Below are 72,089 nucleotides of genomic sequence, written 5' to 3'. Positions count from 1 at the left end.
GGCCCTGGCCCTGACCCTAAAACAACCCTAACCCCCGGCCCTGGCCCTGACTCAAAAACAACCCTAAACCTGGACCCTGGACCTGACCTAAAACAACCCTAATGCTGGGCCCTGGCCCTGACCTAAAACAACCCTGACCTAGGACCCTGGCCCTGACCCTAAAACAACCCTAAACCTGGGCCCTGGCACTAAAACAACCCTAACCCTGGGCCCTGGCCCTGACTCTAAAACAAGCCTAACCCTGGGCCCTGCAACTGACCCTAAAACAAGAATATCCCAGGGCCCTGGCCTGACCCTAAAACAACCGTAACCCTGGGCCCTGGCCCTGACTCTAAAACAACCCTAACCCTGGGACCTGACCGTGACCCTAAAACAAGCCTAACCCTGGGCCCTGGCCCTGACCCTAAAACAACCCTAACCCTGGGCCCTGGCCCTGACCCTAAAACAAGCCTAGCCCTGGGCCCAGGTCATGACCCTAAAACAACCCTAACCCTGGGCACTGACCCTAAAACAACCCTAACCCTGGGCACTGACCAGAAAATAACCATAACAATGGGCCCTGGCCCTGACCCTAAAACAACCCTAACCCTGGGCCCTGGCCCTGACCCTGAAACAACCCTAACCCTGGACCCTGGCCCTGACCCTAAAACAACCCTAAACCTGGGCCCTGGCCCTGACCCTAAAACAACCCTAACCCTGGATCTTGGACATGACCCTAAAACAACCCCAACCCTGAGCCCTGGCCCTGACCCTAAAACAACCCTAACCCTGTGCCCTGGCACTGACCCTAAAACAACCCTAAACCTGGGCCCTGACCCTGACCTTAAAAGAACCCTAACCCTGGGCCCTGTCCTTGACACTAAAAAATCCCTAACCCTGGGCCCTGGCCCTGACCCTAAAACAACCCTAACCCTGGGCCCTGGCCCTGACCCTAAAACAACCCTAACCCTGGGCCCTGTCCCTGATCATAAAACAAGCCTAACTAAGGGCCCAGGCCTTGACCCTAAAACAAGCCTAACCCTGGGCCCTGGCCCTGACCCTTAAACAAGCCTAACCTTGGGCCCTGGCCCTGACCCTAAAACAACACTAAACCTGGGCCCTGGCCCTCACCCTAAAACAACCCTATCCCTTTGACCTGGCCCTGACCTAAAACAACCCTAACACTGGGCCCTGGCCCTGACCAAAAACAAGCCTAAACCTGGGACCTGGCCCTGACCCTAAAACAAACCTAACCCAGGGCCCTGGCACTGAAACAAGCCTATCCCTGGGCGATGTCCCTGACCCTAAAACAAGCCTAACCCTGGGCCCTGGCCCTGACCCTAAAACAACCCTAACCCTGGGCCCTGGCCCTGACCCTAAAACAACCCTAACCCTGGGACCTGACCGTGACCCTAAAACAAGCCTAACCCTGGGCCCTGGCCCTGACCCTAAAACAACCCTAACCCTGGGCCCAGGCCCTGATCCTAAAACAAGCCTAACTCTGGGCCCAGGTCATGACCCTAAAACAACCCTAAAACTGGGCCCTGACCCTGACCTTAAAAGAACCCTAACCCTGGGCCCTGTCCTTGACCCTAAAACATCCCTAACCCTGGGCCCTGGCCCTGACCCTAAAACAACCCTAACCCTGGGCCCTGGCCCTGACCCTAAAAAAACCCTAACCCTGGGCCCTGTCCCTGATCATAAAACAAGCCTAACCAAGGGCCCTGGCCTTGACCCTAAAACAAGCCTAACACTGGGCCCTGACCCTGACCCTTAAACAAGCCTACCCTTGGGCCCTGACCCTGACCCTAAAACAACCCTAACCATGGGCCATGGCCCTCACCCTAAAACAACCCTAACCCTGAGACCTCGCCCTGACCTAAAACAACCCTAACACTGGGCCCTGGCCCTGACCAAAAACAAGCCTAACCCTGGGACCTGGCCCTGACCCTAAAACAAACCTAACCCAGGGCCCTGGCACTGAAACAAGCCTAACCCTGGGCCCAGGTCCTCACCCTAAAACAACCCTAACCCTGGGCTCTGGCCTTGACCCTGAAACAACCCTAACCATGGGCCCTGGCCCTGACCCTGAAACAACCCTAACCCTGGGCCCTGGCCCTGACCCTAAATCAACCCTAAACCTGGGCCCTGGCCCTGACCCTAAAACAAGCCTATCCCTGGGCCCTGTCCCTGACACTAAAACAAGCCTAACCCTAGGCACTGGCACTGACCCTGAAACAAGCCTAACCCTGGGCCCTGGCCCTGACCCTGAAACAAGCCTAACCCTGGGCCCTGGCCCTGACCCTAAAACAACCCTAACCCTGGGCCCCTGCCCTGACCCTAAAACAAGCCTAACGCTGGGCACTGGCGCTGACCCTAAAACAACCCTAACCCTGGGCCCTGGAACTGACCCTAAAACAAGAATACCCCTGGGCCCTGGCCCTGACCCTAAAACAACCCTAACCCTTGGCCCTGGCCCTGACCCTAAAACAAACCTAAACCTGGGCCCTGACCCTGACCTTAAAAGAACCCTAACCCTGGGCCCTGTCCTTGACTCTAAAACATCCCTAACCCTGGGCCCTGGCCCTGAACCTAAAACAACCCTAACCCTGGGCCCTGGCCCTGACCCTAAAACAACCCTAACCCTGGGCCCTGGCACTGAACCAAGCCTAACCCTGGGACCTCGCCCTGACCCTAAAACAACCCTAACCCTGGGCCCTGGCCCTGACCCTAAAACAACCCTAACCCATGGCCCTGGCCCTGACTCAAAAACAACCCTAAACCTGGACCCTGGACCTGACCTAAAACAACCCTAATGCTGGGCCCTGGCCCTGACCTAAAACAACCCTGACCTAGGACCCTGGCCCTGACCCTAAAACAACCCTAAACCTGGGCCCTGGCACTAAAACAACCCTAACCCTGGGCCCTGGCCCTGACTCTAAAACAAGCCTAACCCTGGGCCCTGGAACTGACCCTAAAACAAGAATACCCCTGGGCCCTGGCCCTGACCCTAAAACAACCCTAACCCTGGGCCCTGGCCCTGACCCTAAAACAAACCTAAACCTGGGCCCTGACCCTGACCTTAAAAGAACCCTAACCCTGGGCCCTGTCCTTGACTCTAAACATCCCTAACCCTGGGCCCTGGCCCTGAACCTAAAACAACCCTAACCCTGGGCCCTGGCCCTGACCCTAAAACAACCCTAACCCTGGGCCCTGGCACTGAACCAAGCCTAACCCTGGGACCTCGCCCTGACCCTAAAACAACCCTAACCCTGGGCCTTGGCCCTGACCCTAAAACAACCCTAACCCCCGGCCCTGGCCCTGACTCAAAAACAACCCTAAACCTGGACCCTGGACCTGACCTAAAACAACCCTAATGCTGGGCCCTGGCCCTGACCTAAAACAACCCTGACCTAGGACCATGGCCCTGACCCTAAAACAACCCTAAACCTGGGCCCTGGCACTAAAACAACCCTAACCCTGGGCCCTGGCCCTGACTCTAAAACAAGCCTAACCCTGGGCCCAGGAACTGACCCTAAAACAAGAATATCCCAGGGCCCTGGCCCTGACCCTAAAACAACCGTAACCCTGGGCCCTGGCCCTGACTCTAAAACAACCCTAACCCTGGGACCTGACCGTGACCCTAAAACAAGCCTAACCCTGGGCCCTGGCCCTGACCCTAAAACAACCCTAACCCTGGGCCCTGGCCCTGACCCTAAAACAAGCCTAGCCCTGGGCCCAGGTCATGACCCTAAAACAACCCTAACCCTGGGCACTGACCCTAAAACAACCCTAACCCTGGGCACTGACCCGAAAATAACCATAACAATGGGCCCTGGCCCTGACCCTAAAACAACCCTAACCCTGGGCCCTGGCCCTGACACTGAAACAACCCTAACCCTGGACCCTGGCCCTGACCCTAAAACAACCCTAAACCTGGGCCCTGGCCCTGACCCTAAAACAACCCTAACCCTGGCTCTTGGACATGACCCTAAAACAACCCTAACCCTGAGCCCTGGCCCTGACCCTAAAACAACCCTAACCCTGTGCCCTGGCCCTGACACTAAAACAACCCTAAACCTGGGCCCTGACCCTGACCTTAAAAGAACCCTAACCCTGGGCCCTGTCCTTGACACTAAAACATCCCTAACCCTGGGCCCTGGCCCTGACCCTAAAACAACCCTAACCCTGGGCCCTGTCCCTGATCATAAAACAAGCCTAACCAAGGGCCCAGGCCTTGACCCTAAAACAAGCCTAACCCTGGGCCCTGGCCCTGACCCTTAAACAAGCCTAACCTTGGGCCCTGGCCCTGACCCTAAAACAACCCTAAACCTGGGCCCTGGCCCTCACCCTAAAACAACCCTAACCCTTTGACCTGGCCCTGACTTAAAACAACCCTAACACTGGGCCCTGGCCCTGACCAAAAACAAGCCTAAACCTGGGACCTGGCCCTGACCCTAAAACAAACCTAACCCAGGGCCCTGGCACTGAAACAAGCCTATACCTGGGCGATGTCCCTGACCCTAAAACAAGCCTAACGCTGGGCCCTGGCGCTGACCCTAAAACAACCCTAACCCTGGGCCCTGGAACTGACCCTAAAACAAGAATACCCCTGGGCCCTGGCCCTGACCCTAAAACAACCCTAACCCTGGGCCCTGGCCCTGACCCTAAAACAACCCTAACCCTGGGACCTGACCATGACCCTAAAACAAGCCTAACCCTGGGCCCTGGCCCTGACCCTAAAACAACCCTAACCCTGGGCCCTGGCCCTGACCCTAAAACAAGCCTAACCCTGGGCCCTGGCCCTGACCCTAAAACAAGCCTAATCCTGGGCCCAGGTCATGAGCCTAAAACAACCCTAACCCCGGGCCCTGGCCCTGACTCAAAAACAACCCTAAACCTGGACCTGACCTAAAACAACCCTAATGCTGGGCCCTGGCCCTGACCTAAAACAACCCTGACCCTGGACCCTGGCCCTTACCCTAAAACAACCCTAACCCTGTGCCCTGGCCCTGACCCTAAAACAACCCTAAACCTGTGCCCTGACCCTGACCTTGAAAGGACCCTAACCCTGGGCCCTGTCCTTGACCCTAAAACATCCCTAACCCTGGGCCCTGGCCCTGACCCTAAAACAACCCTAATCCTGGGCCCTGGCCCTGACCCTAAAACAACCCTAACCCTGGGCCCTGTCCCTGATCATAAAACAAGCCTATCCAAGGGCCCTGGCCTTGACCCTAAAACAAGCCTAACCCTGGGCCCTGGCCCTGACCCTTAAACAAGCCTAACCTTGGGCCCTGGCCCTGACCCTAAAACAACCCTAACCCTGGGCCCTGGCCCTCACCCTAAAACAACCCTAACCCTGTGACCTGGCCCTGACCTAAAACAACCCTAACACTGGGCCCTGGCCCTGACCAAAAACAACCCTAACCCTGGGCACTGGAACTGACCCTAAAACAAGAATACCCCTGGGCCCTGGCCCTGACCCTAAAACAACCATAACCCTGGGCCCTGGCCCTGACCCTAAAACAACCCTAACCCTGGGACCTGACCGTGACCCTAAAACAAGCCTAACCCTGGGCCCTGGCCCTGACCCTAAAACAAGCCTAACCCAGGGCCCTGGCCCTGACCCTAAAACAAGCCTAACCCTGGGCCCAGGTCATGACCCTAAAACAACTCTAACCCTGGGCACTGACCCTAAAACAACCCTAACCCTCGGCACTGACCCTAAAACAAGCCTAACCCTGGGCCCTGGCCCTGACCCTAAAACAACCGTAGCCCTGGGCCCTGGCCCTGACCCTAAAACAACCCTAACCCTGGGACCTGACCGTGACCCTGAAACAAGCCTAACCCTGGGCCCTGGCCCTGACCCTGAAACAAGCCTAACCCTGGGCCCTGGCCCTGACCCTAAAACAACCCTAACCCTGGGCCCTGGCCCTGACCCTAAAACAACCCTAACCCTGGGACCTGACCATGACCCTAAAACAAGCCTAACCCTGGGCCCTGGCCCTGACCCTAAAACAACCCTAACCCTGGGCCCTGGCCCTGACCCTAAAACAACCCTAACCCTGGGCCCAGGTCATGACCCTAAAACAACCCTAACCCTGGGCACTGACCCTAAAACAACCCTAACCCTCGGCACTGACCCTAAAATATCCACAACCCTGGGCCCTGGCCCTGACCCTACAACAACCCTAACCCTGGGCCCTGGCCCTGACACTGAAACAACCCTAACCCTGGACCATGGCCCTGACCCTAAAACAACCCTAAACCTGGGCCCTGGCCCGGACCCTAAAACAACCATAACCGTGAGCCCTGGCCCTGACCCAAAAACAACCCTAACCCTGGGCCCTGGCCCTGAACCTAAAACAACCCTAACCCACGGCCTTGGACATGACCCTAAAACAACCCTAACCCTGAGCCCTGGCCCTGACCCTAAAACAACCCTAACCCTGTGCCCTGGCCCTGACCCTAAAACAACCCTAAACCTGGGCCCTGACACTGAACTTAAAACAACACTAACCCTGGGCCCTGTCCCTGACCCTAAAACATCCCTAACCCTGGGCCCTGGCCCTGACCCTAAAACAAGCCTAACCCTGGGCCCTGGCCCTGAGCCTAAAACAAGCCTAACCCTCGAACCTGGCCCTGAACCTAAAACAACCCTAAACCTGGGCCTTGGCCCTGACCCTAAAACAACCATAACCCTGGGCCCTGACCCTGACCCTAAAACAACCCTAACCCTGGGACCTGGCCCTGACCCTAAAACAAGCCTAACCCTGGGCCCTGGCCCTGAACCAAAAACAAGCCTAACCCTGGGCCCTGGCCCTGACCCTAAAACAACCCTAACCCTGGGCCCTGGCCCTGACCCTAAAACAACCCTAATCCTGGACCTTGGCCCTGACCTAAAACAACCCTAAACCTGGGCCCTGACCCTGACCCTAAAACAAGCCCAACCCTGGACCCTGGCCCTGACCGTAAAACAACCCTAACCCTGGGCCCTGGCACTAAAACAAGCGTAACACTGGGCCCAGGTCCTGACCCTAAAACAACCCTAACACTGGGCCCTGGCCCTGACCCTAAAACAAGCCCAACCCTGGACCCTGGCCCTGACTCTAAAACAACCCTTACCCTGGGCCCTGGCCCTGAACCTAAAAGATCCCTAACCCTGGGCCCTGGCCCTGACCCTAAAACAAGCCTAACCCTGGGCCCAGGTCATGACCCTAAAACAACTCTAACCCTGGGCACTGACCCTAAAACAACCCTAACCCTCGGCACTGACCCTAAAACAAGCCTAACCCTGGGCCCTGGCCCTGACCCTAAAACAACCGTAGCCCTGGGCCCTGGCCCTGACCCTAAAACAACCCTAACCCTGGGACCTGACCGTGACCCTGAAACAAGCCTAACCCTGGGCCCTGGCCCTGACCCTGAAACAAGCCTAACCCTGGGCCCTGGCCCTGACCCTAAAACAACCCTAACCCTGGGCCCTGGCCCTGACCCTAAAACAACCCTAACCCTGGGACCTGACCATGACCCTAAAACAAGCCTAACCCTGGGCCCTGGCCCTTACCCTAAAACAACCCTAACCCTGGGCCCTGGCCCTGACCCTAAAACAACCCTAACCCTGGGCCCAGGTCATGACCCTAAAACAACCCTAACCCTGGGCACTGACCCTAAAACAACCCTAACCCTCGGCACTGACCCTAAAATATCCATAACCCTGGGCCCTGGCCCTGACCCTACAACAACCCTAACCCTGGGCCCTGGCCCTGACACTGAAACAACCCTAACCCTGGACCATGGCCCTGACCCTAAAACAACCCTAAACCTGGGCCCTGGCCCGGACCCTAAAACAACCATAACCGTGAGCCCTGGCCCTGACCCAAAAACAACCCTAACCCTGGGCCCTGGCCCTGAACCTAAAACAACCCTAACCCACGGCCTTGGACATGACCCTAAAACAACCCTAACCCTGAGCCCTGGCCCTGACCCTAAAACAACCCTAACCCTGTGCCCTGGCCCTGACCCTAAAACAACCCTAAACCTGGGCCCTGACACTGAACTTAAAACAACACTAACCCTGGGCCCTGTCCCTGACCCTAAAACATCCCTAACCCTGGGCCCTGGCCCTGACCCTAAAACAAGCCTAACCCTGGGCCCTGGCCCTGAGCCTAAAACAAGCCTAACCCTCGAACCTGGCCCTGAACCTAAAACAACCCTAAACCTGGGCCCTGGCCCAGACCCTAAAACAACCATAACCGTGGGCCCTGGCCCTGACCCAAAAACAACCCTAACCCTGGGCCCTGGCCCTGAACCTAAAACAACCCTAACCCAGGGCCTTGGACATGACCCTAAAACAACCCTAACCCTGAGCCCTGGCCCTGACCCTAAAACAACCCTAACCCTGGGCCCTGACCCTAAAACAACACTAACCCTGGGCCCTGACCCTAAAACAACCCTAACCCTGGGCCCTGACCCTTAAACAACCCTAACCCTGGGCCCTGACCCTAAAACAACCCTAACCCTGGGCCCTGACCCTAAAACAACCCTAACTCTGGGCCCTGACATTAAAACAACCCTAACCCTGGGCCCTGGCCCAAATTGTAATGAGGTCTGTTGGGCAAAATTCCATATAAGCATAGTATAAATTAATAAAGCAAATCGTGATAAATTAGTACGATTGACTTTCTGGAGTTTCTGACAATAAAAGTAAGGAAAATGCAGAACACAAAGACAGAGAGTAAAAACAGGAATTAGGAAAGCATTCTACATGTTTAATAAGAAGACACTGGCCGTGTTCGTGCAGCGGCAGTATGTCGTGACATGACATACCTTGGAGAGAAGTTAACAGATGAGGAAGTTCATAAAAATCATCAGAGAAGCAAAATACTGGTAGCGACACTCAAGGAAACCACGAAATTTCCATAACTTATGTCAGCAAAGTGGGAATATTGTACAGTGTGTGTTGAAGTTCCTATACAACATTGTTTATCTGCCGTTTGTTTGTTTGTAAGGAATGTATATACTAACAGTTCTTCTTGCTGTCAAAAGAATATGTGTGAATAAGTCATTTTAACTTATTCTTCTGTTTTTCTTTTATCTTCCTGCCATCATCCCACAGCCTTACTTTAGAAATTTTTTCTTTAGAAAATTGAACAAGTGCCCCTTGTGGTGGCACATACCTCGAGGATGGGAGGCAGGGGTGGAAGGGTCACTTGAGGCCATTAGTTTGACAGCAGCCTGGCCAACAAAGTGAGACCCCATGTCTGCAAAACAATTTAAAAATTAGCCAAGTATCGTCATGTATACCTACAGTCCCAGCTACCTCAACTTACGGAGAAAGTTCAGGGCCTGGAGAGAAGGCTGGGAGGCAGGAGCTGGGTCTAAAGAGGCCATTGTAACGATGGAGCTGTGCCTGTGGAGGCTGTTGTGAGGCAGTAGGCTCATCTGCGGAGACTGCCGTGAGGTAGGGTATGGGCCTAAATAGGCCATTGTGAGTCATGAGCTTGGTCTGTAGAGGCTGACTGGAGAGAGTTCTGGGCCTGGCGAGGCTGCCGGGAGGTAGGAGCTGGGCCAAAAGATTTAAGCACATTTACGTTGATTAGGCACTTCATTTCCATTATTACACTGGAATATATAATAAAATAATTATAGAACTCACCATAGTGTAGAATCAGTGGGTGTGTTAAGCTTGTTTTCCTGAAACTGGATGGTCCCACCTGAGCGTGATGGGAGAAAGTGACAGATCAATAGGTATTAGATTCTCATAAGCACAGCGCAACCTAGATCCCTCACATGCACGGTTCACAACAGGGTGCGTTCTCCTATGAGAATCTAATGCTGCTGCTCTTCTGAGAAGGTGGAGCTCAGGCGGGAATGTGAGCAAAGGGGAGTGGCTGTAAATACAGACGAAGCTTCCCTCACTCCCTCACTCGACACCACACACCTGCTGTGTGGCTCCTTACGGCTCCATGGCTCAGGGGTTGGGGACCGCTGCTCAAGTGCATCCAAAGCGACCCTTCCCACACCAGTCTTCATAGTAGTCAAGGGCAGCAACCACTTAGCTCCCAAGGCATATGCCTCAGCTGGCATTTCATCACAATCAACAGTAAGTGGTAGCTTGAGTCACTGTGAGGTCACTTCCTGGAAATCACCCTAACCCTGGGCCCTGACCCTAAAACCCTAACCCTGGGTCCTGACCCTAAAACCCTAACCCTGGGCCCTGACCCTAAAACCCTAACCCTGGGCCCTGACCCTAAAAACCTAACCCTGGGCCCAGGCCCTGACCCAAAAACCCTAACCCTGGGCCCTGGCCCTGACCCTAAAACCCTAACCCTGGGCCCTGGCCCTGACCCTAAAACCCTAACCCTGGGCCCTGACCCTAAAAGAACCCTAAACCTGGGCCCTGGCCCTGACCCTAAAACAACCCTAATCCTGGGACCTGGCCATGAACCTAAAACAACCCTAACCCTGGGCCCGGGCCCCGACCCTAAAACAACCCTAAACCTGGGCCCTGGCCCTGAGCCTAAAACCCTAACCCTGGACCCTGGACCAGTGCCTAAAAACCTAACCCTGGGCCCTGACCCTGACCCTAAAACAACCCTAACCCTGGGCCGTGGCCGTGACACTAAAACAAAGCTAAACCTGGGCCCTGGCCCTGACTCCTAAAACAACCCTAACCCTGGGCCCTGACCCTAAAACAACCCTAACCCTGCGCCCTGACCCTAAAACAACCCTAACCCTGGGCCGTGGCCCTGACCCTAAAACAAGCCTAACCCTGGGCCCTGGCCCTGACACTAAAACAAGCCTAACCCTGGGCCCTGGCCCTGACCCTAAAACAACCCTAACCCTGGGCCCTGGCCCTGACCCTAAAACAACCCTAACCCTAGGCCGTGGCCCTGACCCTAAAACAAGCCTAACCCTGGGCCCTGGCCCTGACCCTAAAACAAGCCTAACCCTGGGCCCTGGCCCTGACCCTGAAACAAGCCTAACCCTGGGCCCTGGCCCTGACCCTAAAACAAACCCAACCCTGGGCCCTCACCCCAAAACAACCCTAACCTTGGTCCCGGACCCTAAAACAACCCTAACCCTGGGCCCTGACCCTAAAACATCCCTAACCCTGGGCCCGGACCCTAAAACAACCCTAACCCTGGCCCTGACCCTAAAACAACCCTAACCCTGGGCCCTGGCCCAAATTGTCATGAGGTCTGTTGGGCAAAATTCCATATAAGCATAGTATAAGTTAATAAAGCAAATCATGATAAATTAGTACGATTGACTTTCTGGAGTTTCTGACAATAAAAGTAAGGAAAATGCAGAACACAAAGACAGAGAGTAAAAAGAGAAATTAGGAAAGCATTCTACATGTTTAATAGGAAGACACTGGCCGTGTTCATGCAGCGGCAGTATGTCGTGACATGACATACTTTGGAGAGAAGTTAACAGATGAGGAAGTTGATAAAAATCATCAGAGAAGCAAAATACTGGTAGCGACACTCAAGGAAACCACGAAATTTCCATAACTTATGTCAGCAAAGTGGGAATATTGTACAGTGTGTGTTGAAGTTCCTATACAACATTGTTTATCTGCCGTTTGTTTGTTTGTAAGGAATGTATATACTAACAGTTCTTCTTGCTGTCAAAAGAATATGTGTGAATAAGTCATTTTAACTTATTCTTCTGTTTTTCTTTTATCTTCCTGCCATCATCCCACAGCCTTACTTTAGAAATTTTTTCTTTAGAAAATTGAACAAGTGCCCCTTGTGGTGGCACATACCTCGAGGATGGGAGGCAGGGGTGGAAGGGTCACTTGAGGCCATTAGTTTGACAGCAGCCTGGCCAACAAAGTGAGACCCCATGTCTGCAAAACAATTTAAAAATTAGCCAAGTATCATCATGTATACCTACAGTCCCAGCTACCTCAACTTACGGAGAAAGTTCAGGGCCTGGAGAGAAGGCTGGGAGGCAGGAGCTGGGTCTAAAGAGGCCATTGTAACGATGGAGCTGTGCCTGTGGAGGCTGTTGTGAGGCAGTAGGCTCATCTGCGGAGACTGCCGTGAGGTAGGGTATGGGCCTAAATAGGCCATTGTGAGTCATGAGCTTGGTCTGTAGAGGCTGACTGGAGAGAGTTCTGGGCCTGGCGAGGCTGCCGGGAGGTAGGAGCTGGGCCAAAAGATTTAAGCACATTTACGTTGATTAGGCACTTCATTTCCATTATTACACTGGAATATATAATAAAATAATTATAGAACTCACCATAATGTAGAATCAGTGGGCGTGTTAAGCTTCTTTTCCTGAAACTGGATGGTCCCACCTGAGCGTGATGGGAGAAAGTGACAGATCAATAGGCATTAGATTCTCATAAGCACAGCGCAACCTAGATCCCTCACATGCACGGTTCACAACAGGGTGCGTTCTCCTATGAGAATCTAATGCTGCTGCTCATCTGAGAAGGTGGAGCTCAGGCGGCAATGTGAGCAAAGGGGAGTGGCTGTAAATACAGACGAAGCTTCCCTCACTCCCTCACTCGACACCAGTCACCTGCTGTGTGGCTCCTTATGGCTCCATGGCTCAGGGGTTGGGGACCCCTGCTCAAGTGCATCCAAAGCGACCCTTCCCACACCAGTCTTCATAGTAGTCAAGGGCAGCAACGAATTAGCTCCCAAGGCATGTGCATCAGCTGGCATTTCGTCACAATCAACAGTAAGTGGTAGCTTGAGTCATTGTGAGGTCACTTCCTGGAAATCACCCTAAACCTGGGCCCTGACCCAAAAACCCCAACCCTGGGCCCTGACCCTAAAACCCTAACAATGGGCCCTGACACTAATAACCTAACACTGGGCCCTGGCCCTGAGCCTAAAACCCCAAACCTGGGCCCCGGCCCTGAACCTAAAACAACCCTAACCCTGGGCCCTGGCCCTGACCCTAAAACAACCCTAAACCTGGGCCCGGGCCCTGACCCTAAAACAACCCTAAACCTGGGCCCTGGCCCTGACCGTAAAACAAGCCTAACACTGGGCCCTGACCCTGACCCTAAAACAACCCTAACCCTGGGCCCTGGCCCTGAACCTAAAACAACCCTAACCCTGGGCCCTGTCCCTGATCCTAAAACAAGCATGACCCTGGGCCCTGACGCTTACCCTTAAACAACCCTAACCCTGGGCCCTGGCCCTGAACCTAAAACAAGCTGCACCCTGGGCCCTGGCCCTGACCCTAAAACAACCCAAACCCAGTGCCCTGGCCCTGACCCTAAAACAACCCTAAACCTGGGCCCTGGCCCTGACCCTAAAACAAACCCAACCCTGGGCCCTCACCCTAAAACAACCCTAACCCTGGGCCATGACCCTGAAACAAACCTAACACTGGGCCCTGACCATAAAACAACCCTAACCCTGAGCCCTGACCCTAAAACAACCCTATCCCTGGGCCCTGATCCTAAAACAAGCCTAACCCTGGGCCGCGACCCTTAAAAAACCCTAACCCGGGCCCTGGCACTAAAACAAGCCTAACCCAGGGCCCTGGCCCTGACCCTAAAACAAGCCTAACCCTGGGCCGTGGCCCTGACCCTAAAACAAGCCTAACCCTGGGCCCTGACGCTGACCCTAAAACAAGCCTAACCCTGGGCCCTGGCCCTGACCCTAAAACAACCGTAGCCCTGGGCCCTGGCCCTGACCCTAAAACAACCCTAACCCTGGGCCCTTTCCCTGACCCTAAAACAAGCCTAACCCTGGGCCCTGGCCCTGATCCTAAAACAAGCCTAACCCTGGGCCATGGCGCTGTCCCTAAAACAAGCCTAACCCTGGGCCCTGGCCCTGACCCTAAAAAAACCCTAACCCTGGGCCCTGGCCCTGACCGTAAAACAACCCTACCCTTGGGACCTGGCACTGACCTAAAACAACCCTAACCCTGGGCCCTGGCCCTGACTCTAAAACAATCCTAACCCTGGGACCTGGCACTAAAACAAGACTAAACCTGGGACCAGGTCCTGACCCTAAAACCACCCTAAACCTGGACCCTGGCCCTGACCCTAAAACAACCCTAAACCAGGGCCCTGGCCTTGACCCTAAAACAACCCTAACCCTGGGACTTGGCCCTGACCCTAAAACAAGCCTAACCCTGGGCCCTGGCCCTGACCATAAAACAACCCTAAACCTGGGCCCTGGCCCTGACCCTTAAACAAGCCTAACCCTAGGCCCTCACCCTGACACTAAAACAACCCTAACCCTGGGACCTGGCCTTAACCCTGACCCTAAAACAACCCTAACCCTGGGCCCTGGCCCTGACCCTAAAACAACCCTAACCCTGTGACCTGGCCCTGACCTAAAACAACCCTAACACTGGGCCCTGGCCCTGACCAAAAACAAGCCAAACCCTGGGACCTGGCCCTGACCCTAAAACAAACCTAACCCAGGGCCTTGGCACTAAAACAAGCCTAACCCTGGGCCCAGGTCCTCACCCTAAAACAACCCTAACACTGGGCCCTGGCCCTGACCCTAAAACAACCCTAACCCTTGGCCCTGACCCTAAACCAACCCTATCCCTGGGCCCTGATCCTAAAACAACCCTAACCCTGGGCCGCGACCCTAAAAAAACCCTAACCCTGGGCCCTGGCACTAAAACAAGCCTAACCCTGGGCCCTGGCCCTGACCCTAAAACAAGCCTAACCCTGGGCCGTGGCCCTGACCCTAAAACAAGCCTAACCTTGGGCCCTGACCCTGACCTTAAAATAAGCCTAACCCTGGGCCCTGGCCCTGACCCTAAAACAAGCCTAACCCTGGTCCCTGGCCCTTTCCCTAAAACAACCCTAAACCTGGGCCTTGGCCCTGACTCTAAAACAACCCTAACCCTGGGCCCTGGCCCTGACCCTAAAACAACCCTAACCCTGGGCCCTGGCCCTGACCCTAAAAAAACCCTAACCCTGGGCCCTGGCCCTGACCCTAAAACACCCCTAAACCTGGGCCCTGGCCCTGACCCTAAAACAACCCTAAACCTGGGCCCTGGCCCTGACCGTTAAACAAGCCTAACACTGGGCCCTGACCCTGACCCTAAAACAACCCTAACCCTGGGCCCTGGCCCTGAACCTAAAACAACCCTAACCCTGGGCCCTGTCCCTGATCCTAAAACAAGCATGACCCTGGGCCCAGACCCTTACCCTTAAACAACCCTAACCCTGGGCCCTGGCCCTGACCCTAAAACAAGCTGCACCCTGGGCCCTGGCCCTGAACCTAAAACAACCCTAACCCTGGGCCCTGTCCCTGATCATAAAACAAGCCTAACCAAGGGCCCTGGCCTTGACCCTAAAACAAGCCTAACCCTGGGCCCTGGCCCTGACCCTTAAACAAGCCTAACCTTGGGCCCTGGCCCTGACCCTAAAACAACCCTAACCCTGGGCCCTGGCCCTCACCCTAAAACAACCCTAACCCTGTGACCTGGCCCTGACCTAAAACAACCCTAACACTGGGCCCTGGCCCTGACCAAAAACAAGCCTAACCCTGGGACCTGGCCCTGACCCTAAAACAAACCTAACCCAGGGCCCTGGCACTGAAACAAGCCTAACCCTGGGCCCAGATCCTCACCCTAAAACAACCCTAACCCTGGGCTCTGGCCTTGACCCTAAAACAACCCTAACCATGGGCCCTGGCCCTGACCCTGAAACAACCCTAACCCTGGGCCCTGGCCCTGACCCTAAATCAACCCTAAACCAGGGCCCTGGACCTGACCCTAAAACAAGCCTATCCCTGGGCCCTGTCCCTGACCCTAAAACAAGCCTAACCCTGGGATCTGGCCCTGACCATAAAACAAGCCTAACCCTGGGCCCTGGCCCTGACCCTAAAACAACCCTAACCCTGGGCACTGGCCCTCACCCTAAAACAACCCTATCCCTGGGCCCCGGCCCTGACATAAAACAATCCTAACACTGGGTCCTCGCCCTGACCAAAAACAAGCCTAAACCTGGGACCTGGCCCTGACCCTAGAACAAACCTAACCCAGGGACCTGGCACTAAAACAAGCCTAACCCTGGGCCCTGGCCCTGACCCTAAAACAAGCCTAACCCTGGGCCGTGGCCCTGACCCTAAAACAAGCCTAACCTTGGGCCCTGACCCTGACCCTAAAATAAGCCTAACCCTGGGCCCTGGCCCTGACCCTAAAACAAGCCTAACCCTGGTCCCTGGCCCTTTCCCTAAAACAACCCTAAACCTGGGCCTTGGCCCTGACTCTAAAACAACCCTAACCCTGGGCCCTGGCCCTGACCCTAAAACAACCCTAACCCTGGGCCCTGGCCCTGACCCTAAAAAAACCCTAACCCTGGGCCCTGGCCCTGACCCTAAAACAACCCTAAACCTGGGCCCTGGCCCTGACCCTAAAACAACCCTAAACCTGGGCCCTGGCCCTGACCGTAAAACAAGCCTAACACTGGGCCCTGACCCTGACCCTAAAACAACCCTTACCCTGGGCCCTGGCCCTGAACCTAAAACAACCCTAACCCTGGGCCCTGTCCCTGATCCTAAAACAAGCATGACCCTGGGCCCTGACCCTTACCCCTAAACAACCCTAACCCTGGGCCCTGGCCCTGACCCTAAAACAAGCTGCACCCTGGGCCCTGGCCCTGAACCTAAAACAACCCTAACCCTGGGCCCTGTCCCTGATCATAAAACAAGCCTAACCAAGGGCCCTGGCCTTGACCCTAAAACAAGCCTAACCCTGGGCCCTGGCCCTGACCCTTAAACAAGCCTAAATTGGGCCCTGGCCCTGACCCTAAAACAACCCTAACCCTGGGCCCTGGCCCTCACCCTAAATCAACCCTAAACCAGGGCCCTGGACCTGACCCTAAAACAAGCCTATCCCTGGGCCCTGTCCCTGACCCTAAAACAAGCCTAACCCTGGGATCTGGCCCTGACCCTAAAGCAAGCCTAACCCTGGGCCCTGGCCCTGACCCTAAAACAACCCTAACCCTGGGCACTGGCCCTCACCCTAAAACAACCCTATCCCTGGGCCCCGGCCCTGACCTAAAACAATCCTAACACTGGGTCCTGGCCCTGACCAAAAACAAGCCTAACCCTGGGACCTGGCCCTGACCCTAGAACAAACCTAACCCAGGGACGTGGCACTAAAACAAGCCTAACCGTGGGCCCAGGTCCTCACCCTAAAACAACTCTAACACTGGGACCTGGCCCTGACCCTAAAACAACCCTAACCCTGGGCCCTGGCCCTGACCCTAAAACAAGCCTAACCCTGGGCCCTGGCCCTGACCCTAAAACAACCCTAACCCTGGGCCCTGGCCCTGACCCTAAAACAACCCTTACCCTGGGCCCTGGCCCTGACCCTAAAACAAGCCTAACACTGGACCCTGGCCCTGACCCTAAAGCAACCCTAACCCTGGGCCCTGGCCGTGACCCTAAAAGATCCCTAACCCTGGGCAATGGCCCTGACCCTAAAACAACCCTAACCCTGGGCCCTGGCGTGACCCTAAAACAACCCTAAACCTGGGCCCTGGCCCTGACCCTAAAACAACCCTAAACCTGGGCCCTGGCCCTGACCGTAAAACAACCCTAACCCCGGGCCCTGGCCCTGACTCAAAAACAACCCTAAACCTGGACCTGACCTAAAACAACCCTAATGCTGGGCCCTGGCCGTGACCTAAAACAACCCTGACCCTGGACCCTGGCCCTGACCATAAAACAACCCTAACCATGGGCCCTGGCACTAAAACAACCCTAACCCTGGGCCCTGGCCCTGACTCTAAAACAAGCCTAACCCTGGGCCCTGGAACTGACCCTAAAACAAGAATATCCCTGGGCCCTGGCCCTGACCCTAAAACAACCCTAACCCTGGGCCCTGGTCCTGACCCTAAAACAACCCTAACCCTGGGACCTGACCGTGACCCTAAAACAAGCCTAACCCTGGGCCCTGGACCTGACCCTGAAACAACCCTAACACTGGGCCCTGGCCCTGACCCTAAAACAAGCCTAACCCTGGGCCCAGGTCATGACCCTAAAACAACCCTAACCCTGGGCACTGACCCTAAAACAACCCTAACCCTGGGCACTGACCCTAAAATAACCATAACCCTGGGCCCTGGCCCTGACCCTAAAACAATCCTAACCCTGGGCCCTGGCCCTGACACTGAAACAACCCTAACCCTGGACCCTGGCCCTGACCCTAAAACAACACTAAACCTGGGCCCTGGCCCTGACCCTAAAACAACCATAACCCTGGGCCCTGGCCCTGACGCTAAAACAACCCTAACCCTGGGCCCTGGCCCTGAACCTAAAACAACCCTAACCCAGGGCCCTGGCCCTGACCCTAAAACAACCCTAATCCTGGCCCTTGGACATGACCCTAAAACAACCCTAACCCTGAGCCCTGGCCCTGACCCTAAAACAACCCTAACCCTGTGCCCTGGCCCTGACCCTAAAACAACCCTAAACCTGGGCCCTGACCCTGACCTTAAAAGAACCCTAACCCTGGGCCCTGTCCTTGACCCTAAAACATCCCTAACCCTCGGCCCTGGCCCTGACCCTAAAACAACCCTAACCCTGGGCCCTGGCCCTGACCCTAAAACAACCCTAACCCTGGGCCCTGTCCCTGATCATAAAAAAAGCCTAACCAAGGGCCCTGGCCTTGACCCTAAAACAAGCCTAACCCTGGGCCCTGGCTCTGACCCTTAAACAAGCCTAACCTTGGGCCCTGGCCCTGACACTAAAACAACCCTAACCCTGGGCCCTGGCCCTGACCAAAAACAAGCCTAACCCTGGGACCTGGCCCTGACCCTAACACAAACCTAACCCAGGGCCCTGGCACTGAAACAAGCCTAACCCTGGGCCCAGGTCCTCACCCTAAAACAACCCTAACCCTGGGCTCTGGCCTTGACCCTAAAACAACCCTAACCTTGGGCCCTGGCCCTGACCCTGAAACAACCCTAAACCTGGGCCCTGGCCCTGACCCTAAATCAACCCTAAACCTGGGCCCTGGACCTGACCCTAAACCAAGCCTAACGCTGGGCCCTGGCGCTGACCCTAAAACAACCCTAACCCTGGGCCCTGGAACTGACCCTAAAACAAGAATACCCCTGGGCCCTGGCCCTGACCCTAAAACAACCCTAACCCTGGGCCCTGGCCCTGACCCTAAAACAACCCAAACCCTGGGACCTGACCGTGACCCTAAAACAAGCCTAACCCTGGGCCCTGGCCCTGACCCTAAAACAACCCTAACCCTGGGCCCTGGCCCTGACCCTAAAACAAGCCTAACCCTGGGCCCAGGTCATGACCCTAAAACAACCCTAACCCTGGGCACTGACCCTAAAACAACCCTAACCCTCGGCACTGACCCTAAAATAACCATAACCCTGGGCCCTGGCCCTGACCCTACAACAACCCTAACCCTGTGCCCTGGCCCTGACACTGAAACAACCCTAACCCTGGACCATGGCCCTGACCCTAAAACAACCCTAAACCTGAGCCCTGGCCCTGACCCTAAAACAACCCTAACCCTGGGCCCTGGCCCTGACACTGAAACAACCCTAACACTGGACCCTGGCCCTGACCCTAAAACAACCCTAAACCTGGGCCCTGGCCCTGACCCTAAAACAACCATAACCCTGGGCCCTGGCCCTGACCCTAAAACAACCCTAACCCTGGGCCCTGGCCCTGAACCTAAAACAACCCTAACCCAGGGCCCTGGCCCTGACCCTAAAACAACCCTAACCCTGTGCCCTGGCCCTGACCCTAAAACAACCCTAAACCTGGGCCCTGACCCTGACCTTAAAAGAACCCTAACCCTGGGCCCTGTCCTTGACACTAAAACATCCCTAACCCTGGGCCGTGGCCCTGACCCTAAAACAACCCTAACCCTGGGCCCTGGCCCTGACCATAAAACAACCCTAACCCTGGGCCCTGTCCCTGATCATAAAAAAAGCCTAACCAAGGGCCCTGGCCTTGACCCTAAAACAAGCCTAACCCTAGGCCCTGGCTCTGACCCTTAAACAAGCCTAACCTTGGGCCATGGCCCTGACACTAAAACAACCCTAACCCTGGGCCCTGGCCCTCACCCTAAAACAACCCTAACCCTGTGACCTGGCCCTGACCTAAAACAACCCTAACACTGGACCCTGGCCCTGACCAAAAACAAGCCTAACCCTGGGACCTGGCCCTGACCCTAAAACAAACCTAACCCAGGGCCCTGGCACTGAAACAAGCCTAACCCTGGGCCCAGGTCCTCACCCTAAAACAACCGTAACCCTGGGCTCTGGCCTTGACCCTAAAACAACCCTAACCTTGGGCCCTGGCCCTGACCCTGAAACAACCCTAAACCTGGGCCCTGGCCCTGACCCTAAATCAACCCTAAACCTGGGCCCTGGACCTGACCCTAAACCAAGCCTAACGCTGGGCCCTGGCGCTGACCCTAAAACAACCCTAACCCTGGGCCCTGGAACTGACCCTAAAACAAGAATACCCCTGGGCCCTGGCCCTGACCCTAAAACAACCCTAACCCTGGGCCCTGGCCCTGACCCTAAAACAACCCAAACCCTGGGACCTGACCGTGACCCTAAAACAAGCCTAACCCTGGGCCCTGGCCCTGACCCTAAAACAACCCTAACCCTGGGCCCTGGCCCTGACCCTAAAACAAGCCTAACCCTGGGCCCAGGTCATGACCCTAAAACAACCCTAACCCTGGGCACTGACCCTAAAACAACCCTAACCCTCGGCACTGACCCTAAAATAACCATAACCCTGGGCCCTGGCCCTGACCCTACAACAACCCTAACCCTGTGCCCTGGCCCTGACACTGAAACAACCCTAACCCTGGACCATGGCCCTGACCCTAAAACAACCCTAAACCTGGGCCCTGGCCCGGACCCTAAAACAACCATAACCGTGGGCCCTGGCCCTGACCCAAAAACAACCCTAACCCTGGGCCCTGGCCCTGACCCTAAAACAACCCTAACCCTGGGCCCTGGCCCTGACCCTAAAACAAGCCCAACCCTGGACCCTGGCCCTGACCCTAAAACAACCCTAACACTGGGCCCTGGCCCTGACCCTAAAAGATCCCTAACCCTGGGCCCTGGCCCTGACCCTAAAACAACCCTAAACCTGGGCCCTGGCCCTGACCCTAAAACAACCCTAACCATGTGACCTGGCTCTGACCTAAAACAATCCTAACACTGGGCCCTGGCCCTGACCAAAAACAAGCCTAACCCTGGGACCTGGCCCTGACCCTAGAACAAACCTAACCCAGGGCCCTGGCATTAAAACAAGCCTAACCGTGGGCCCAGGTCCTCACCCTAAAACAACTCTAACACTGGGACCTCGCCCTGACCCTAAAACAACCCTAACCCTGGGCCCTGGCCCTGACCCTAAAACAAGCCTAACCCTGGGCCCTGGCCCTGACCCTGAAACAACCCTAACCCTGGGCCCTGGCCCTGACCCTAAAACAACCCTTACACTGGGCCATGGCCCTGACACTAAAACAAGCCCAACCCTGGACCCTGGCCCTGACCCTAAAGCAACCCTAACCCTGGGCCCTGGCCCTGACCCTAAAAGATCCCTAACCCTGGGCCCTGGCCCTGACCCTAAAGCAACCCTAACCCTGGGCCCTGGCCCTGACCCTAAAAGATCCCTAACCCTGGACCCTGGCCCTGACCCTAAAGCAACCCTAACCATGGGCCCTGGCCCTGACCCTAAAAGATCCCTAACCCTGGGCCCTGGCCCTGACCCTAAAGCAACCCTAACCCTGGGCCCTGGCCCTGACCCTAAAACAACCCTATCCCTGGGCCCTGGCCCTGACCCTAAAACAACCCTAACCCCGGGCCCTGGCCGTGACTCAAAAACAACCCTAAACCTGGACCTGACCTAAAACAACCCTAATGCTGGGCCCTGGCCCTGACCTAAAACAACCCTGACCCTGGAACCTGGCCCTGACCCTAAAACAACCCTAACCCTGGGCCCAGGCACTAAAACAACCCTAACCCTGGGCCCTGGCCCTGACTCTAAAACAAGCCTAACCCTGGGCCCTGGAACTGACCCTAAAACAAGAATATCCCTGGGCCATGGCCCTGACCCTAAAACAACCCTAACCCTGGGCCCTGGCCCTGACCCTAAAACAACCCTAACCCTGGGACCTGACCGTGACCCTAAAACAAGCCTAACCCTGGGCCCTGGCCGTGACCCTAAAACAAGCCTAACGCTGGGCCCTGGCCCTGACCCTAAAACAAGCCTAACCCTGGGCCCAGGTCATGACCCTAAAACAACCCTAACCCTGGGCACTGACCCTAAAACAACCCTAACCCTCGGCACTGACCCTAAAATAACCATAACCCTGGGCCCTGGCCCTGACCCTAAAACAACCCTAACCCTGGGCCCTGGCCCTGACACTGAAACAACCCTAACCCTGGACCCTTTCCCTGAACCTAAAACAACCCTAAACCTGGGCCCTGGCCCTGACCCTAAAACAACCATAACCCTGGGCCCTGGCCCTGACCCTAAAACAACCCTAACCCTGGGCCCTGGCCCTGAACCTAAAACAACCCTAACCCAGGGCCCTGGCCCTGACCCTAAAACCACCCTAACCCTGGCCCTTGGACATGACCCTAAAACAACCCTAACCCTGAGCCCTGGCCCTGACCCTAAAACAACCCTAACCCTGTGCCCTGGCCCTGACCCTAAAACAACCCTTAACCTGGGCCCTGACCCTGACCTTAAAAGAACCCTAACCCTGGGCCCTGTCCTTGACCCTAAAACATCCCTAACCCTGGGCCCTGTCCCTGATCATAAAACAAGCCTAACCAAGGGCCCTGGACTTGACCCTAAAACAAGCCTAACCCTGGGCCCTGGCCCTGACCCTTAAACAAGCCTAACTTTGGGCCCTGGCCCTGACCCTAAAACAACCCTAACCCTGGGCCCTGGCCCTCACCCTAAAACAACCCTAACCCTGTAACCTGGCCCTGACCTAAAACAACCCTAACACTGGGCCCTGGCCCTGACCCTAAAACAACCCTAACCCTGGGACCTGGCCCTGACCCTAAAACAAACCTAACCCAGGGCCCTGGCACTGAAACAAGCCTAACCCTGGGCCCAGGTCCTCACCCTAAAACAACCCTAACCCTGGGCTCTGGCCTTGACCCTAAAACAACCCTAACCATGGGCCCTGGCCCTGACCCTGAAACAACCCTAAACCTGGGCCCTGGCCCTGACCCTAAATCAACCCTAAACCTGGGCCCTGGACCTGACCCTAAAACAAGCCTAACCCTGGGCCCTGGCCCTGACCCTAAAACAACCGTAGCCCTGGGCCCTGGCCCTGACCCTAAAACAACCCTAACCCTGGCCCCTGGCCCTGACCCTAAAACAAGCCTAACCCTAGGCACTGGCACTGACCCTGAAACAAGCCTAACCCTGGGCCCTGGCCCTGACCCTGAAACAAGCCTAACCCTGGGCCCTGGTCCTGACCCTAAAACAACCCTAAACCTGGGCCCTGGCCCTGACCGTAAAACAAGCCTAACACTGGGCCCTGACCCTGACCCTAAAACAACCCTAACCCTGGGCCCTGGCCCTGAACCTAAAACAACCCTAACCCTGGGCCCTGTCCCTGATCCTAAAACAAGCATGACCCTGGGCCCTGACGCTTACCCTTAAACAACCCTAACCCTGGGCCCTGGCCCTGAACCTAAAACAAGCTGCACCCTGGGCCCTGGCCCTGACCCTAAAACAACCCAAACCCAGTGCCCTGGCCCTGACCCTAAAACAACCCTAAACCTGGGCCCTGGCCCTGACCCTAAAACTAACCCAACCCTGGGCCCTCACCCTAAAACAACCCTAACCCTGGGCCATGACCCTGAAACAAACCTAACACTGGGCCCTGACCACAAAACAACCCTAACCCTGAGCCCTGACCCTAAAACAACACTATCCCTGGGCCCTGATCCTAAAACAAGCCTAACCCTGGGCCGCGACCCTAAAAAAACCCTAACCCGGGCCCTGGCACTAAAACAAGCCTAACCCTGGGCCCTGGCCCTGACCCTAAAACAAGCCTAACCCTGGGCCGTGGCCCTGACCCTAAAACAAGCCTAACCCTGGGCCCTGACGCTGACCCTAAAACAAGCCTAACCCTGGGCCCTGGCCCTGACCCTAAAACAACCGTAGCCCTGGGCCCTGGCCCTGACCCTAAAACAACCCTAACCCTGGGCCCTGTCCCTGACCCTAAAACAAGCCTAACCCTGGGCCCTGGCCCTGATCCTAAAACAAGCCTAACCCTGGGCCCTGGCGCTGTCCCTAAAACAAGCCTAACCCTGGGCCCTGGCCCTGACCCTAAAAAAACCCTAACCCTGGGCCCTGGCCCTGACCGTAAAACAACCCTTCCCTTGGGACCTGGCCCTGACCTAAAACAACCCTAACCCTGGGCCCTGGCCCTGACTCTAAAACAATCCTAACCCTGGGACCTGGCACTAAAACAAGACTAAACCTGGGCCCAGGTCCTGACCCTAAAACCACCCTAAACCTGGACCCTGGCCCTGACCCTAAAACAACCCTAAACCAGGGCCCTGGCCTTGACCCTAAAACAACCCTAACCCTGGGCCTTGGCCCTGACCCTAAAACAAGCCTAACCCTGGGCCCTGGCCCTGACCCTAAAACAACCATAACCCTGGGCCCTGGCCCTGACCCTAAAACAAGCCTAAACCAGGGCCCTGGCCCTGACCCTAAAACAACCCTAAACCTGGGCCCTGGCCCTGACCCTTAAACAAGCCTAACCCTAGGCCCTCACCCTGACACTAAAACAACCCTAACCCTGGGCCCTGGCCCTGACCGTAAAACAACCCTTCCCTTGGGACCTGGCCCTGACCTAAAACAACCCTAACCCTGGGCCCTGGCCCTGACTCTAAAACAATCCTAACCCTGGGACCTGGCACTAAAACAAGACTAAACCTGGGCCCAGGTCCTGACCCTAAAACCACCCTAAACCTGGACCCTGGCCCTGACCCTAAAACAACCCTAAACCAGGGCCCTGGCCTTGACCCTAAAACAACCCTAACCCTGGGCCTTGGCCCTGACCCTAAAACAAGCCTAACCCTGGGCCCTGGCCCTGACCCTAAAACAACCATAACCCTGGGCCCAGGCCCTGACCCTAAAACAAGCCTAAACCAGGGCCCTGGCCCTGACCCTAAAACAACCCTAAACCTGGGCCCTGGCCCTGACCCTTAAACAAGCCTAACCCTAGGCCCTCACCCTGACACTAAAACAACCCTAACCCTGGGACCTGGCCTTAACCCTGACCCTAAAACAACCCTAACACTGGGCCCTGGCTCTGACCCTAAAACAAGCCTAACCCTGGGCCCTGGCCCTGACCCTAAAACAAGCCTAACCCTAGGCCCTGGCTCTGACCCTTAAACAAGCCTAACCTTGGGCCATGGCCCTGACACTAAAACAACCCTAACCCTGGGCCCTGGCCCTCACCCTAAAACAACCCTAACCCTGTGACCTGGCCCTGACCTAAAACAACCCTAACACTGGACCCTGGCCCTGACCAAAAACAAGCCTAACCCTGGGACCTGGCCCTGACCCTAAAACAAACCTAACCCAGGGCCCTGGCACTGAAACAAGCCTAACCCTGGGCCCAGGTCCTCACCCTAAAACAACCGTAACCCTGGGCTCTGGCCTTGACCCTAAAACAACCCTAACCTTGGGCCCTGGCCCTGACCCTGAAACAACCCTAAACCTGGGCCCTGGCCCTGACCCTAAATCAACCCTAAACCTGGGCCCTGGACCTGACCCTAAACCAAGCCTAACGCTGGGCCCTGGCGCTGACCCTAAAACAACCCTAACCCTGGGCCCTGGAACTGACCCTAAAACAAGAATACCCCTGGGCCCTGGCCCTGACCCTAAAACAACCCTAACCCTGGGCCCTGGCCCTGACCCTAAAACAACCCAAACCCTGGGACCTGACCGTGACCCTAAAACAAGCCTAACCCTGGGCCCTGGCCCTGACCCTAAAACAACCCTAACCCTGGGCCCTGGCCCTGACCCTAAAACAAGCCTAACCCTGGGCCCAGGTCATGACCCTAAAACAACCCTAACCCTGGGCACTGACCCTAAAACAACCCTAACCCTCGGCACTGACCCTAAAATAACCATAAACCTGGGCCCTGGCCCTGACCCTACAACAACCCTAACCCTGTGCCCTGGCCCTGACACTGAAACAACCCTAAACCTGGACCATGGCCCTGACCCTAAAACAACCCTAAACCTGGGCCCTGGCCCGGACCCTAAAACAACCATAACCGTGGGCCCTGGCCCTGACCCAAAAACAACCCTAACCCTGGGCCCTGGCCCTGACCCTAAAACAACCCTAACCCTGGGCCCTGGCCCTGACCCTAAAACAAGCCCAACCCTGGACCCTGGCCCTGACCCTAAAACAACCCTAACCCTGGGCCCTGGCCCTGACCCTAAAAGATCCCTAACCCTGGGCCCTGGCCCTGACCCTAAAACAACCCTAAACCTGGGCCCTGGCCCTGACCCTAAAACAACCCTAACCATGTGACCTGGCCCTGACCTAAAACAATCCTAACACTGGGCCCTGGCCCTGACCAAAAACAAGCCTAACCCTGGGACCTGGCCCTGACCCTAGAACAAACCTAACCCAGGGCCCTGGCATTAAAACAAGCCTAACCGTGGGCCCAGGTCCTCACCCTAAAACAACTCTAACACTGGGACCTCGCCCTGACCCTAAAACAACCCTAACCCTGGGCCCTGGCCCTGACCCTAAAACAAGCCTAACCCTGGGCCCTGGCCCTGACCCTAAAACAACCCTAACCCTGGGCCCTGGCCCTGACCCTAAAACAACCCTTACCCTGGGCCATGGCCCTGACACTAAAACAAGCCCAACCCTGGACCCTGGCCCTGACCCTAAAGCAACCCTAACCCTGGGCCCTGGCCCTGACCCTAAAAGATCCCTAACCCTGGGCCCTGGCCCTGACCCTAAAGCAACCCTAACCCTGGGCCCTGGCCCTGACCCTAAAACAACCCTATCCCTGGGCCCTGGCCCTGACCCTAAAACAACCCTAACCCCGGGCCCTGGCCGTGACTCAAAAACAACCCTAAACCTGGACCTGACCTAAAACAACCCTAATGCTGGGCCCTGGCCCTGACCTAAAACAACCCTGACCCTGGAACCTGGCCCTGACCCTAAAACAACCCTAACCCTGGGCCCTGGCACTAAAACAACCCTAACCCTGGGCCCTGGCCCTGACTCTAAAACAAGCCTAACCTTGGGCCCTGGAACTGACCCTAAAACAAGAATATCCCTGGGCCATGGCCCTGACCCTAAAACAACCCTAACCCTGGGCCCTGGCCCTGACCCTAAAACAACCCTAACCCTGGGACCTGACCGTGACCCTAAAACAAGCCCAACCCTGGGCCCTGGCCCTGACCCTAAAACAAGCCTAACCCTGGGCCCTGGCCCTGACCCTAAAACAAGCCTAACCCTGGGCCCAGGTCATGACCCTAAAACAACCCTAACCCTGGGCCCTGGCCCTGACCCTAAAACAACCCTAACCCTGGGACCTGACCGTGACCCTAAAACAAGCCTAACCCTGGGCCCTGGCCCTGACCCTAAAACAAGCCTAACGCTGGGCCCTGGCCCTGACCCTAAAACAAGCCTAACCCTGGGCCCAGGTCATGACCCTAAAACAACCCTAACCCTGGGCACTGACCCTAAAACAACCCTAACCCTCGGCACTGACCCTAAAATAACCATAACCCTGGGCCCTGGCCCTGACCCTAAAACAACCCTAACCCTGGGCCCTGGCCCTGACACTGAAACAACCCTAACCCTGGACCCTTTCCATGAACCTAAAACAACCCTAAACCTGGGCCCTGGCCCTGACCCTAAAACAACCATAACCCTGGGCCCTGGCCCTGACCCTAAAACAACCCTAACCCTGGGCCCTGGCCCTGAACCTAAAACAACCCTAACCCAGGGCCCTGGCCCTGACCCTAAAACCACCCTAACCCTGGCCCTTGGACATGACCCTAAAACAACCCTAACCCTGAGCCCTGGCCCTGACCCTAAAACAACCCTAACCCTGTGCCCTGGCCCTGACCCTAAAACAACCCTTAACCTGGGCCCTGACCCTGACCTTAAAAGAACCCTAACCCTGGGCCCTGTCCTTGACCCTAAAACATCCCTAACCCTGGGCCCTGTCCCTGATCATAAAACAAGCCTAACCAAGGGCCCTGGACTTGACCCTAAAACAAGCCTAACCCTGGGCCCTGGCCCTGACCCTTAAACAAGCCTAACTTTGGGCCCTGGCCCTGACCCTAAAACAACCCTAACCCTGGGCCCTGGCCCTCACCCTAAAACAACCCTAACCCTGTAACCTGGCCCTGACCTAAAACAACCCTAACACTGGGCCCTGGCCCTGACCCTAAAACAACCCTAACCCTGGGACCTGGCCCTGACCCTAAAACAAACCTAACCCAGGGCCCTGGCACTGAAACAAGCCTAACCCTGGGCCCAGGTCCTCACCCTAAAACAACCCTAACCCTGGGCTCTGGCCTTGACCCTAAAACAACCCTAACCATGGGCCCTGGCCCTGACCCTGAAACAACCCTAAACCTGGGCCCTGGCCCTGACCCTAAATCAACCCTAAACCTGGGCCCTGGACCTGACCCTAAAACAAGCCTAACCCTGGGCCCTGGCCCTGACCCTAAAACAACCGTAGCCCTGGGCCCTGGCCCTGACCCTAAAACAACCCTAACCCTGGCCCCTGGCCCTGACCCTAAAACAAGCCTAACCCTAGGCACTGGCACTGACCCTGAAACAAGCCTAACCCTGGGCCCTGGCCCTGACCCTGAAACAAGCCTAACCCTGGGCCCTGGCCCTGACCCTAAAACAACCCTAAACCTGGGCCCTGGCCCTGACCGTAAAACAAGCCTAACACTGGGCCCTGACCCTGACCCTGAAACAACCCTAACCCTGGGCCCTGGCCCTGAACCTAAAACAACCCTAACCCTGGGCCCTGTCCCTGATCCTAAAACAAGCATGACCCTGGGCCCTGACGCTTACCCTTAAACAACCCTAACCCTGGGCCCTGGCCCTGAACCTAAAACAAGCTGCACCCTGGGCCCTGGCCCTGACCCTAAAACAACCCAAACCCAGTGCCCTGGCCCTGACCCTAAAACAACCCTAAACCTGGGCCCTGGCCCTGACCCTAAAACTAACCCAACCCTGGGCCCTCACCCTAAAACAACCCTAACCCTGGGCCATGACCCTGAAACAAACCTAACACTGGGCCCTGACCATAAAACAACCCTATCCCTGAGCCCTGACCCTAAAACAACACTATCCCTGGGCCCTGATCCTAAAACAAGCCTAACCCTGGGCCGCGACCCTAAAAAAACCCTAACCCGGGCCCTGGCACTAAAACAAGCCTAACCCTGGGCCCTGGCCCTGACCCTAAAACAAGCCTAACCCTGGGCCGTGGCCCTGACCCTAAAACAAGCCTAACCCTGGGCCCTGACGCTGACCCTAAAACAAGCCTAACCCTGGGCCCTGGCCCTGACCCTAAAACAACCGTAGCCCTGGGCCCTGGCCCTGACCCTAAAACAACCCTAACCCTGGGCCCTGTCCCTGACCCTAAAACAAGCCTAACCCTGGGCCCTGGCCCTGATCCTAAAACAACCCTAAACCAGGGCCCTGGCGCTGTCCCTAAAACAAGCCTAACCCTGGGCCCTGGCCCTGACCCTAAAAAAACCCTAACCCTGGGCCCTGGCCCTGACCCTAAAACAACCATAACCCTGGGCCCTGGCCCTGACCCTAAAACAAGCCTAAACCAGGGCCCTGGCCCTGACCCTAAAACAACCCTAAACCTGGGCCCTGGCCCTGACCCTTAAACAAGCCTAACCCTAGGCCCTCACCCTGACACTAAAACAACCCTAACCCTGGGCCCTGGCCCTGACCGTAAAACAACCCTTCCCTTGGGACCTGGCCCTGACCTAAAACAACCCTAACCCTGGGCCCTGGCCCTGACTCTAAAACAATCCTAACCCTGGGACCTGGCACTAAAACAAGACTAAACCTGGGCCCAGGTCCTGACCCTAAAACCACCCTAAACCTGGACCCTGGCCCTGACCCTAAAACAACCCTAAACCAGGGCCCTGGCCTTGACCCTAAAACAACCCTAACCCTGGGCCTTGGCCCTGACCCTAAAACAAGCCTAACCCTGGGCCCTGGCCCTGACCCTAAAACAACCATAACCCTGGGCCCTGGCCCTGACCCTAAAACAAGCCTAAACCAGGGCCCTGGCCCTGACCCTAAAACAACCCTAAACCTGGGCCCTGGCCCTGACCCTTAAACAAGCCTAACCCTAGGCCCTCACCCTGACACTAAAACAACCCTAACCCTGGGACCTGGCCTTAACCCTGACCCTAAAACAACCCTAACACTGGGCCCTGGCTCTGACCCTAAAACAAGCCTAACCCTGGGCCCTGGCCCTGACCCTAAAACAAGCCTAACCCTAGGCCCTGGCTCTGACCCTTAAACAAGCCTAACCTTGGGCCATGGCCCTGACACTAAAACAACCCTAACCCTGGGCCCTGGCCCTCACCCTAAAACAACCCTAACCCTGTGACCTGGCCCTGACCTAAAACAACCCTAACACTGGACCCTGGCCCTGACCAAAAACAAGCCTAACCCTGGGACCTGGCCCTGACCCTAAAACAAACCTAACCCAGGGCCCTGGCACTGAAACAAGCCTAACCCTGGGCCCAGGTCCTCACCCTAAAACAACCGTAACCCTGGGCTCTGGCCTTGACCCTAAAACAACCCTAACCTTGGGCCCTGGCCCTGACCCTGAAACAACCCTAAACCTGGGCCCTGGCCCTGACCCTAAATCAACCCTAAACCTGGGCCCTGGACCTGACCCTAAACCAAGCCTAACGCTGGGCCCTGGCGCTGACCCTAAAACAACCCTAACCCTGGGCCCTGGAACTGACCCTAAAACAAGAATACCCCTGGGCCCTGGCCCTGACCCTAAAACAACCCTAACCCTGGGCCCTGGCCCTGACCCTAAAACAACCCAAACCCTGGGACCTGACCGTGACCCTAAAACAAGCCTAACCCTGGGCCCTGGCCCTGACCCTAAAACAACCCTAACCCTGGGCCCTGGCCCTGACCCTAAAACAAGCCTAACCCTGGGCCCAGGTCATGACCCTAAAACAACCCTAACCCTGGGCACTGACCCTAAAACAACCCTAACCCTCGGCACTGACCCTAAAATAACCATAACCCTGGGCCCTGGCCCTGACCCTACAACAACCCTAACCCTGTGCCCTGGCCCTGACACTGAAACAACCCTAACCCTGGGCCCTGTCCCTGACCCTAAAACAAGCCTAACCCTGGGCCCTGGCCCTGATCCTAAAACAAGCCTAACCCTGGGCCCTGGCGCTGTCCCTAAAACAAGCCTAACCCTGGGCCCTGGCCCTGACCCTAAAAAAACCCTAACCCTGGGCCCTGGCCCTGACCGTAAAACAACCCTTCCCTTGGGACCTGGCCCTGACCTAAAACAACCCTAACCCTGGGCCCTGGCCCTGACTCTAAAACAATCCTAACCCTGGGACCTGGCACTAAAACAAGACTAAACCTGGGCCCAGGTCCTGACCCTAAAACCACCCTAAACCTGGACCCTGGCCCTGACCCTAAAACAACCCTAAACCAGGGCCCTGGCCTTGACCCTAAAACAACCCTAACCCTGGGCCTTGGCCCTGACCCTAAAACAAGCCTAACCCTGGGCCCTGGCCCTGACCCTAAAACAACCATAACCCTGGGCCCTGGCCCTGACCCTAAAACAAGCCTAAACCAGGGCCCTGGCCCTGACCCTAAAACAACCCTAAACCTGGGCCCTGGCCCTGACCCTTAAACAAGCCTAACCCTAGGCCCTCACCCTGACACTAAAACAACCCTAACCCTGGGCCCTGGCCCTGACCGTAAAACAACCCTTCCCTTGGGACCTGGCCCTGACCTAAAACAACCCTAACCCTGGGCCCTGGCCCTGACTCTAAAACAATCCTAACCCTGGGACCTGGCACTAAAACAAGACTAAACCTGGGCCCAGGTCCTGACCCTAAAACCACCCTAAACCTGGACCCTGGCCCTGACCCTAAAACAACCCTAAACCAGGGCCCTGGCCTTGACCCTAAAACAACCCTAACCCTGGGCCTTGGCCCTGACCCTAAAACAAGCCTAACCCTGGGCCCTGGCCCTGACCCTAAAACAACCATAACCCTGGGCCCAGGCCCTGACCCTAAAACAAGCCTAAACCAGGGCCCTGGCCCTGACCCTAAAACAACCCTAAACCTGGGCCCTGGCCCTGACCCTTAAAGAAGCCTAACCCTAGGCCCTCACCCTGACACTAAAACAACCCTAACCCTGGGACCTGGCCTTAACCCTGACCCTAAAACAACCCTAACACTGGGCCCTGGCTCTGACCCTAAAACAAGCCTAACCCTGGGCCCTGGCCCTGACCCTAAAACAAGCCTAACCCTAGGCCCTGGCTCTGACCCTTAAACAAGCCTAACCTTGGGCCATGGCCCTGACACTAAAACAACCCTAACCCTGGGCCCTGGCCCTCACCCTAAAACAACCCTAACCCTGTGACCTGGCCCTGACCTAAAACAACCCTAACACTGGACCCTGGCCCTGACCAAAAACAAGCCTAACCCTGGGACCTGGCCCTGACCCTAAAACAAACCTAACCCAGGGCCCTGGCACTGAAACAAGCCTAACCCTGGGCCCAGGTCCTCACCCTAAAACAACCGTAACCCTGGGCTCTGGCCTTGACCCTAAAACAACCCTAACCTTGGGCCCTGGCCCTGACCCTGAAACAACCCTAAACCTGGGCCCTGGCCCTGACCCTAAATCAACCCTAAACCTGGGCCCTGGACCTGACCCTAAACCAAGCCTAACGCTGGGCCCTGGCGCTGACCCTAAAACAACCCTAACCCTGGGCCCTGGAACTGACCCTAAAACAAGAATACCCCTGGGCCCTGGCCCTGACCCTAAAACAACCCTAACCCTGGGCCCTGGCCCTGACCCTAAAACAACCCAAACCCTGGGACCTGACCGTGACCCTAAAACAAGCCTAACCCTGGGCCCTGGCCCTGACCCTAAAACAACCCTAACCCTGGGCCCTGGCCCTGAACCTAAAAGATCCCTAACCCTGGGCCCTGGCCCTGACCCTAAAACAACCCTAAACCTGGGCCCTGGCCCTGACCCTAAAACAACCCTAACCATGTGACCTGGCCCTGACCTAAAACAATCCTAACACTGGGCCCTGGCCCTGACCAAAAACAAGCCTAACCCTGGGACCTGGCCCTGACCCTAGAACAAACCTAACCCAGGGCCCTGGCATTAAAACAAGCCTAACCGTGGGCCCAGGTCCTCACCCTAAAACAACTCTAACACTGGGACCTCGCCCTGACCCTAAAACAACCCTAACCCTGGGCCCTGGCCCTGACCCTAAAACAAGCCTAACCCTGGGCCCTGGCCCTGACCCTAAAACAACCCTAACCCTGGGCCCTGGCCCTGACCCTAAAACAACCCTTACCCTGGGCCATGGCCCTGACACTAAAACAAGCCCAACCCTGGACCCTGGCCCTGACCCTAAAGCAACCCTAACCCTGGGCCCTGGCCCTGACCCTAAAAGATCCCTAACCCTGGGCCCTGGCCCTGACCCTAAAGCAACCCTAACCCTGGGCCCTGGCCCTGACCCTAAAACAACCCTATCCCTGGGCCCTGGCCCTGACCCTAAAACAACCCTAACCCCGGGCCCTGGCCGTGACTCAAAAACAACCCTAAACCTGGACCTGACCTAAAACAACCCTAATGCTGGGCCCTGGCCCTGACCTAAAACAACCCTGACCCTGGAACCTGGCCCTGACCCTAAAACAACCCTAACCCTGGGCCCTGGCACTAAAACAACCCTAACCCTGGGCCCTGGCCCTGACTCTAAAACAAGCCTAACCCTGGGCCCTGGAACTGACCCTAAAACAAGAATATCCCTGGGCCATGGCCCTGACCCTAAAACAACCCTAACCCTGGGCCCTGGCCCTGACCCTAAAACAACCCTAACCCTGGGACCTGACCGTGACCCTAAAACAAACCTAACCCAGGGCCCTGGCACTGAAACAAGCCTAACCCTGGGCCCAGGTCCTCACCCTAAAACAACCCTAACCCTGGGCTCTGGCCTTGACCCTAAAACAACCCTAACCATGGGCCCTGGCCCTGACCCTGAAACAACCCTAAACCTGGGCCCTGGCCCTGACCCTAAATCAACCCTAAACCTGGGCCCTGGACCTGACCCTAAAACAAGCCTAACCCTGGGCCCTGGCCCTGACCCTAAAACAACCGTAGCCCTGGGCCCTGGCCCTGACCCTAAAACAACCCTAACCCTGGCCCCTGGCCCTGACCCTAAAACAAGCCTAACCCTAGGCACTGGCACTGACCCTGAAACAAGCCTAACCCTGGGCCCTGGCCCTGACCCTGAAACAAGCCTAACCCTGGGCCCTGGCCCTGACCCTAAAACAACCCTAAACCTGGGCCCTGGCCCTGACCGTAAAACAAGCCTAACACTGGGCCCTGACCCTGACCCTAAAACAACCCTAACCCTGGGCCCTGGCCCTGAACCTAAAACAACCCTAACCCTGGGCCCTGTCCCTGATCCTAAAACAAGCATGACCCTGGGCCCTGACGCTTACCCTTAAACAACCCTAACCCTGGGCCCTGGCCCTGAACCTAAAACAAGCTGCACCCTGGGCCCTGGCCCTGACCCTAAAACAACCCAAACCCAGGGCCCTGGCCCTGACCCTAAAACAACCCTAAACCTGGGCCCTGGCCCTGACCCTAAAACTAACCCAACCCTGGGCCCTCACCCTAAAACAACCCTAACCCTGGGCCATGACCCTGAAACAAACCTAACACTGGGCCCTGACCATAAAACAACCCTATCCCTGAGCCCTGACCCTAAAACAACACTATCCCTGGGCCCTGATCCTAAAACAAGCCTAACCCTGGGCCGCGACCCTAAAAAAACCCTAACCCGGGCCCTGGCACTAAAACAAGCCTAACCCTGGGCCCTGGCCCTGACCCTAAAACAAGCCTAACCCTGGGCCGTGGCCCTGACCCTAAAACAAGCCTAACCCTGGGCCCTGACGCTGACCCTAAAACAAGCCTAACCCTGGGCCCTGGCCCTGACCCTAAAACAACCGTAGCCCTGGGCCCTGGCCCTGACCCTAAAACAACCCTAAACCTGGGCCCTGTCCCTGACCCTAAAACAAGCCTAACCCTGGGCCCTGGCCCTGATCCTAAAACAACCCTAAACCAGGGCCCTGGCGCTGTCCCTAAAACAAGCCTAACCCTGGGCCCTGGCCCTGACCCTAAAAAAACCCTAACCCTGGGCCCTGGCCCTGACCCTAAAACAACCATAACCCTGGGCCCTGGCCCTGACCCTAAAACAAGCCTAAACCAGGGACCTGGCCCTGACCCTAAAACAACCCTAAACCTGGGCCCTGGCCCTGACCCTTAAACAAGCCTAACCCTAGGCCCTCACCCTGACACTAAAACAACCCTAACCCTGGGCCCTGGCCCTGACCGTAAAACAACCCTTCCCTTGGGACCTGGCCCTGACCTAAAACAACCCTAACCCTGGGCCCTGGCCCTGACTCTAAAACAATCCTAACCCTGGGACCTGGCACTAAAACAAGACTAAACCTGGGCCCAGGTCCTGACCCTAAAACCACCCTAAACCTGGACCCTGGCCCTGACCCTAAAACAACCCTAAACCAGGGCCCTGGCCTTGACCCTAAAACAACCCTAACCCTGGGCCTTGGCCCTGACCCTAAAACAAGCCTAACCCTGGGCCCTGGCCCTGACCCTAAAACAACCATAACCCTGGGCCCTGGCCCTGACCCTAAAACAAGCCTAAACCAGGGCCCTGGCCCTGACCCTAAAACAACCCTAAACCTGGGCCCTGGCCCTGACCCTTAAACAAGCCTAACCCTAGGCCCTCACCCTGACACTAAAACAACCCTAACCCTGGGACCTGGCCTTAACCCTGACCCTAAAACAACCCTAACACTGGGCCCTGGCTCTGACCCTAAAACAAGCCTAACCCTGGGCCCTGGCCCTGACCCTAAAACAAGCCTAACCCTAGGCCCTGGCTCTGACCCTTAAACAAGCCTAACCTTGGGCCATGGCCCTGACACTAAAACAACCCTAACCCTGGGCCCTGGCCCTCACCCTAAAACAACCCTAACCCTGTGACCTGGCCCTGACCTAAAACAACCCTAACACTGGACCCTGGCCCTGACCAAAAACAAGCCTAACCCTGGGACCTGGCCCTGACCCTAAAACAAACCTAACCCAGGGCCCTGGCACTGAAACAAGCCTAACCCTGGGCCCAGGTCCTCACCCTAAAACAACCGTAACCCTGGGCTCTGGCCTTGACCCTAAAACAACCCTAACCTTGGGCCCTGGCCCTGACCCTGAAACAACCCTAAACCTGGGCCCTGGCCCTGACCCTAAATCAACCCTAAACCTGGGCCCTGGACCTGACCCTAAACCAAGCCTAACGCTGGGCCCTGGCGCTGACCCTAAAACAACCCTAACCCTGGGCCCTGGAACTGACCCTAAAACAAGAATACCCCTGGGCCCTGGCCCTGACCCTAAAACAACCCTAACCCTGGGCCCTGGCCCTGACCCTAAAACAACCCAAACCCTGGGACCTGACCGTGACCCTAAAACAAGCCTAACCCTGGGCCCTGGCCCTGACCCTAAAACAACCCTAACCCTGGGCCCTGGCCCTGACCCTAAAACAAGCCTAACCCTGGGCCCAGGTCATGACCCTAAAACAACCCTAACCCTGGGCACTGACCCTAAAACAACCCTAACCCTCGGCACTGACCCTAAAATAACCATAACCCTGGGCCCTGGCCCTGACCCTACAACAACCCTAACCCTGTGCCCTGGCCCTGACACTGAAACAACCCTAACCCTGGACCATGGCCCTGACCCTAAAACAACCCTAAACCTGGGCCCTGGCCCGGACCCTAAAACAACCATAACCGTGGGCCCTGGCCCTGACCCAAAAACAACCCTAACCCTGGGCCCTGGCCCTGACCCTAAAACAACCCTAACCCTGGGCCCTGGCCCTGACCCTAAAACAAGCCCAACCCTGGACCCTGGCCCTGACCCTAAAACAACCCTAACACTGGGCCCTGGCCCTGACCCTAAAAGATCCCTAACCCTGGGCCCTGGCCCTGACCCTGAAACAACCCTAAACCTGGGCCCTGGCCCTGACCCTAAATCAACCCTAAACCTGGGCCCTGGACCTGACCCTAAAACAAGCCTAACCCTGGGCCCTGGCCCTGACCCTAAAACAACCGTAGCCCTGGGCCCTGGCCCTGACCCTAAAACAACCCTAACCCTGGCCCCTGGCCCTGACCCTAAAACAAGCCTAACCCTAGGCACTGGCACTGACCCTGAAACAAGCCTAACCCTGGGCCCTGGCCCTGACCCTGAAACAAGCCTAACCCTGGGCCCTGGCCCTGACCCTAAAACAACCCTAAACCTGGGCCCTGGCCCTGACCGTAAAACAAGCCTAACACTGGGCCCTGACCCTGACCCTAAAACAACCCTAACCCTGGGCCCTGGCCCTGAACCTAAAACAACCCTAACCCTGGGCCCTGTCCCTGATCCTAAAACAAGCATGACCCTGGGCCCTGACGCTTACCCTTAAACAACCCTAACCCTGGGCCCTGGCCCTGAACCTAAAACAAGCTGCACCCTGGGCCCTGGCCCTGACCCTAAAACAACCCAAACCCAGTGCCCTGGCCCTGACCCTAAAACAACCCTAAACCTGGGCCCTGGCCCTGACCCTAAAACTAACCCAACCCTGGGCCCTCACCCTAAAACAACCCTAACCCTGGGCCATGACCCTGAAACAAACCTAACACTGGGCCCTGACCATAAAACAACCCTATCCCTGAGCCCTGACCCTAAAACAACACTATCCCTGGGCCCTGATCCTAAAACAAGCCTAACCCTGGGCCGCGACCCTAAAAAAACCCTAACCCGGGCCCTGGCACTAAAACAAGCCTAACCCTGGGCCCTGGCCCTGACCCTAAAACAAGCCTAACCCTGGGCCGTGGCCCTGACCCTAAATCAAGCCTAACCCTGGGCCCTGACGCTGACCCTAAAACAAGCCTAACCCTGGGCCCTGGCCCTGACCCTAAAACAACCGTAGCCCTGGGCCCTGGCCCTGACCCTAAAACAACCCTAACCCTGGGCCCTGTCCCTGACCCTAAAACAAGCCTAACCCTGGGCCCTGGCCCTGATCCTAAAACAAGCCTAACCCTGGGCCCTGGCGCTGTCCCTAAAACAAGCCTAACCCTGGGCCCTGGCCCTGACCCTAAAAAAACCCTAACCCTGGGCCCTGGCCCTGACCGTAAAACAACCCTTCCCTTGGGACCTGGCCCTGACCTAAAACAACCCTAACCCTGGGCCCTGGCCCTGACTCTAAAACAATCCTAACCCTGGGACCTGGCACTAAAACAAGACTAAACCTGGGCCCAGGTCCTGACCCTAAAACCACCCTAAACCTGGACCCTGGCCCTGACCCTAAAACAACCCTAAACCAGGGCCCTGGCCTTGACCCTAAAACAACCCTAACCCTGGGCCTTGGCCCTGACCCTAAAACAAGCCTAACCCTGGGCCCTGGCCCTGACCCTAAAACAACCATAACCCTGGGCCCTGGCCCTGACCCTAAAACAAGCCTAAACCAGGGCCCTGGCCCTGACCCTAAAACAACCCTAAACCTGGGCCCTGGCCCTGACCCTTAAACAAGCCTAACCCTAGGCCCTCACCCTGACACTAAAACAACCCTAACCCTGGGACCTGGCCTTAACCCTGACCCTAAAACAACCCTAACACTGGGCCCTGGCTCTGACCCTAAAACAAGCCTAACCCTGGGCCCTGGCCCTGACCCTAAAACAAGCCTAACCCTAGGCCCTGGCTCTGACCCTTAAACAAGCCTAACCTTGGGCCATGGCCCTGACACTAAAACAACCCTAACCCTGGGCCCTGGCCCTCACCCTAAAACAACCCTAACCCTGTGACCTGGCCCTGACCTAAAACAACCCTAACACTGGACCCTGGCCCTGACCAAAAACAAGCCTAACCCTGGGACCTGGCCCTGACCCTAAAACAAACCTAACCCAGGGCCCTGGCACTGAAACAAGCCTAACCCTGGGCCCAGGTCCTCACCCTAAAACAACCGTAACCCTGGGCTCTGGCCTTGACCCTAAAACAACCCTAACCTTGGGCCCTGGCCCTGACCCTGAAACAACCCTAAACCTGGGCCCTGGCCCTGACCCTAAATCAACCCTAAACCTGGGCCCTGGACCTGACCCTAAACCAAGCCTAACGCTGGGCCCTGGCGCTGACCCTAAAACAACCCTAACCCTGGGCCCTGGAACTGACCCTAAAACAAGAATACCCCTGGGCCCTGGCCCTGACCCTAAAACAACCCTAACCCTGGGCCCTGGCCCTGACCCTAAAACAACCCAAACCCTGGGACCTGACCGTGACCCTAAAACAAGCCTAACCCTGGGCCCTGGCCCTGACCCTAAAACAACCCTAACCCTGGGCCCTGGCCCTGACCCTTAAACAAGCCTAACTTTGGGCCCTGGCCCTGACCCTAAAACAACCCTAACCCTGGGCCCTGGCCCTCACCCTAAAACAACCCTAACCCTGTAACCTGGCCCTGACCTAAAACAACCCTAACACTGGGCCCTGGCCCTGACCCTAAAACAACCCTAACCCTGGGACCTGGCCCTGACCCTAAAACAAACCTAACCCAGGGCCCTGGCACTGAAACAAGCCTAACCCTGGGCCCAGGTCCTCACCCTAAAACAACCCTAACCCTGGGCTCTGGCCTTGACCCTAAAACAACCCTAACCATGGGCCCTGGCCCTGACCCTGAAACAACCCTAAACCTGGGCCCTGGCCCTGACCCTAAATCAACCCTAAACCTGGGCCCTGGACCTGACCCTAAAACAAGCCTAACCCTGGGCCCTGGCCCTGACCCTAAAACAACCGTAGCCCTGGGCCCTGGCCCTGACCCTAAAACAACCCTAACCCTGGCCCCTGGCCCTGACCCTAAAACAAGCCTAACCCTAGGCACTGGCACTGACCCTGAAACAAGCCTAACCCTGGGCCCTGGCCCTGACCCTGAAACAAGCCTAACCCTGGGCCCTGGCCCTGACCCTAAAACAACCCTAAACCTGGGCCCTGGCCCTGACCGTAAAACAAGCCTAACACTGGGCCCTGACCCTGACCCTGAAACAACCCTAACCCTGGGCCCTGGCCCTGAACCTAAAACAACCCTAACCCTGGGCCCTGTCCCTGATCCTAAAACAAGCATGACCCTGGGCCCTGACGCTTACCCTTAAACAACCCTAACCCTGGGCCCTGGCCCTGAACCTAAAACAAGCTGCACCCTGGGCCCTGGCCCTGACCCTAAAACAACCCAAACCCAGTGCCCTGGCCCTGACCCTAAAACAACCCTAAACCTGGGCCCTGGCCCTGACCCTAAAACTAACCCAACCCTGGGCCCTCACCCTAAAACAACCCTAACCCTGGGCCATGACCCTGAAACAAACCTAACACTGGGCCCTGACCATAAAACAACCCTATCCCTGAGCCCTGACCCTAAAACAACACTATCCCTGGGCCCTGATCCTAAAACAAGCCTAACCCTGGGCCGCGACCCTAAAAAAACCCTAACCCGGGCCCTGGCACTAAAACAAGCCTAACCCTGGGCCCTGGCCCTGACCCAAAAACAAGCCTAACCCTGGGCCGTGGCCCTGACCCTAAAACAAGCCTAACCCTGGGCCCTGACGCTGACCCTAAAACAAGCCTAACCCTGGGCCCTGGCCCTGACCCTAAAACAACCGTAGCCCTGGGCCCTGGCCCTGACCCTAAAACAACCCTAACCCTGGGCCCTGTCCCTGACCCTAAAACAAGCCTAACCCTGGGCCCTGGCCCTGATCCTAAAACAACCCTAAACCAGGGCCCTGGCCTTGACCCTAAAACAACCCTAACCCTGGGCCTTGGCCCTGACCCTAAAACAAGCCTAACCCTGGGCCCTGGCCCTGACCCTAAAACAACCATAACCCTGGGCCCTGGCCCTGACCCTAAAACAAGCCTAAACCAGGGCCCTGGCCCTGACCCTAAAACAACCCTAAACCTGGGCCCTGGCCCTGACCCTTAAACAAGCCTAACCCTAGGCCCTCACCCTGACACTAAAACAACCCTAACCCTGGGCCCTGGCCCTGACCGTAAAACAACCCTTCCCTTGGGACCTGGCCCTGACCTAAAACAACCCTAACCCTGGGCCCTGGCCCTGACTCTAAAACAATCCTAACCCTGGGACCTGGCACTAAAACAAGACTAAACCTGGGCCCAGGTCCTGACCCTAAAACCACCCTAAACCTGGACCCTGGCCCTGACCCTAAAACAACCCTAAACCAGGGCCCTGGCCTTGACCCTAAAACAACCCTAACCCTGGGCCTTGGCCCTGACCCTAAAACAAGCCTAACCCTGGGCCCTGGCCCTGACCCTAAAACAACCATAACCCTGGGCCCTGGCCCTGACCCTAAAACAAGCCTAAACCAGGGCCCTGGCCCTGACCCTAAAACAACCCTAAACCTGGGCCCTGGCCCTGACCCTTAAACAAGCCTAACCCTAGGCCCTCACCCTGACACTAAAACAACCCTAACCCTGGGACCTGGCCTTAACCCTGACCCTAAAACAACCCTAACACTGGGCCCTGGCTCTGACCCTAAAACAAGCCTAACCCTGGGCCCTGGCCCTGACCCTAAAACAAGCCTAACCCTAGGCCCTGGCTCTGACCCTTAAACAAGCCTAACCTTGGGCCATGGCCCTGACACTAAAACAACCCTAACCCTGGGCCCTGGCCCTCACCCTAAAACAACCCTAACCCTGTGACCTGGCCCTGACCTAAAACAACCCTAACACTGGACCCTGGCCCTGACCAAAAACAAGCCTAACCCTGGGACCTGGCCCTGACCCTAAAACAAACCTAACCCAGGGCCCTGGCACTGAAACAAGCCTAACCCTGGGCCCAGGTCCTCACCCTAAAACAACCGTAACCCTGGGCTCTGGCCTTGACCCTAAAACAACCCTAACCTTGGGCCCTGGCCCTGACCCTGAAACAACCCTAAACCTGGGCCCTGGCCCTGACCCTAAATCAACCCTAAACCTGGGCCCTGGACCTGACCCTAAACCAAGCCTAACGCTGGGCCCTGGCGCTGACCCTAAAACAACCCTAACCCTGGGCCCTGGAACTGACCCTAAAACAAGAATACCCCTGGGCCCTGGCCCTGACCCTAAAACAACCCTAACCCTGGGCCCTGGCCCTGACCCTAAAACAACCCAAACCCTGGGACCTGACCGTGACCCTAAAACAAGCCTAACCCTGGGCCCTGGCCCTGACCCTAAAACAACCCTAACCCTGGGCCCTGGCCCTGACCCTAAAACAAGCCTAACCCTGGGCCCAGGTCATGACCCTAAAACAACCCTAACCCTGGGCACTGACCCTAAAACAACCCTAACCCTCGGCACTGACCCTAAAATAACCATAACCCTGGGCCCTGGCCCTGACCCTACAACAACCCTAACCCTGTGCCCTGGCCCTGACACTGAAACAACCCTAACCCTGGGCCCTGTCCCTGACCCTAAAACAAGCCTAACCCTGGGCCCTGGCCCTGATCCTAAAACAAGCCTAACCCTGGGCCCTGGCGCTGTCCCTAAAACAAGCCTAACCCTGGGCCCTGGCCCTGACCCTAAAAAAACCCTAACCCTGGGCCCTGGCCCTGACCGTAAAACAACCCTTCCCTTGGGACCTGGCCCTGACCTAAAACAACCCTAACCCTGGGCCCTGGCCCTGACTCTAAAACAATCCTAACCCTGGGACCTGGCACTAAAACAAGACTAAACCTGGGCCCAGGTCCTGACCCTAAAACCACCCTAAACCTGGACCCTGGCCCTGACCCTAAAACAACCCTAAACCAGGGCCCTGGCGCTGTCCCTAAAACAAGCCTAACCCTGGGCCCTGGCCCTGACCCTAAAAAAACCCTAACCCTGGGCCCTGGCCCTGACCCTAAAACAACCATAACCCTGGGCCCTGGCCCTGACCCTAAAACAAGCCTAAACCAGGGCCCTGGCCCTGACCCTAAAACAACCCTAAACCTGGGCCCTGGCCCTGACCCTTAAACAAGCCTAACCCTAGGCCCTCACCCTGACACTAAAACAACCCTAACCCTGGGCCCTGGCCCTGACCGTAAAACAACCCTTCCCTTGGGACCTGGCCCTGACCTAAAACAACCCTAACCCTGGGCCCTGGCCCTGACTCTAAAACAATCCTAACCCTGGGACCTGGCACTAAAACAAGACTAAACCTGGGCCCAGGTCCTGACCCTAAAACCACCCTAAACCTGGACCCTGGCCCTGACCCTAAAACAACCCTAAACCAGGGCCCTGGCCTTGACCCTAAAACAACCCTAACCCTGGGCCTTGGCCCTGACCCTAAAACAAGCCTAACCCTGGGCCCTGGCCCTGACCCTAAAACAACCATAACCCTGGGCCCTGGCCCTGACCCTAAAACAAGCCTAAACCAGGGCCCTGGCCCTGACCCTAAAACAACCCTAAACCTGGGCCCTGGCCCTGACCCTTAAACAAGCCTAACCCTAGGCCCTCACCCTGACACTAAAACAACCCTAACCCTGGGACCTGGCCTTAACCCTGACCCTAAAACAACCCTAACACTGGGCCCTGGCTCTGACCCTAAAACAAGCCTAACCCTGGGCCCTGGCCCTGACCCTAAAACAAGCCTAACCCTAGGCCCTGGCTCTGACCCTTAAACAAGCCTAACCTTGGGCCATGGCCCTGACACTAAAACAACCCTAACCCTGGGCCCTGGCCCTCACCCTAAAACAACCCTAACCCTGTGACCTGGCCCTGACCTAAAACAACCCTAACACTGGACCCTGGCCCTGACCAAAAACAAGCCTAACCCTGGGACCTGGCCCTGACCCTAAAACAAACCTAACCCAGGGCCCTGGCACTGAAACAAGCCTAACCCTGGGCCCAGGTCCTCACCCTAAAACAACCGTAACCCTGGGCTCTGGCCTTGACCCTAAAACAACCCTAACCTTGGGCCCTGGCCCTGACCCTGAAACAACCCTAAACCTGGGCCCTGGCCCTGACCCTAAATCAACCCTAAACCTGGGCCCTGGACCTGACCCTAAACCAAGCCTAACGCTGGGCCCTGGCGCTGACCCTAAAACAACCCTAACCCTGGGCCCTGGAACTGACCCTAAAACAAGAATACCCCTGGGCCCTGGCCCTGACCCTAAAACAACCCTAACCCTGGGCCCTGGCCCTGACCCTAAAACAACCCAAACCCTGGGACCTGACCGTGACCCTAAAACAAGCCTAACCCTGGGCCCTGGCCCTGACCCTAAAACAACCCTAACCCTGGGCCCTGGCCCTGACCCTAAAACAAGCCTAACCCTGGGCCCAGGTCATGACCCTAAAACAACCCTAACCCTGGGCACTGACCCTAAAACAACCCTAACCCTCGGCACTGACCCTAAAATAACCATAACCCTGGGCCCTGGCCCTGACCCTACAACAACCCTAACCCTGTGCCCTGGCCCTGACACTGAAACAACCCTAACCCTGGGCCCTGTCCCTGACCCTAAAACAAGCCTAACCCTGGGCCCTGGCCCTGATCCTAAAACAAGCCTAACCCTGGGCCCTGGCGCTGTCCCTAAAACAAGCCTAACCCTGGGCCCTGGCCCTGACCCTAAAAAAACCCTAACCCTGGGCCCTGGCCCTGACCGTAAAACAACCCTTCCCTTGGGACCTGGCCCTGACCTAAAACAACCCTAACCCTGGGCCCTGGCCCTGACTCTAAAACAATCCTAACCCTGGGACCTGGCACTAAAACAAGACTAAACCTGGGCCCAGGTCCTGACCCTAAAACCACCCTAAACCTGGACCCTGGCCCTGACCCTAAAACAACCCTAAACCAGGGCCCTGGCCTTGACCCTAAAACAACCCTAACCCTGGGCCTTGGCCCTGACCCTAAAACAAGCCTAACCCTGGGCCCTGGCCCTGACCCTAAAACAACCATAACCCTGGGCCCTGGCCCTGACCCTAAAACAAGCCTAAACCAGGGCCCTGGCCCTGACCCTAAAACAACCCTAAACCTGGGCCCTGGCCCTGACCCTTAAACAAGCCTAACCCTAGGCCCTCACCCTGACACTAAAACAACCCTAACCCTGGGCCCTGGCCCTGACCGTAAAACAACCCTTCCCTTGGGACCTGGCCCTGACCTAAAACAACCCTAACCCTGGGCCCTGGCCCTGACTCTAAAACAATCCTAACCCTGGGACCTGGCACTAAAACAAGACTAAACCTGGGCCCAGGTCCTGACCCTAAAACCACCCTAAACCTGGACCCTGGCCCTGACCCTAAAACAACCCTAAACCAGGGCCCTGGCCTTGACCCTAAAACAACCCTAACCCTGGGCCTTGGCCCTGACCCTAAAACAAGCCTAACCCTGGGCCCTGGCCCTGACCCTAAAACAACCATAACCCTGGGCCCAGGCCCTGACCCTAAAACAAGCCTAAACCAGGGCCCTGGCCCTGACCCTAAAACAACCCTAAACCTGGGCCCTGGCCCTGACCCTTAAAGAAGCCTAACCCTAGGCCCTCACCCTGACACTAAAACAACCCTAACCCTGGGACCTGGCCTTAACCCTGACCCTAAAACAACCCTAACACTGGGCCCTGGCTCTGACCCTAAAACAAGCCTAACCCTGGGCCCTGGCCCTGACCCTAAAACAAGCCTAACCCTAGGCCCTGGCTCTGACCCTTAAACAAGCCTAACCTTGGGCCATGGCCCTGACACTAAAACAACCCTAACCCTGGGCCCTGGCCCTCACCCTAAAACAACCCTAACCCTGTGACCTGGCCCTGACCTAAAACAACCCTAACACTGGACCCTGGCCCTGACCAAAAACAAGCCTAACCCTGGGACCTGGCCCTGACCCTAAAACAAACCTAACCCAGGGCCCTGGCACTGAAACAAGCCTAACCCTGGGCCCAGGTCCTCACCCTAAAACAACCGTAACCCTGGGCTCTGGCCTTGACCCTAAAACAACCCTAACCTTGGGCCCTGGCCCTGACCCTGAAACAACCCTAAACCTGGGCCCTGGCCCTGACCCTAAATCAACCCTAAACCTGGGCCCTGGACCTGACCCTAAACCAAGCCTAACGCTGGGCCCTGGCGCTGACCCTAAAACAACCCTAACCCTGGGCCCTGGAACTGACCCTAAAACAAGAATACCCCTGGGCCCTGGCCCTGACCCTAAAACAACCCTAACCCTGGGCCCTGGCCCTGACCCTAAAACAACCCAAACCCTGGGACCTGACCGTGACCCTAAAACAAGCCTAACCCTGGGCCCTGGCCCTGACCCTAAAACAACCCTAACCCTGGGCCCTGGCCCTGACCCTAAAACAAGCCTAACCCTGGGCCCAGGTCATGACCCTAAAACAACCCTAACCCTGGGCACTGACCCTAAAACAACCCTAACCCTCGGCACTGACCCTAAAATAACCATAACCCTGGGCCCTGGCCCTGACCCTACAACAACCCTAACCCTGTGCCCTGGCCCTGACACTGAAACAACCCTAACCCTGGACCATGGCCCTGACCCTAAAACAACCCTAAACCTGGGCCCTGGCCCGGACCCTAAAACAACCATAACCGTGGGCCCTGGCCCTGACCCAAAAACAACCCTAACCCTGGGCCCTGGCCCTGACCCTAAAACAACCCTAACCCTGGGCCCTGGCCCTGACCCTAAAACAAGCCCAACCCTGGACCCTGGCCCTGACCCTAAAACAACCCTAACCCTGGGCCCTGGCCCTGACCCTAAAAGATCCCTAACCCTGGGCCCTGGCCCTGACCCTAAAACAACCCTAAACCTGGGCCCTGGCCCTGACCCTAAAACAACCCTAACCATGTGACCTGGCCCTGACCTAAAACAATCCTAACACTGGGCCCTGGCCCTGACCAAAAACAAGCCTAACCCTGGGACCTGGCCCTGACCCTAGAACAAACCTAACCCAGGGCCCTGGCATTAAAACAAGCCTAACCGTGGGCCCAGGTCCTCACCCTAAAACAACTCTAACACTGGGACCTCGCCCTGACCCTAAAACAACCCTAACCCTGGGCCCTGGCCCTGACCCTAAAACAAGCCTAACCCTGGGCCCTGGCCCTGACCCTAAAACAACCCTAACCCTGGGCCCTGGCCCTGACCCTAAAACAACCCTTACCCTGGGCCATGGCCCTGACACTAAAACAAGCCCAACCCTGGACCCTGGCCCTGACCCTAAAGCAACCCTAACCCTGGGCCCTGGCCCTGACCCTAAAAGATCCCTAACCCTGGGCCCTGGCCCTGACCCTAAAGCAACCCTAACCCTGGGCCCTGGCCCTGACCCTAAAACAACCCTATCCCTGGGCCCTGGCCCTGACCCTAAAACAACCCTAACCCCGGGCCCTGGCCGTGACTCAAAAACAACCCTAAACCTGGACCTGACCTAAAACAACCCTAATGCTGGGCCCTGGCCCTGACCTAAAACAACCCTGACCCTGGAACCTGGCCCTGACCCTAAAACAACCCTAACCCTGGGCCCTGGCACTAAAACAACCCTAACCCTGGGCCCTGGCCCTGACTCTAAAACAAGCCTAACCCTGGGCCCTGGAACTGACCCTAAAACAAGAATATCCCTGGGCCATGGCCCTGACCCTAAAACAACCCTAACCCTGGGCCCTGGCCCTGACCCTAAAACAACCCTAACCCTGGGACCTGACCGTGACCCTAAAACAAACCTAACCCAGGGCCCTGGCACTGAAACAAGCCTAACCCTGGGCCCAGGTCCTCACCCTAAAACAACCCTAACCCTGGGCTCTGGCCTTGACCCTAAAACAACCCTAACCATGGGCCCTGGCCCTGACCCTGAAACAACCCTAAACCTGGGCCCTGGCCCTGACCCTAAATCAACCCTAAACCTGGGCCCTGGACCTGACCCTAAAACAAGCCTAACCCTGGGCCCTGGCCCTGACCCTAAAACAACCGTAGCCCTGGGCCCTGGCCCTGACCCTAAAACAACCCTAACCCTGGCCCCTGGCCCTGACCCTAAAACAAGCCTAACCCTAGGCACTGGCACTGACCCTGAAACAAGCCTAACCCTGGGCCCTGGCCCTGACCCTGAAACAAGCCTAACCCTGGGCCCTGGCACTGACCCTAAAACAACCCTAAACCTGGGCCCTGGCCCTGACCGTAAAACAAGCCTAACACTGGGCCCTGACCCTGACCCTAAAACAACCCTAACCCTGGGCCCTGGCCCTGAACCTAAAACAACCCTAACCCTGGGCCCTGTCCCTGATCCTAAAACAAGCATGACCCTGGGCCCTGACGCTTACCCTTAAACAACCCTAACCCTGGGCCCTGGCCCTGAACCTAAAACAAGCTGCACCCTGGGCCCTGGCCCTGACCCTAAAACAACCCAAACCCAGGGCCCTGGCCCTGACCCTAAAACAACCCTAAACCTGGGCCCTGGCCCTGACCCTAAAACTAACCCAACCCTGGGCCCTCACCCTAAAACAACCCTAACCCTGGGCCATGACCCTGAAACAAACCTAACACTGGGCCCTGACCATAAAACAACCCTATCCCTGAGCCCTGACCCTAAAACAACACTATCCCTGGGCCCTGATCCTAAAACAAGCCTAACCCTGGGCCGCGACCCTAAAAAAACCCTAACCCGGGCCCTGGCACTAAAACAAGCCTAACCCTGGGCCCTGGCCCTGACCCTAAAACAAGCCTAACCCTGGGCCGTGGCCCTGACCCTAAAACAAGCCTAACCCTGGGCCCTGACGCTGACCCTAAAACAAGCCTAACCCTGGGCCCTGGCCCTGACCCTAAAACAACCGTAGCCCTGGGCCCTGGCCCTGACCCTAAAACAACCCTAACCCTGGGCCCTGTCCCTGACCCTAAAACAAGCCTAACCCTGGGCCCTGGCCCTGATCCTAAAACAACCCTAAACCAGGGCCCTGGCGCTGTCCCTAAAACAAGCCTAACCCTGGGCCCTGGCCCTGACCCTAAAAAAACCCTAACCCTGGGCCCTGGCCCTGACCCTAAAACAACCATAACCCTGGGCCCTGGCCCTGACCCTAAAACAAGCCTAAACCAGGGACCTGGCCCTGACCCTAAAACAACCCTAAACCTGGGCCCTGGCCCTGACCCTTAAACAAGCCTAACCCTAGGCCCTCACCCTGACACTAAAACAACCCTAACCCTGGGCCCTGGCCCTGACCGTAAAACAACCCTTCCCTTGGGACCTGGCCCTGACCTAAAACAACCCTAACCCTGGGCCCTGGCCCTGACTCTAAAACAATCCTAACCCTGGGACCTGGCACTAAAACAAGACTAAACCTGGGCCCAGGTCCTGACCCTAAAACCACCCTAAACCTGGACCCTGGCCCTGACCCTAAAACAACCCTAAACCAGGGCCCTGGCCTTGACCCTAAAACAACCCTAACCCTGGGCCTTGGCCCTGACCCTAAAACAAGCCTAACCCTGGGCCCTGGCCCTGACCCTAAAACAACCATAACCCTGGGCCCTGGCCCTGACCCTAAAACAAGCCTAAACCAGGGCCCTGGCCCTGACCCTAAAACAACCCTAAACCTGGGCCCTGGCCCTGACCCTTAAACAAGCCTAACCCTAGGCCCTCACCCTGACACTAAAACAACCCTAACCCTGGGACCTGGCCTTAACCCTGACCCTAAAACAACCCTAACACTGGGCCCTGGCTCTGACCCTAAAACAAGCCTAACCCTGGGCCCTGGCCCTGACCCTAAAACAAGCCTAACCCTAGGCCCTGGCTCTGACCCTTAAACAAGCCTAACCTTGGGCCATGGCCCTGACACTAAAACAACCCTAACCCTGGGCCCTGGCCCTCACCCTAAAACAACCCTAACCCTGTGACCTGGCCCTGACCTAAAACAACCCTAACACTGGACCCTGGCCCTGACCAAAAACAAGCCTAACCCTGGGACCTGGCCCTGACCCTAAAACAAACCTAACCCAGGGCCCTGGCACTGAAACAAGCCTAACCCTGGGCCCAGGTCCTCACCCTAAAACAACCGTAACCCTGGGCTCTGGCCTTGACCCTAAAACAACCCTAACCTTGGGCCCTGGCCCTGACCCTGAAACAACCCTAAACCTGGGCCCTGGCCCTGACCCTAAATCAACCCTAAACCTGGGCCCTGGACCTGACCCTAAACCAAGCCTAACGCTGGGCCCTGGCGCTGACCCTAAAACAACCCTAACCCTGGGCCCTGGAACTGACCCTAAAACAAGAATACCCCTGGGCCCTGGCCCTGACCCTAAAACAACCCTAACCCTGGGCCCTGGCCCTGACCCTAAAACAACCCAAACCCTGGGACCTGACCGTGACCCTAAAACAAGCCTAACCCTGGGCCCTGGCCCTGACCCTAAAACAACCCTAACCCTGGGCCCTGGCCCTGACCCTAAAACAAGCCTAACCCTGGGCCCAGGTCATGACCCTAAAACAACCCTAACCCTGGGCACTGACCCTAAAACAACCCTAACCCTCGGCACTGACCCTAAAATAACCATAACCCTGGGCCCTGGCCCTGACCCTACAACAACCCTAACCCTGTGCCCTGGCCCTGACACTGAAACAACCCTAACCCTGGACCATGGCCCTGACCCTAAAACAACCCTAAACCTGGGCCCTGGCCCGGACCCTAAAACAACCATAACCGTGGGCCCTGGCCCTGACCCAAAAACAACCCTAACCCTGGGCCCTGGCCCTGACCCTAAAACAACCCTAACCCTGGGCCCTGGCCCTGACCCTAAAACAAGCCCAACCCTGGACCCTGGCCCTGACCCTAAAACAACCCTAACACTGGGCCCTGGCCCTGACCCTAAAAGATCCCTAACCCTGGGCCCTGGCCCTGACCCTGAAACAACCCTAAACCTGGGCCCTGGCCCTGACCCTAAATCAACCCTAAACCTGGGCCCTGGACCTGACCCTAAAACAAGCCTAACCCTGGGCCCTGGCCCTGACCCTAAAACAACCGTAGCCCTGGGCCCTGGCCCTGACCCTAAAACAACCCTAACCCTGGCCCCTGGCCCTGACCCTAAAACAAGCCTAACCCTAGGCACTGGCACTGACCCTGAAACAAGCCTAACCCTGGGCCCTGGCCCTGACCCTGAAACAAGCCTAACCCTGGGCCCTGGCCCTGACCCTAAAACAACCCTAAACCTGGGCCCTGGCCCTGACCGTAAAACAAGCCTAACACTGGGCCCTGACCCTGACCCTAAAACAACCCTAACCCTGGGCCCTGGCCCTGAACCTAAAACAACCCTAACCCTGGGCCCTGTCCCTGATCCTAAAACAAGCATGACCCTGGGCCCTGACGCTTACCCTTAAACAACCCTAACCCTGGGCCCTGGCCCTGAACCTAAAACAAGCTGCACCCTGGGCCCTGGCCCTGACCCTAAAACAACCCAAACCCAGTGCCCTGGCCCTGACCCTAAAACAACCCTAAACCTGGGCCCTGGCCCTGACCCTAAAACTAACCCAACCCTGGGCCCTCACCCTAAAACAACCCTAACCCTGGGCCATGACCCTGAAACAAACCTAACACTGGGCCCTGACCATAAAACAACCCTATCCCTGAGCCCTGACCCTAAAACAACACTATCCCTGGGCCCTGATCCTAAAACAAGCCTAACCCTGGGCCGCGACCCTAAAAAAACCCTAACCCGGGCCCTGGCACTAAAACAAGCCTAACCCTGGGCCCTGGCCCTGACCCTAAAACAAGCCTAACCCTGGGCCGTGGCCCTGACCCTAAATCAAGCCTAACCCTGGGCCCTGACGCTGACCCTAAAACAAGCCTAACCCTGGGCCCTGGCCCTGACCCTAAAACAACCGTAGCCCTGGGCCCTGGCCCTGACCCTAAAACAACCCTAACCCTGGGCCCTGTCCCTGACCCTAAAACAAGCCTAACCCTGGGCCCTGGCCCTGATCCTAAAACAAGCCTAACCCTGGGCCCTGGCGCTGTCCCTAAAACAAGCCTAACCCTGGGCCCTGGCCCTGACCCTAAAAAAACCCTAACCCTGGGCCCTGGCCCTGACCGTAAAACAACCCTTCCCTTGGGACCTGGCCCTGACCTAAAACAACCCTAACCCTGGGCCCTGGCCCTGACTCTAAAACAATCCTAACCCTGGGACCTGGCACTAAAACAAGACTAAACCTGGGCCCAGGTCCTGACCCTAAAACCACCCTAAACCTGGACCCTGGCCCTGACCCTAAAACAACCCTAAACCAGGGCCCTGGCCTTGACCCTAAAACAACCCTAACCCTGGGCCTTGGCCCTGACCCTAAAACAAGCCTAACCCTGGGCCCTGGCCCTGACCCTAAAACAACCATAACCCTGGGCCCTGGCCCTGACCCTAAAACAAGCCTAAACCAGGGCCCTGGCCCTGACCCTAAAACAACCCTAAACCTGGGCCCTGGCCCTGACCCTTAAACAAGCCTAACCCTAGGCCCTCACCCTGACACTAAAACAACCCTAACCCTGGGACCTGGCCTTAACCCTGACCCTAAAACAACCCTAACACTGGGCCCTGGCTCTGACCCTAAAACAAGCCTAACCCTGGGCCCTGGCCCTGACCCTAAAACAAGCCTAACCCTAGGCCCTGGCTCTGACCCTTAAACAAGCCTAACCTTGGGCCATGGCCCTGACACTAAAACAACCCTAACCCTGGGCCCTGGCCCTCACCCTAAAACAACCCTAACCCTGTGACCTGGCCCTGACCTAAAACAACCCTAACACTGGACCCTGGCCCTGACCAAAAACAAGCCTAACCCTGGGACCTGGCCCTGACCCTAAAACAAACCTAACCCAGGGCCCTGGCACTGAAACAAGCCTAACCCTGGGCCCAGGTCCTCACCCTAAAACAACCGTAACCCTGGGCTCTGGCCTTGACCCTAAAACAACCCTAACCTTGGGCCCTGGCCCTGACCCTGAAACAACCCTAAACCTGGGCCCTGGCCCTGACCCTAAATCAACCCTAAACCTGGGCCCTGGACCTGACCCTAAACCAAGCCTAACGCTGGGCCCTGGCGCTGACCCTAAAACAACCCTAACCCTGGGCCCTGGAACTGACCCTAAAACAAGAATACCCCTGGGCCCTGGCCCTGACCCTAAAACAACCCTAACCCTGGGCCCTGGCCCTGACCCTAAAACAACCCAAACCCTGGGACCTGACCGTGACCCTAAAACAAGCCTAACCCTGGGCCCTGGCCCTGACCCTAAAACAACCCTAAACCTGGGCCCTGGCCCTGACCCTAAAACAACCCTAACCATGTGACCTGGCCCTGACCTAAAACAATCCTAACACTGGGCCCTGGCCCTGACCAAAAACAAGCCTAACCCTGGGACCTGGCCCTGACCCTAGAACAAACCTAACCCAGGGCCCTGGCATTAAAACAAGCCTAACCGTGGGCCCAGGTCCTCACCCTAAAACAACTCTAACACTGGGACCTCGCCCTGACCCTAAAACAACCCTAACCCTGGGCCCCGACCCTGACCCTAAAACAAGCCTAACCCTGGGCCCTGGCCCTGACCCTAAAACAACCCTAACCCTGGGCCCTGGCCCTGACCCTAAAACAACCCTTACACTGGGCCATGGCCCTGACACTAAAACAAGCCCAACCCTGGAACCTGGCCCTGACCCTAAAACAATCCTAACCCTGGGCCCTGGCACTAAAACAACCCTAACCCTGGGCCCTGGCCCTGACTCTAAAACAAGCCTAACCCTGGGCCCTGGAACTGAGCGTAAAACAAGAATATCCCTGGGCCATGGCCCTGACCCTAAAACAACCCTAACCCTGGGCCCTGGCCCTGACCCTAAAACAACCCTAACCCTGGGACCTGACCGTGACCCTAAAACAAGCCTAACCCTGGGCCCTGGCCCTGACCCTAAAACAAGCCTAACCCTGGGCCCTGGCCCTGACCCTAAAACAAGCCTAACCCTGGGCCCAGGTCATGACCCTAAAACAACCCTAACCCTGGGCACTGACCCTAAAACAACCCTAACCCTCGGCACTGACCCTAAAATAACCATAACCCTGGGCCCTGGCCCTGACCCTAAAACAACCCTAACCCTGGGCCCTGGCCCTGACACTGAAACAACCCTAACCCTGGACCCTGGCCCTGAACCTAAAACAACCCTAAACCTGGGCCCTGGCCCTGACCCTAAAACAACCATAACCCTGGGCCCTGGCCCTGACCCTAAAACAACCCTAACCCTGGGCCCTGGCCCTGAACCTAAAACAACCCTAACCCAGGGCCCTGGCCCTGACCCTAAAACCACCCTAACCCTGGCCCTTGGACATGACCCTAAAACAACCCTAACCCTGAGCCCTGGCCCTGACCCTAAAACAACCCTAACCCTGTGCCCTGGCCCTGACCCTAAAACAACCCTTAACCTGGGCCCTGACCCTGACCTTCAAAGAACCCTAACCCTGGGCCCTGTCCTTGACCCTAAAACATCCCTAACCCTGGGCCCTGTCCCTGATCATAAAACAAGCCTAACCAAGGGCCCTGGACTTGACCCTAAAACAAGCCTAACCCTGGGCCCTGGCCCTGACCCTTAAACAAGCCTAACTTTGGGCCCTGGCCCTGACCCTAAAACAACCCTAACCCTGGGCCCTGGCCCTCACCCTAAAACAACCGTAACCCTGTGACCTGGCCCTGACCTAAAACAACCCTAACACTGGGCCCTGGCCCTGACCCTAAAACAACCCTAACCCTGGGACCTGGCCCTGACCCTAAAACAAACCTAACCCAGGGCCCTGGCACTGAAACAAGCCTAACCCTGGGCCCAGGTCCTCACCCTAAAACAACCCTAACCCTGGGCTCTGGCCTTGACCCTAAAACAACCCTAACCATGGGCCCTGGCCCTGACCCTGAAACAACCCTAAACCTGGGCCCTGGCCCTGACCCTAAATCAACCCTAAACCTGGGCCCTGGACCTGACCCTAAAACAAGCCTAACCCTGGGCCCTGGCCCTGACCCTAAAACAACCGTAGCCCTGGGCCCTGGCCCTGACCCTAAAACAACCCTAACCCTGGACCCTGGCCCTGACCCTAAAACAAGCCTAACCCTAGGCACTGGCACTGACCCTGAAACAAGCCTAACCCTGGGCCCTGGCCCTGACCCTGAAACAAGCCTAACCCTGGGCCCTGGCCCTGACCCTAAAACAACCCTAAACCTGGGCCCTGGCCCTGACCGTAAAACAAGCCTAACACTGGGCCCTGACCCTGACCCTAAAACAACCCTAACCCTGGGCCCTGGCCCTGAACCTAAAACAACCCTAACCCTGGGCCCTGTCCCTGATCCTAAAACAAGCATGACCCTGGGCCCTGACGCTTACCCTTAAACAACCCTAACCCTGGGCCCTGGCCCTGAACCTAAAACAAGCTGCACCCTGGGCCCTGGCCCTGACCCTAAAACAACCCAAACCCAGTGCCCTGGCCCTGACCCTAAAACAACCCTAAACCTGGGCCCTGGCCCTGACCCTAAAACTAACCCAACCCTGGGCCCTCACCCTAAAACAACCCTAACCCTGGGCCATGACCCTGAAACAAACCTAACACTGGGCCCTGACCATAAAACAACCCTAACCCTGAGCCCTGACCCTAAAACAACCCTATCCCTGGGCCCTGATCCTAAAACAAGCCAAACCCTGGGCCGCGACCCTAAAAAAACCCTAACCCGGGCCCTGGCACTAAAACAAGCCTAACCCTGGGCCCTGGCCCTGACCCTAAAACAAGCCTAACCCTGGGCCGTGGCCCTGACCCTAAAACAAGCCTAACCCTGGGCCCTGACGCTGACCCTAAAACAAGCCTAACCCTGGGCCCTGGCCCTGACCGTAAAACAACCCTTCCCTTGGGACCTGGCCCTGACCTAAAACAACCCTAACCCTGGGCCCTGGCCCTGACTCTAAAACAATCCTAACCCTGGGACCTGGCACTAAAACAAGACTAAACCTGGACCCAGGTCCTGACCCTAAAACCACCCTAAACCTGGACCCTGGCCCTGACCCTAAAACAACCCTAAACCAGGGCCCTGGCCTTGACCCTAGAACAACCCTAACCCTGGGCCTTGGCCCTGACCCTAAAACAAGCCTAACCCTGGGCCCTGGCCCTGACCCTAAAACAACCATAACCCTGGGCCCTGGCCCTGACCCTAAAACAAGCCTAAACCAGGGCCCTGGCCCTGACCCTAAAACAACCCTAAACCTGGGCCCTGGCCCTGACCCTTAAACAAGCCTAACCCTAGGCCCTCACCCTGACACTAAAACAACCCTAACCCTGGGACTTGGCCTTAACCCTGACCCTAAAACAACCCTAACACTGGGCCCTGGCTCTGACCCTAAAACAAGCCTAACCCTGGGCCCTGGCCCTGACCCTAAAACAAGCCTAACCCTGGGCCCAGGTCCTGACCCTAAAACAATCCTAACCGTGGGCCCTGGCCCTGACCCTATAACAACCCTCACCCTGGGCCCTGACCCTGATCCTAAAACAACCCTAACCCTGGGCCCTGGCCTTAAACCTAAAACAACCCTAACCATGGGCCCTGGCCCTGACCCTAAAACAACCCTAACCCTGGGCCCTGGCCCTGACCCTAAAACAACCCTAACCCTGGGCCCTGGCCCTGACCCTAAAACAACCCTAACCCTGTGACCTGGCCCTGACCTAAAACAACCCTAACACTGGGCCCTGGCCCTGACCAAAAACAAGCCAAACCCTGGGACCAGGCCCTGACCCTAAAACAAACCTAACCCAGGGCCTTGGCACTAAAACAAGCCTAACCCTGGGCCCAGGTCCTCACCCTAAAACAACCCTAACACTGGGCCCTGGCCCTGACCCTAAAACAACCCTAACCCTTGGCCCTGACCCTAAACCAACCCAATCCCTGGGCCCTGATCCTAAAACAACCCTAACCCTGGGCCGCGACCCTAAAAAAACCCTAACCCTGGGCCCTGGCACTAAAACAAGCCTAACCCTGGGCCCTGGCCCTGACCCTAAAACAAGCCTAACCCTGGGCGTCCCTAAAACAAGCCTAACCTTGGGCCCTGACCCTGACCCTAAAATAAGCCTAACCCTGGGCCCTGGCCCTGACCCTAAAACAAGCCTAACCCTGGTCCCTGGCCCTTTCCCTAAAACAACCCTAAACCTGGGCCTTGGCCCTGACTCTAAAACAACCCTAACCCTGGGCCCTGGCCCTGACCCTAAAACAACCCTAACCCTAGGCACTGGCCCTGACCCTAAAAAAACCCTAACCCTGGGCCCTGGCCCTGACCCTAAAACAACCCTAAACCTGGGCCCTGGCCCTGACCCTAAAACAACCCTAAACCTGGGCCCTGGCCCTGACCGTTAAACAAGCCTAACACTGGGCCCTGACCCTGACCCTAAAACAACCCTAACCCTGGGCCCTGGCCCTGAACCTAAAACAACCCTAACCCTGGGCCCTGTCCCTGATCCTAAAACAAGCATGACCCTGGGCCCAGACCCTTACCCTTAAACAACCCTAACCCTGGGCCCTGGCCCTGACCCTAAAACAAGCTGCACCCTGGGCCCTGGCCCTGAACCTAAAACAACCCTAACCCTGGGCCCTGTCCCTGATCATAAAACAAGCCTAACCAAGGGCCCTGGCCTTGACCCTAAAACAAGCCTAACCCTGGGCCCTGGCCCTGACCCTTAAACAAGCCTAACCTTGGGCCCTGGCCCTGACCCTAAAACAACCCTAACCCTGGGCCCTGGCCCTCACCCTAAAACAACCCTAACCCTGTGACCTGGCCCTGACCTAAAACAACCCTAACACTGGGCCCTGGCCCTGACCAAAAACAAGCCTAACCCTGGGACCTGGCCCTGACCCTAAAACAAGCCTAACCCTGGGCCCAGGTCATGACCCTAAAACAACCCTAACCCTGGGCACTGACCCTAAAACAACCCTAACCCTGGGCACTGACCCTAAAATAACCATAACCCTGGGCCCTGGCCCTGACCCTAAAACAATCCTAACCCTGGGCCCTGGCCCTGACACTGAAACAACCCTAACCCTGGACCCTGGCCCTGACCCTAAAACAACCCTAAACCTGGGCCCTGGCCCTGACCCTAAAACAACCATAACCCTGGGCCCTGGCCCTGACCCTAAAACAACCCTAACCCTGGGCCCTGGCCCTGAACCTAAAACAACCCTAACCCAGGGCCCTGGCCCTGACCCTAAAACAACCCTAATCCTGGCCCTTGGACATGACCCTAAAACAACCCTAACCCTGAGCCCTGGCCCTGACCCTAAAACAACCCTAACCCTGTGCCCTGGCCCTGACCCTAAAACAACCCTAAACCTGGGCCCTGACCCTGACCTTAAAAGAACCCTAACCCTGGGCCCTGTCCTTGACCCTAAAACATCCCTAACCCTGGGCCCTGGCCCTGACCCTAAAACAACCCTAACCCTGGGCCCTGGCCCTGACCCTAAAACAACCCTAACCCTGGGCCCTGTCCCTGATCATAAAAAAAGCCTAACCAAGGGCCCTGGCCTTGACCCTTAAACAAGCCTAACCCTGGGCCCTGGCTCTGACCCTTAAACAAGCCTAACCTTGGGCCCTGGCCCTGACACTAAAACAACCCTAACCCTGGGCCCTGGCCCTGACCAAAAACAAGCCTAACCCTGGGACCTGGCCCTGACCCTAACACAAACCTAACCCAGGGCCCTGGCACTGAAACAAGCCTAACCCTGGGCCCAGGTCCTCACCCTAAAACAACCCTAACCCTGGGCTCTGGCCTTGACCCTAAAACAACCCTAAACTTGGGCCCTGGCCCTGACCCTGAAACAACCCTAAACCTGGGCCCTGGCCCTGACCCTAAATCAACCCTAAACCTGGGCCCTGGACCTGACCCTAAACCAAGCCTAACGCTGGGCCCTGGCGCTGACCCTAAAACAACCCTAACCCTGGGCCCTGGAACTGACCCTAAAACAAGAATACCCCTGGGCCCTGGCCCTGACCCTAAAACAACCCTAACCCTGGCCCCTGGCCCTGACCCTAAAACAACCCAAACCCTGGGACCTGACCGTGACCCTAAAACAAGCCTAACCCTGGGCCCTGGCCCTGACCCTAAAACAACCCTAACCCTGGGCCCTGGCCCTGACCCTAAAACAAGCCTAACCCTGGGCCCAGATCATGACCCTGAAACAACCCTAACCCTGGGCACTGACCCTAAAACAACCCTAACCCTCGGCACTGACCCTAAAATAACCATAACCCTGGGCCCTGGCCCTGACCCTAAAACAACCCTAACCCTGTGCCCTGGCCCTGACACTGAAACAACCCTAACCCTGGACCATGGCCCTGACCCTAAAACAACCCTAAACCTGGGCCCTGGCCCTGACCCTAAAACAACCCTAACCCTGGGCCCTGGCCCTGACACTGAAACAACCCTAACCCTGGACCCTGGCCCTGACCCTAAAACAACCCTAAACCTGGGCCCTGGCCCTGATCCTAAAACAACCATAACCCTGGGCCCTGGCCCTGACCCTAAAACAACCCTAACCCTGGGCCCTGGCCCTGAACCTAAAACAACCCTAACCCAGGGCCCTGGCCCTGACCCTAAAACAACCCTAATCCTGGCCCTTGGACATGACCCTAAAACAACCCTAACCCTGAGCCCTGGCCCTGACCCTAAAACAACCCTAACCCTGTGCCCTGGCCCTGACCCTAAAACAACCCTAAACCTGGGCCCTGACCCTGACCTTAAAAGAACCCTAACCCTGGGCCCTGTCCTTGACCCTAAAACATCCCTAACCCTGGGCCGTGGCCCTGACCCTAAAACAACCCTAACCCTGGGCCCTGGCCCTGACCCTAAAGCAAGCCTAACCCTGGACCCTGGCCCTGACCCTAAAACAACCCTAACCCTGGGCCCTGGCCCTGACCCTAAAAGATCCCTAACCCTGGGCCCTGGCCCTGACCCTAAAACAACCCTAACCCTGGGCCCTGGCCCTGACCCTAAAACAACCCTAACCCCGGGCCCTGGCCCTGACTCTAAAACAACCCTAAACCTGGACCCTGGCCCTGACCTAAAACAACCCTAACCCTGGGCCCCGGCCCTGACCTAAAACAACCCTGACCCTGGACCCTGGCCCTGACCCTAAAACAACCCTAACCCTGGGCCCTGGCACTGAAACAAGCCTAACCCTGGGCCCAGGTCCTGACCCTATAGCAACCCTAACCCTGGGCCCTGGCCCTGACCCTAAAACAACCTTAAACCTGGGCCCTGGCCCTGACCCTAAAACAACCCTAACCCTGGGCCCTGGCACTAAAACAAGCCTAACCCTGGGCCCAGGTCCTGACCCTAAAACAACCCTAACACTGGGCCCTGGCCCTGACCCTAAAACAACCCTAACACTGGGCCCTGGCCTTGACCCTAAAACAACCCTAACCCTGGGCCCTGGCCTTGACCCTAAAACAACCCTAACCCTGGGCCCTGGCCCTGACCCTAAAACAACCCTATTCCTGGGCACTGGCCCTGACCTAAAACAACCCTAAACCTGGGCCCTGACCCTGACCCTAAAACAACCCTAACCCTGGGCCGTAGCACTAAAACAAGCCTAACCCTGGGCCCAGGTCCTGGCCCTAAAACAACCCTAACCCTGGGCCCTGGCCCTGACCCTAATACAACCCTAAACCTGGGCCCTGGCCCTGACCCTAAAACAACCCTAACCCTGGGCCCTGGCCCTGACCCTAAAACAAGCCTAACCCTGGGCCCTGGCCCTGACCCTAAAACAACCTTAACCCTGGGCCCTGGCCCTGACCCTAAAACAACCCTAACCCTAGGCCCTGGCCCTGAACCTAAAACAACCCTAACCCTGGGCCCTGGCCATTACCCTAAAATCCTAACCCTGGGCCCAGGCCCTGATCCTAAAACCCTAACCGTGGGTCCTGACCCTAAAACAACCTTATCATTGGGCCCTGACCCTAAACAACCCTAACCTGGGCCCTGACCCTAAAACAACCCAAACTCTGGGCCCTGACACTGAAACAACCCTAACCCAGGGCCCTGACCCTGAAACAACCCTAACCCTGGGCCCTGACCCTGAAAAAACCCTAACCCTGGGCCGTGACCCTGAAACAACCCTAACCATGGTCCCTGACCCTGAGCCTAAAACCCTAACCCTGGGACCTGGCCCTTACCCTAAAACCCTAACCCTGGGCCCTGGCCCTGATCCTAAAACCCTAATCGTGGGTCCTGACCCTAAAACAACCCTACCCTGCGCCTTGACCCTAAAACAACCCGAACCCTGGGCCCTGACCCTAAAACAACCCTAACACTGGGCCCTGACCCTAAAACAACCCTAACCCTGGGCCCTGACCCTAAAACAACACTAACCCTGGGCCCTGACCCTAAAACAACCCTAACCCTGGGCCCTGACCCTTAAACAACCCTAACCCTGGGCCCTGACCCTAAAACAACCCTAACCCTGGGCCCTGACCCTAAAACAACCCTAACTCTGGGCCCTGACATTAAAACAACCCTAACCCTGGGCCCTGGCCCAAATTGTAATGAGGTCTGTTGGGCAAAATTCCATATAAGCATAGTATAAATTAATAAAGCAAAACGTGATAAATTAGTACGATTGACTTTCTGGAGTTTCTGACAATAAAAGTAAGGAAAATGCAGAACACAAAGACAGAGAGTAAAAACAGAAATTAGGAAAGCATTCTACATGTTTAATAAGAAGACACTGGCCGTGTTCGTGCAGCGGCAGTATGTCGTGACATGACATACCTTGGAGAGAAGTTAACAGATGAGGAAGTTCATAAAAATCATCAGAGAAGCAAAATACTGGTAGCGACACTCAAGGAAACCACGAAATTTCCATAACTTATGTCAGCAAAGTGGGAATATTGTACAGTGTGTGTTGAAGTTCCTATACAACATTGTTTATCTGCCGTTTGTTTGTTTGTAAGGAATGTATATACTAACAGTTCTTCTTGCTGTCAAAAGAATATGTGTGAATAAGTCATTTTAACTTATTCTTCTGTTTTTCTTTTATCTTCCTGCCATCATCCCACAGCCTTACTTTAGAAATTTTTTCTTTAGAAAATTGAACAAGTGCCCCTTGTGGTGGCACATACCTCGAGGATGGGAGGCAGGGGTGGAAGGGTCACTTGAGGCCATTAGTTTGACAGCAGCCTGGCCAACAAAGTGAGACCCCATGTCTGCAAAACAATTTAAAAATTAGCCAAGTATCGTCATGTATACCTACAGTCCCAGCTACCTCAACTTACGGAGAAAGTTCAGGGCCTGGAGAGAAGGCTGGGAGGCAGGAGCTGGGTCTAAAGAGGCCATTGTAACGATGGAGCTGTGCCTGTGGAGGCTGTTGTGAGGCAGTAGGCTCATCTGCGGAGACTGCCGTGAGGTAGGGTATGGGCCTAAATAGGCCATTGTGAGTCATGAGCTTGGTCTGTAGAGGCTGACTGGAGAGAGTTCTGGGCCTGGCGAGGCTGCCGGGAGGTAGGAGCTGGGCCAAAAGATTTAAGCACATTTACGTTGATTAGGCACTTCATTTCCATTATTACACTGGAATATATAATAAAATAATTATAGAACTCACCATAATGTAGAATCAGTGGGTGTGTTAAGCTTGTTTTCCTGAAACTGGATGGTCCCACCTGAGCGTGATGGGAGAAAGTGACAGATCAATAGGTATTAGATTCTCATAAGCACAGCGCAACCTAGATCCCTCACATGCACGGTTCACAACAGGGTGCGTTCTCCTATGAGAATCTAATGCTGCTGCTCTTCTGAGAAGGTGGAGCTCAGGCGGGAATGTGAGCAAAGGGGAGTGGCTGTAAATACAGACGAAGCTTCCCTCACTCCCTCACTCGACACCACACACCTGCTGTGTGGCTCCTTACGGCTCCATGGCTCAGGGGTTGGGGACCGCTGCTCAAGTGCATCCAAAGCGACCCTTCCCACACCAGTCTTCATAGTAGTCAAGGGCAGCAACCACTTAGCTCCCAAGGCATATGCCTCAGCTGGCATTTCATCACAATCAACAGTAAGTGGTAGCTTGAGTCACTGTGAGGTCACTTCCTGGAAATCACCCTAACCCTGGGCCCTGACCCTAAAACCCTAACCCAGGGTCCTGACCCTAAAACCCTAACCCTGGGCCCTGACCCTAAAACCCTAACCCTGGGCCCTGACCCTAAAAACCTAACCCTGGGCCCAGGCCCTGACCCAAAAACCCTAACCCTGGGCCCCGGCCCTGACCCTAAAACCCTAACCCTGGGCCCTGGCCCTGACCCTAAAACCCTAACCCTGGGCCCTGACCCTAAAAGAACCCTAAACCTGGGCCCTGGCCCTGACCCTAAAACAACCCTAATCCTGGGACCTGGCCATGAACCTAAAACAACCCTAACCCTGGGCCCGGGCCCCGACCCTAAAACAACCCTAAACCTGGGCCCTGGCCCTGAGCCTAAAACCCTAACCCTGGACCCTGGACCAGTGCCTAAAAACCTAACCCTGGGCCCTGACCCTGACCCTAAAACAACCCTAACCCTGGGCCGTGGCCGTGACACTAAAACAAAGCTAACCCTGGGCCCTGGCCCTGACTCCTAAAACAACCCTAACCCTGGGCCCTGACCCTAAAACAACCCTAACCCTGCGCCCTGACCCTAAAACAACCCTAACCCTGGGCCGTGGCCCTGACCCTAAAACAAGCCTAACCCTGGGCCCTGGCCCTGACACTAAAACAAGCCTAACCATGGGCCCTGGCCCTGACCCTAAAACAAGAATACCCCTGGGCCCTGGCCCTGACCCTAAAACAACCCTAACCCTGGGCCCTGGCCCTGACCCTAAAACAACCCTAACCCTGGGACCTGACCGTGACCCTAAAACAAGCCTAACCCTGGGCCCTGGCCCTGACCCTAAAACAACCCTAACCCTGGGCCCTGGCCCTGACCCTAAAACAACCCTAACCCTGGGCCCAGGTCATGACCCTAAAACAACCCTAACCCTGGGCACTGACCCTAAAACAACCCTAACCCTCGGCACTGACCCTAAAATATCCATAACCCTGGGCCCTGGCCCTGACCCTACAACAACCCTAACCCTGGGCCCTGGCCCTGACACTGAAACAACCCTAACCCCGGACCATGGCCCTGACCCTAAAACAACCCTAAACCTGGGCCCTGGCCCGGACCCTAAAACAACCATAACCGTGGGCCCTGGCCCTGACCCAAAAACAACCCTAACCCTGGGCCCTGGCCCTGAACCTAAAACAACCCTAACCCAGGGCCTTGGACATGACCCTAAAACAACCCTAACCCTGAGCCCTGGCCCTGACCCTAAAACAACCCTAACCCTGGGCCCTGACCCTAAAACAACACTAACCCTGGGCCCTGACCCTAAAACAACCCTAACCCTGGGCCCTGACCCTTAAACAACCCTAACCCTGGGCCCTGACCCTAAAACAACCCTAACCCTGGGCCCTGACCCTAAAACAACCCTAACTCTGGGCCCTGACATTAAAACAACCCTAACCCTGGGCCCTGGCCCAAATTGTAATGAGGTCTGTTGGGCAAAATTCCATATAAGCATAGTATAAGTTAATAAAGCAAATCATGATAAATTAGTACGATTGACTTTCTGGAGTTTCTGACAATAAAAGTAAGGAAAATGCAGAACACAAAGACAGAGAGTAAAAGGAGAAATTAGGAAAGCATTCTACATGTTTAATAGGAAGACACTGGCCGTGTTCATGCAGCGGCAGTATGTCGTGACATGACATACTTTGGAGAGAAGTTAACAGATGAGGAAGTTGATAAAAATCGTCAGAGGAGCAAAATACTAGTAGCGACACTCAAGGAAACCACGAATTTTCCATAACTTATGTCAGCAAAGTGGGAATATTGTACAGTGTGTGTTGAAGTTCCTATACAACATTGTTTATCTGCCGTTTGTTTGTTTGTAAGGAATGTATATACTAAAAGTTCTTCTTGCTGTCAAAAGAATATGTGTGAATAAGTCATTTTAACTTATTCTTCTGTTTTTCTTTTATCTTCCTGCCATCATCCCACAGCCTTACTTTAGAAATTTTTTCTTTAGAAAATTGAACAAGTGCTCCTTGTGGTGGCACATACCTCGAGGATGGGAGGCAGGGGTGGAAGGGTCACTTGAGGCCATTAGTTTGACAGCAGCCTGGCCAACAAAGTGAGACCCCATGTCTGCAAAACAATTTAAAAATTAGCCAAGTATCATCATGTATACCTACAGTCCCAGCTACCTCAACTTACGGAGAAAGTTCAGGGCCTGGAGAGAAGGCTGGGCGGCAGGAGCTGGGTCTAAAGAGGCCATTGTAACGATGGAGCTGTGCCTGTGGAGGCTGTTGTGAGGCAGTAGGCTCATCTGCGGAGACTGCCGTGAGGTAGGGTATGGGCCTAAATAGGCCATTGTGAGTCATGAGCTTGGTCTGTAGAGGCTGACTGGAGAGAGTTCTGGGCCTGGCGAGGCTGCCGGGAGGTAGGAGCTGGGCCAAAAGATTTAAGCACATTTACGTTGATTAGGCACTTCATTTCCATTATTACACTGGAATATATAATAAAATAATTATAGAACTCACCATAATGTAGAATCAGTGGGCGTGTTAAGCTTGTTTTCCTGAAACTGGATGGTCCCACCTGAGCGTGATGGGAGAAAGTGACAGATCAATAGGCATTAGATTCTCATAAGCACAGCGCAACCTAGATCCCTCACATGCACGGTTCACAACAGGGTGCGTTCTCCTATGAGAATCTAATGCTGCTGCTCATCTGAGAAGGTGGAGCTCAGGCGGGAATGTGAGCAAAGGGGAGTGGCTGTAAATACAGACGAAGCTTCCCTCACTCCCTCACTCGACACCACACACCTGCTGTGTGGCTCCTTACGGCTCCATGGCTCAGGGGTTGGGGACCGCTGCTCAAGTGCATCCAAAGCGACCCTTCCCACACCAGTCTTCATAGTAGTCAAGGGCAGCAACCACTTAGCTCCCAAGGCATATGCCTCAGCTGGCATTTCATCACAATCAACAGTAAGTGGTAGCTTGAGTCACTGTGAGGTCACTTCCTGGAAATCACCCTAACCCTGGGCCCTGACCCTAAAACCCTAACCCTGGGTCCTGACCCTAAAACCCTAACCCTGGGCCCTGACCCTAAAACCCTAACCCTGGGCCCTGACCCTAAAAACCTAACCCTGGGCCCAGGCCCTGACCCAAAAACCCTAACCCTGGGCCCCGGCCCTGACCCTAAAACCCTAACCCTGGGCCCTGGCCCTGACCCTAAAACCCTAACCCTGGGCCCTGACCCTAAAAGAACCCTAAACCTGGGCCCTGGCCCTGACCCTAAAACAACCCTAATCCTGGGACCTGGCCATGAACCTAAAACAACCCTAACCCTGGGCCCGGGCCCCGACCCTAAAACAACCCTAAACCTGGGCCCTGGCCCTGAGCCTAAAACCCTAACCCTGGACCCTGGACCAGTGCCTAAAAACCTAACCCTGGGCCCTGACCCTGACCCTAAAACAACCCTAACCCTGGGCCGTGGCCGTGACACTAAAACAAAGCTAACCCTGGGCCCTGGCCCTGACTCCTAAAACAAACCTAACCCTGGGCCCTGACCCTAAAACAACCCTAACCCTGCGCCCTGACCCTAAAACAACCCTAACCCTGGGCCGTGGCCCTGACCCTAAAACAAGCCTAACCCTGGGCCCTGGCCCTGACACTAAAACAAGCCTAACCCTGGGCCCTGGCCCTGACCCTAAAACAACCCTAACCCTGGGCCCTGGCCCTGACCCTAAAACAACCCTAACCCTAGGCCGTGGCCCTGACCCTAAAACAAGCCTAACCCTGGGCCCTGGCCCTGACCCTAAAACAAGCCTAACCCTGGGCCCTGGCCCTGACCCTAAAACAAGCCTAACCCTGGGCCCTGGCCCTGACCCTAAAACAAACCCAACCCTGGGCCCTCACCCCAAAACAACCCTAACCTTGGTCCCGGACCCTAAAACAACCCTAACCCTGGGCCCTGACCCTTAAACAACCCTAACCCTGGGCCCTGACCCTAAAACAACCCTAACCCTGGGCCCTGACCCTAAAACAACCCTAACCCTGGGCCCTGGCCCCAATTGTAATGAGGTCTGTTGGGCAAAATTCCATATAAGCATAGTATAAGTTAATAAAGCAAATCATGATAAATTAGTACGATTGACTTTCTGGAGTTTCTGACAATAAAAGTAAGGAAAATGCAGAACACAAAGACAGAGAGTAAAAGGAGAAATTAGGAAAGCATTCTACATGTTTAATAGGAAGACACTGGCCGTGTTCATGCAGCGGCAGTATGTCGTGACATGACATACTTTGGAGAGAAGTTAACAGATGAGGAAGTTGATAAAAATCGTCAGAGGAGCAAAATACTAGTAGCGACACTCAAGGAAACCACGAATTTTCCATAACTTATGTCAGCAAAGTGGGAATATTGTACAGTGTGTGTTGAAGTTCCTATACAACATTGTTTATCTGCCGTTTGTTTGTTTGTAAGGAATGTATATACTAAAAGTTCTTCTTGCTGTCAAAAGAATATGTGTGAATAAGTCATTTTAACTTATTCTTCTGTTTTTCTTTTATCTTCCTGCCATCATCCCACAGCCTTACTTTAGAAATTTTTTCTTTAGAAAATTGAACAAGTGCTCCTTGTGGTGGCACATACCTCGAGGATGGGAGGCAGGGGTGGAAGGGTCACTTGAGGCCATTAGTTTGACAGCAGCCTGGCCAACAAAGTGAGACCCCATGTCTGCAAAACAATTTAAAAATTAGCCAAGTATCATCATGTATACCTACAGTCCCAGCTACCTCAACTTACGGAGAAAGTTCAGGGCCTGGAGAGAAGGCTGGGCGGCAGGAGCTGGGTCTAAAGAGGCCATTGTAACGATGGAGCTGTGCCTGTGGAGGCTGTTGTGAGGCAGTAGGCTCATCTGCGGAGACTGCCGTGAGGTAGGGTATGGGCCTAAATAGGCCATTGTGAGTCATGAGCTTGGTCTGTAGAGGCTGACTGGAGAGAGTTCTGGGCCTGGCGAGGCTGCCGGGAGGTAGGAGCTGGGCCAAAAGATTTAAGCACATTTACGTTGATTAGGCACTTCATTTCCATTATTACACTGGAATATATAATAAAATAATTATAGAACTCACCATAATGTAGAATCAGTGGGCGTGTTAAGCTTGTTTTCCTGAAACTGGATGGTCCCACCTGAGCGTGATGGGAGAAAGTGACAGATCAATAGGCATTAGATTCTCATAAGCACAGCGCAACCTAGATCCCTCACATGCACGGTTCACAACAGGGTGCGTTCTCCTATGAGAATCTAATGCTGCTGCTCATCTGAGAAGGTGGAGCTCAGGCGGGAATGTGAGCAAAGGGGAGTGGCTGTAAATACAGACGAAGCTTCCCTCACTCCCTCACTCGACACCACTCACCTGCTGTGTGGCTCCTTACGGCTCCATGGCTCAGGGGTTGGGGACCCCTGCTCAAGTGCATCCAAAGCGACCCTTCCCACACCAGTCTTCATAGTAGTCAAGGGCAGCAACCACTTAGCTCCCAAGGCGTGTGCCTCAGCTGGCATTTCATCACAATCAACAGTAAGTGGTAGCTTGAGTCGTTGTGAGGTCACTTCCTGGAAATCACCCTAACCCTGGGCCCCGGGCCCTGACCCTAAAACCCTAACCCTGGGCCCCGGGACCTGACCCTAAAACCCTAACCCTGGGCCCCGGTCCCTGACCCTGAAGCCCTAACCCTGGGCCCCGGGCCCTGACCCTGAAGCCCTAACCCTGGGCCCCGGGCCCTGACCCTGAAGCCCTAACCCTTGGCCCCGGGTCCTGACCCTGAAGCCCTAACCCTGGGCCCCGGGCCCGGACCCTGAAGCCCTAACCCTGGGCCCCGGGCCCTGACCCTGAAGCCCTAACCCTGGGCCCCGGGCCCTGACCCTGAAGCCCTAACCCTGGGCCCCGGGCCCTGACCCTGAATCCCAAACCCTGGGCCCCGGGCCCTGACCCTGAAGCCCAAACCCTGGGCCCCGGCCCTGACCCTGAAGCCCTAACCCTGGGCCCCGGGCTCTGACCCTGAAGCCCTAACACTGGGCCCCGGGCCCTGACCCTGAAGCCCTAACCCTGGGCCTCGGGCCCTGACCCTGAAGCCCTAGCCCTGGGCCTCGGGCCCTGACCCTGAAGCCCTAGCCCTGGGCCCCGGACCCTGACCCTGAAGCCCTAACCCTGGGCCCCGGGCCCTGGCCCTGAAGCCCTAACCCTGGGCCCCGGGCCCTGTCCCTGAAGCCCTAACCCTGGGCCCCGGGCCCTGTCCCTAAAGCCCTAACCCTGGGCCCTGGGCCCTGACCCTAAAGCCCTAACCCTGGGCCCCGTGCCCTGGCCCTAAAGCCCTAACCGTGGGCCCCGGGCCCTGGCCCTAAATCCCTAACCCTGGCCCCGGGCCCTGGCCCTAAAGCCCTAACCCTGGGCCCCAGGCACTGACCCTAAAACCCTAACCCTGGGCCCTGGGCCCTGACCCTAAAACCCTAACGCTGGGCCCTGTCCCTAAAACCCTAACCCTGGGCCCTGACCCTAAAACCCTAACCCTGGGCCCTGACCCTAAAACCCTAACCCTGGGCCCTGACCCTAAAACCCTAACCCTTCCCCTTACCCTAAAACCCTAACCCTTCGCCCTTTCCCTAAAACCCTAACCCTAACCCTAGTGAGCCTAGACCACACATTGCACTCCAGCCTGGGTGACAGAGCATGACTCTGTCTCAAAAAAAAAAAAAAAAGAAAAAAGACAGAGAAAAGAAAGCCAACAAGACACCATTAGGCAACCCATTGTCAGGTTATGGGAGTTTGAAAAGGAAAGTAGAGAAAGGAGAAGAAAGCTTATTTAAAGAATGGCTGAAGACTGCCTAAATCATGGGAAAGATTTAGACATCTAAATCCATGAAGCTTAAAGGTTCCTGAAGAGGTTCAAACCAAACAGATACTCACCAAGTCACAATATAATCAAATAGTCAAAAGTTAAAGAAACTTTGCAGGTCAGGACAGAATCGAATAATACATTCAAAGTGCTGAAAGAAAAAAAGTGCCAGCAACTAATACTATGTCTGACAAAGCTGTCCTTCAGAAAGAAAAAAGAAATAACGTGCTTCCTCGACAAACAAAGCTGAGGGCATTCAGGACCACTAGGTCTACCTTAAAAAAATGCTTAACGGAGTTTTTCAAGTAAAAATGAATGAAGTTGGGAGCAGTGGCTCATGCCCGTAATCCCATTTTGGGAGGCTGAGGTGGGTGGATCACCTGAGGTCGGGAGGTCAAGACCAGCCTGGCCAACATGGCAAAACCCCACCCCCAGTAAAAATACAAAAAATTAGCCAGGTATGAAGGCCACTGAGATCGTGCCACTGCACTCCAGCCTGGGTGACAAGAGTCAAACTACATTTCAAAAACAAAAAAACAAAAAAAACAAAACTTGAGGCCTGGTCTTCTGCTCCTCTCCAACCCCCACTTCTCTGGGCCCAAGCCACCTGGGCTGAGGAGGGGGTGAGGTGTGAGCCCCTGCCAGGAACTCCCTGCCCGGACCAAGTACTCGGCCCCCAGGCCTGCATTCAGTGAGGCCTCCCGTGGCGTCAGCATGTTCGTGTGGAGGAATGTGGAAGGTCACTCTGTGGCCATGTTCCCCTGGTACTCCATCCCCTTCCTGACCCCTCCCTGCAGCCACACGAGGCCCAGCAACCTGCCAGTTACTCAGTGGCCTCCAACCAGAGAAAACAACCTGCCAAGTTGGCAGCTGTTGCTCATGAGCATCCACCAGGTGGCACAGGGAGTGTTGACCCTGGGCGGCCCCCTGGAGCCACCTGCCCTGAAAGCCCAGGGCCCGCAACCCTACACACTTTGGGGGTGGTGGAACCTGTTAAAAGCTCACCTCCCACCATGGAGGAGGAGCCCTGGGCCCCTCAGGGGAGTCCCTGCTGGACAGTGAGACAGAGAATGACCATGATGATGCTTTCCTCTCCATCATGTCTCCTGACACCCAGTTGCCTCTACCACTCAGATGATGTCAGGCCCAGTCCCTCAGTGCCCTGCGCAAGGAACAGGACTCATCTTCTGAGAAGGATGGACGCAGCCCCAACAAATGGGACAAGGACCACATCGGTGGCCCATGAGTGGCGGTCATGATCTTCAGCAAGCGGCACCAGGCCCTGGCAGGGCGCACCAGGGTCACTCCAACCAGGATATCCGGACCGTCAGCCAGATGCTGACTCTGGCCCAAAGACTTCTACTCAGTATGGAGCTCCAGGCCACTTTGCAGCCCCTGGTGAGGGAGGTGTACATACCATGAATTGTGGGACCTTCAGAGCTTTTCACTTTTCGGAAAATAGCTCCTGTTGGGGCTACAAGATGGAGTGTGAAGAGGGCCTTGGGCCACAGGGAGGTGCCTGTGGACTAGGGGGAGTTCATGCACCCCTTCTTTCCCCAGAGGGGCTGGACTCAGGTGAGTATGGGGGTGGGGGCTCCTGCACTTCGACACAGGCAGCGGGAGGGTTTTCTCCCCATTCCCTCTGCACTCCCAACTTGAGCTATACTTTTTAAGAAAGTGATTCACCCTGCCTTTGCCCCCTTCCCCAGAACAGAACACGTTGATCATGGGCGATATTTTTCATTGTGCCAAACAGTTGCCATGACCGTCATTAAACCTGTTTAACACCAAATAATAAGGAAAATAAAATAAAAAATTCGAGCTTGGTGCAGAAACTCAC

At 56.2% G+C, this 72,089-nt stretch overlaps 1 long non-coding RNA gene across 1 annotated transcript; it reads right to left on the bottom strand.

Annotated features, from left to right (window-relative positions):
* Positions 1–11,744: 11,744 nt before the first annotated feature.
* LOC134759309 (uncharacterized) lies at positions 11,745–62,785 on the bottom strand. The gene is made up of 3 exons (XR_010135418.1): positions 62,558–62,785; positions 12,229–12,286; positions 11,745–12,135 (listed from the first exon to the last, which is right to left on the bottom strand). It is a non-coding gene; the product is annotated as an uncharacterized lncRNA (long non-coding RNA).
* Positions 62,786–72,089: the final 9,304 nt, after the last annotated feature.

This window comes from Gorilla gorilla, chromosome 9 (genome assembly GCF_029281585.2).
Source record: "Gorilla gorilla gorilla isolate KB3781 chromosome 9, NHGRI_mGorGor1-v2.1_pri, whole genome shotgun sequence".
NCBI classification, from domain to species: domain Eukaryota; kingdom Metazoa; phylum Chordata; class Mammalia; order Primates; family Hominidae; genus Gorilla; species Gorilla gorilla.
Note: the sequence above shows the minus strand (reverse complement) of the source record. Positions and strands in the feature narration are given on the sequence as shown.